Here is a 72089-nt window from a genome sequence, read left to right on the forward strand (position 1 = left end):
TTAGAAGAGGAATGTTGATGCATTTTCTATACATGTGAATATGGAATACTGAAATCTGTTGAAGTCATATTAAGAATGTGTAGGGGGAAGAAGGAGAACAATGGAGGGGATAAACCAAACCATGGTACAGTTTACATATACATGGGAATGTCACAATAAAAGCCCCACTATAATTATTACATACTAATAAAATGTTTTCAAAATAAATAAACATTATATTTTTAGTTTTAAAAGAACTATATTTAAACACTTACATGGTTATAATATAAAGTATTTACTCTGTCAGAGAACGTATTGCTTAAACCTAGATATAACACATGTTCTCTTAAAAAAGGAAAATAAAAGCAGCATACCTGAGATCCATCCTACTACAGAGAACTAAAATTCTGTAACTTGCTTATTCACTTTTATACAATGTACCTACTTTAATTTCTCTGTGACTTTATGCAAGTTTTGTCTTCACCTTCAGGGACAGAAATACACAGTGTATTGACACTAATTTTCTGACTTTTAGAAATACCTTTTATTTTTTTCTAATAAAATAGAGGGGAAATTTGTTGTGACTTTTAGGGAATATGGAAGGGAGGTCACAAAGGTCACAAAGGAAAGAACTCAGAAGTTAATTCTTTGAAACATTTAAGTAAAGATAATAAATATAAATAAATAATAACTACAGGCTCTTTAATAACAAGCAGCTATTCAAAATACATGATTAAAAGCTTCAAATTAGCTTTTTTCTACTTCATTTTAGAGAAGACTAGTATTTTAAAAGTGATTTCTACATTTATATCACTTAAATGCTTCATATAGTTAAACATAATAATAAAATAGAATTTGTTTCCTGTAATACTCAACTACACGGATTAGGTCTTTTTCAGCGATTAATGATGTCAACTCTCTTTAGTCTTGTGGGGGGACTATACTGCCCTTAAAACATAATCTAACAAGCTATATATAGTTGCCTATAATCTTAGTTACTGTGGGGGTGGAGATCCAGAGGATCACAGTTCGTGGTTTGAGGCCAGTTTGAGCAAAAAGTTCATGAGACTCCATCTCAATCAATAAAAGCTGGGTATTGTGACACACACCTCTAATACTACCTATACAGGAAATGTAAGTAACAGGATCATGGTCCAGGGAAGCCTCAGCATAAATGCAAGATCTTACTCAAAAAGATAACTAAAGCAAAAAGGGTTTGGGGTGGTGCTTAAGTGGTAGACTGACTAACTAGGAAGCATAGTTCAAACTCCAGTACCACCTAATAATAATAATCTAAACGTTATTTGCTTTTTAAAACTTATAAGAGATATGGTCTCTCTATGTAGCCCAGGCTGGCCTCAAACTCACAATCCTTTTTCCTCAGCCGCCGTAGTGCTGGGATTACAGGTGTGAACCATAATGCCTGGTAATATGTATATTTAATAACTCTAAAATTACAGGAACACTACTCAATTAACATATAGTTGTACAATTCTTAAAGATATCAGAGTCATAAAATTAGAAACAATTTTGCTACCACCAAATTGACTCATTTTCAACATTATTAACCCAAACACATCTAAAGTTCATAAGAGAGTATTTTATACTGCTAATTTTGTTGGAAGCAGATTTATGTTCAGTTACTGACAGCTATCAAAAGTATCTAATATATTTAAATATGAAGACTCAGGGCTGGGAGTATGGATAAAGTGGTAGAGTATCTGCCTAGCAAGTACCAGGTACTGAGTTCAAACCCCAGTACTGCAAAATAAATTGGTCAATCAATAAATCAATATGAAGACTCTGCTATTTGTATTAATCAGGTAATTTTCAACTACATATATTCATTTAGGGAGAAGAATAATTTTAGGAGACATATTTGGCTGCTGAAAATATACTAAGAGTTTCTTTTCTTTTAAGCCATTTAGCTCTTCTAAATCTCCTACTTGTCAAACATTTGCACATTTCTTCCATATGAAAAACAGCTCTTTGAATGAATGGGATAGCTCTACTTTAAAAATCATAAAACCTCATGAATATTAAATGTGTATTAAATTTCAACTATTTGCAAGAAACTATTGTTTTCAAGCATGAAAAGACATGTAAGGAATAAAATTATTTGGTCTTAAAGTTTATCAACTATTTGAAGAAATAAGACACAAATAAAAGGTAATAAAAATTTATGTGGCAACAAAAGTTTCTAAGAGATGCAATACTGATATATGATTGTGAATTCTGATGCCAAATTTCTAGATGGCATCTTGTCAGAGATTTTAAGGATCCTAATAAATATCAGGAAACATGTGGTATCTGAACATTAATATACCTATTCACCTACTTTGACCACTCTTTGAATAAGACTATTAGCATTAACTAAATCTTCATCATAATTGCACTACTATCTGTAAATTCCAGTATACTCTATTCTGGGTCAAAAACACAAAACACAAAACTATGTTGAGCTTGAGTTTATCTGGTCTCGTTGACTTTTACCAGTGTTCAAAGAATTGTGCTGAAGGTAAGTATGGCAAATAATAAAAGAAAAGAAAAAGAAAGTGACTACTAAGAAAGAAGAAAAACAGTAATGGAGAAATAATAATGGTTTAAACAAGAGAAAGAAAAAACAGACATAATATAATGGAGAATATGCTTGTCAAATACATGCCCATAATCTTTATTTCTTCTTACTCTCCAAAGTTGAACAATGGTTTATTAAAACCCTATTTCATTTCTTAATGAAATTGTTAAAAGGGATTTTCAGATCTTTTCTACTCTATTAACCTAAGTACATCTTAAATGGTAAGATATTTGAAGGATGAAATTTAAAATGAAAGTATGTAGGGACTTTAACAACCTAAATAACCCCTAATGTTTTCTATAATTTATAAATATATGTCTTGGTAAACTTTGTATCTTACCTCCCAGTTAATGAAACTTCAGTTAGATAAGACTTGAAATACTGGATAATTCCTTTATACAAAGAATTAAGTCTGAAACAAGGAGGAAATACAAGATTAATTTCAGTGAGGTCTGAATCATTGCCTAGTTCTGATTAAGCTTTAACTTAACCTGACATAGAATTGGGCCAAGTGAATTCAGGTATCATACAAACTGCCTGCTTGTTTTCAGGCAACAAAGGTACATGATCATTTATGAAATAAATTTTAAGCTTTTCTTGGCTAAATATTGAATTCAAGACATTTTTTGAGCAAACTGACATCTCAATGAACCCTTGTATGGAAAGTTGGGTAATTATTATTTGAATAATTTTCTGTCATCTAGGGCCAAGTATGCCCATGGGTTTTCTACTAGTTTTATTCCATAAATTCTCACTTTTTTCACTTTCTCCATACTCACTAGTCTTATTCTTGCTGCCCCTCATGGAGATAGCTAGTGACTATTGACAAACACTTCACCCTTATTATTTTATTTACTGGTAAAAGATAAAGACTTGAAATAAAACTGAAAACTTAATTTGCAAATATTTAGGAAGGACAAAAACATCGCTAGTATATTATTCTTTATAGTTTCTATTTCAGTATTTCTCATAAAAATAATATTCCTCATAAAATTACATAATCATATATTGAGAGACTATGCCACTAAACTTATTACAAATTAAAATTCGAATAATTTCATCATTGAATAGTCTGAGACATAAAAAGATCAGCGACCCTTAGTTGCCGAAGATCCTAGAACACATTCATATTTATTCTAACAATATATGGCAAGATTTTACATACTTTGATTTAATTGACTTTTATCTATTTTTTGTTTACAGTTTATTAAAAAGCCTACTCCTATCAAAACACTTGTGGCATTTGTTTTAACTGTTTTTCTTTGGCCTCTCTCTTGACATCGACTCTTTCTCAAACAATGGAGAACAGAAATTTCCAATTTCCAATTTTGCTATTATGCTTTCTTTGATGGGTGTTTTCTCTTTTTTTTTTTTGCTATATAGGCCATTATCTGTTCTGAGATTCTCTATTTGAAGCATTCCAACATTACATTATAATTTCATTTATTCCTCACAATAAAGTTATCAAATAAGTATTATCCTGCTTTTGCAAATTAGAAAATCAAAATCAAAATCAAAACAGGCTTAATAAATTGTCCAAGATGATTAGTTATTAAATATAGGTACCAGAAATTCAAAATTAGCTTTGAATAACACCAAATGTCTTGTTCTATCTCCAAAGGAAAATAGTTTAGAATTATTTCAAAATCTCTTTTCTGGATTCTAATTTTACCAATCTTAATAAGGGGGTTCAAAGGCTAAGGATGATATTGTTGCTTGTTCTTGCTGTGGTTGTGCCTAAAACAAAGAGTAGACTGAAAAATATTTCTGTTGCGATTATTGTTGTCTGTCTTGCTGGTTTAATATAAAGGCAGGGTTAGATAATTCTAAAGTGAGATTAAGTAGTTCTTAACTGGGGGAAATTTTATCCTCTGGAGGATATTTGGTAATGTCTGGAGACATATTCAATTGTCATAACTTGGAAGGAGTTGCTTACTGTTATGCATGGTGTAGAAGCCATGAATACTGCTAAATATCCTACACTGAAACAGGACTGCCCTCCTAAAACAAGGAATTATCCAGTCCAATCTGCCTATAGTACTATTTGAAACACCTTGATCTAGAGGTAAGATTTGTGAACCACACTACAGAAAAACAATATTCAAAAATCACAGAATATGTGTATTAAAACACAAAAGACTCAAAAATTTACAAAGCACTCTAGGCTCTGTTCTATCCAGTCATTAGATAAAGTAGTAAGAACTGTACAAATGATGCTAACATAATTTTGAATTGAGACTCCAGAATCAATATAGGATGAAGAATGGTAAGGTGGTAAGAAAGTAGTAACAAATAAAAGCAGTATCAGTAAGCAAATGTATAGGTTCAGTCACCAGTAAAGCAGGATACAGGAATACGAAATAGTAGTTGAAGAGAACTTTTGTTAAATTTTTACCTTGCCTTCACCTGCGCTTCTGGTAAAAGCCTCTTATTTTTGCTTTTTCTTCCCTTACAATTTTCTTCAAACTGTTTCTACATGGTAAAATAATAAAGATAAGGAAAAGATTTATGTAAGCATGAATTTCTCTGAGTACTTACACCTGCATTAAAGAATTTCTGAATCATATACTTCCAAACTAATTTGGAATCTTCTCAAAGTGGAAAGCACCTCTAATAACAGCAAGTGCTTTATTATTTTTCACCATACCATTCTTTAAAAATCACTCAACTGAGCTAATGATAAAATTTAACTTTTTTGATTATTCAAGTATTGAAAAAGGTATCTTTTTAAAATAATTTTATTCATTTATTCACATGTGCATACATTGTTTGGGCCATTTCTCCCTGCTGCCCCTGACCTCTCCCTCTCCTCCCCATCCCCCTTCGCTTCCAGGCAGATTCTGTTCTGCACTTTTCTCCAATTCTGTTGAAGAGAAGACATAAGCAATAATAAGAAAGACAAAGTGTTTTTGCTAGTTGAGGTAAGGATAGCTATACAGAGAGATTCCTAGCATTGCTACCATGCACAAGTGTGTTACAACCCAAGTTGATTCATCTCTACCTGACCTTTTCACTAGTTCCTGATCCCCTTTCCATATTGACCTCTGTTGCTTTAAGGTTTCTGTATTGGCTCCTCTGCAGTGTAGACATCAGATACTGAAAAAGGTCTCTTGACAAAGGGCAATTTTAGTCTTCAGTGCTTTGTTAAAACCAAAGATTTCTAGAAAAATTTACTTTCTGATAAGAATTTATTATAATCACCAAATATAATCATTTATTATTTAAATTAGAATGGAATCTTACCACTTTTAACAAGTGGTAAATATGTGAATATATTTCTCTTAACCATACAAAATTCTTTTTCTTTTTTTTCTATTCATTTGATCCTACATACAGGTTCTCATCTTGTCTCTTCATGTTCATTTCTCACTTTCTGATCATAAATTGAATAATTTTTCAGATCACATATGGTAACCACCCAAACCCATTCTTCTTGTTTTAAACAAGTATTACTCACCCAGTCTTCTATTTGCCTTAGTGAATAGTTTTGCCCCTCTGCAGCTCTAATTTCTTTCACCTGTCACCCAAACAGTACTTTGCTAATAACTCACAAATCAAATCTGAAATGACAGAAAAATGAAACCAAAAAGGTATTCTTTGCCTGCCTAGGAGGAAAAATATTTTCTAGTATGAAAAGGACAGACCCTCAAGTTATATTTCTCTAGAATTTCTCGGGAACTGAATCTTTTTTGTTGTTGTTGTTGTTGTTATTTTTGTTTTTTTCATATAGAAACTAGAAAGCAACAGCAAGCCAGCTGAAACAATTCCTCCTTTTACTCTTATACTAAATGGGCATGTACGATTTAGAAAGCACTCAACCAGGTGATCTTGCAATTCCTCCTTGCCAACCTGCTACACACTTTCAAAAGTATTGGATTAGAAACCAAGAATAATACCTGGGTTGAATACCCACTTCATTTGCTCAATACTTGCTTAGGCAAATCAAATCATCTTCTGAGCTTTGTTTGTTGTTGTATGATTGCTGTCACTGTATACTAACTGGTAGAAAGGTTGATAATACCTGCCCAGTTACCTCAGTAGACTAAGTACCAAATGAAAAATTTTAGAGATATATGGTCTACCAACATTGAACCAAGAGGATGAAAATAAACATATCAACTAAAATCAATGAGATTGAGGCAATAATAAAGTCTCCCAACAAAGAAAAGCCCAGACAGATTTACTGCTGAATTCTATGAGACCTTTAAAAGAACAGCAATTATTCTCAAATGATTCAACAAAATAGAAAGAGAAGCTATGCTACCAAACTCATTCTATGAAGCCAGTATTGCCTTGCTACCAAAACTAGATAAGGATCTAACAAAAAAGAGCACTGACCAATTTCATTGATGAATGTAAAAGTAAAACTTCTTAACAAAATGCTTGCAAGCTAAATACAACACACGTTAAAAAGATCATGCATCAGGATCAAGTTGGTTTCACTCCAGGGATACAAGGATGGTTCAACATAGAGAAATCAATAAGCATAGTACAGCACATAAATAGAATCAGGGACAAAAATCACAAGATCATATCAATAGACAGAGGTAAAGCCTTTGACAAAATCCAACATTCCTTCATGGTAAAAACCTTGAAGAAACTAGGAAGGAACAGAAGAAATATACCTCGACATAGTAAAGGCTATATAAGACAAAACTATAGTGAACATTGTTCCAAATGGGGAAAGAAATGAAAGCATTTCCACTAAAATAAGGAATGAGATAAGGGTTCACTCTCTTTCCTTTTATTTAACATAGTGTTCAAACTATTAGCCAGAGCAATAAAGAAAGAGAAAGAAAGAAAAGGGATACAAGCAGGAAATGAAGTCAAATTATCCCTATTTGCAGAAGATATGATCCTATACTTAAAAGACCCCACCAGAAAACTTTTAGAGCTTTCTTTTTTACTCAGCAAAGTAGTGGGGCACAAAGTCGGCATAAATAAAAATCAGGAACCTCTATGTATAGCTATCCTTACCTCAACTAGCAAAAACGCTTTGTCTCTCTTATTATTCTTTTTGTTTTCTCTCCAACAAAATTAGAGATAAGGGAAGAACAGATTCTGCCTGGAAGCAGGGGTGGGTAGGAGAGAGGGAGGGGGTGGGGGAGCAGGGGGGAGCAATGACCCAAACAATGCATGCACATGTGAATAAACGAATATAAATTTTAAAAAAGGAATTTTTCTATATACTGATAATCAACAGGCTGAGAGAGATATCAGGAAAACAATCCTATTCACAACAACCTAAATAAATCTAATGAAGAAAGTGAAAGAGGTCTACAATGAAAACTATAAAACACTGAGGAAATAAACTGAGGAAAACATTAGAAGATTGAAAGTCCTCCCATGTTCATGGATTAGCAGAATCAATATTGTGAAAATTGCTATACTACTGAAAGCAATCTATAGATTCAATGCAATCCTCATCAAGATCCCAAAGACATTCTTCACAGATAAAGAAGAAAAAGCCATGCAAAAGTTCATATGGAAGCACAAATGACCCCAAAAAGCTGAAGCAAACCTGGGCAAAAAAAAACCAAACCAAAAAAACAGTACTGGCATAGAAACAGTCACATAATATAGACCAGTGGAATAAAAGACCCAAAAATAAGCCCATGCAGCTGCAGCCATCTGATTATTGATAAAAATACCAAAAGCACACAGTGGAGAAAAGAAGACAGCCTCTTCAACAAATGGTGCAGGAAAGGTGTACATCCACATATTTGAGAGTTAAACTAGACCCCTCTCACCCTGTAAAAAAATCAACAAAAGTTAGGTGTAGGTGGCTTGCATCTATAATCCTAACTACTTGGGAGGCTGGAATTAAGAGGATAGCAGTATAGTCCAACCGGGCAAAATGTTTGAAAGACGCCAGCCTCAACAGAAAATGCTGGGTATGTTGGCATGTGCCTGTCATCCCAGCTACTGGAGGAAGCAAAAACAGGAGGACTGTGGTCCAGACTGGCCCAGACAAAAACAAAGACTCAATCTCAAAACTAACCAGAGCAAAAAGGGCTGGAGACATTGCTCTACGGGTAGAGTGCCTGCCTAGCAAGCATGTGGCCCTGAGTTCAAATCACAGTACCACCAAAATAATCAACCCAAAATGGATCAAAAACATTAAGGCAAGACCTGAAACTCAGTGACTAAAGGAAAAAACAGGAAAATCACTTCAAAATATAGCCACAGGCAACTATTTCCTGAGTAGGGCTCCAACAGTTTAGGAAATAAGAGCAAGAATTGACAAATGGGAATGCATCAAATTACAAATCATATGTGCATCAAAATAAAAAATATGAGAGTGATAAGACAGCCTAGACATTGGAAAAAATATCCAGAATCTATAAAGAGCTTAGAAAAATTAAACACCAAAAGAATAACCTAATTAATAATTGGCAAATGAATTTAAACGTTTTTCAAAAGTGTAAGTGGCCAATAAATACATGAAGAAATGTTGAACATCCTTAGCCATAAAGGAAATTAAAATGAAAAACAAGATCAAAGTACATTAAGCCAGGCATGGTGACTCATGCCTGCAATCCTAGCTACTTAGGAGACAGAGATCAGGAGGATCTTGGCTCAGACCCAGAAAATAGTTCTTGAGACCCTATCTTGAAAAAAATCTATGACAAAAAAAGGATGGTGGAGTGCCTGCAGGAGTGCCTGCTTAGCAAGCCTGAGGCCCTGAGTTCAAATCCCAGTGCCACCAAAAAAAAAAGATCAAAGTACATTATATGCGAGTGTAGAAATGTCTTAAGTCCATTTATTTCTACAATAAATTAATAAAAATATATAAATAATAAAAATATTTAAGTAAGTACTAAATGAAATGATGTATTTGAAGCATTTTGTAAACTGTTATGTTCTATCCAAATTAAGCTATTTCATGCAATAAATTATATATTATAAGGTTCTATATTATAATGTTCGTTTCCACTGTAGAAACAGAAGCCAAGTATAGATGACTCTTTGGTCACACTCCAAATTTACTTCATCAGAATTTATAAAAGTGAGGCTCATCCATCTTTATTGTTAAAGAGGATAGCAAAGCTCAAGAAATATTAACTCTATACCATTCTCATTTCTGGTGTACTCCTTTCTTTTCACTTCAATAGGAATTTAATTGTCTATCAAAGTATGATTATATTTTCTAATCATCTCAAAATCGTATGTTAAAGAATGCTATAAATTTGTTGACACAGTCAAAACAAATATTAAATATTAATTCATTTAGATTCTTAAATTGCAATTATTTTATAAATATTTTAACGAAAAAACAAATTTGTTCTTTGCAGCATGGTGGATTGCAGAACTAACCATGATTAATCATGAAAACAACTCAATTTGTTGGGAAATTATTATAATTTATCACATTAGTTTGTTAAGTTTAACATTCAAAGCTGCTGAATTAACTTAAGACACTGTACTCATTCTTTGTATCTCAATTATCCCAGTTAAAATTCACTGAATTTAAAATGCATCCTTCTAAGTATCAATAGGTGAAATTATCATATCCAGCTATGAACATGTGACTGATGCTGCTTTAGTTAAATCTTTATATTTCTAGTTTACTAGGTACCAAAAGAACCTATGGGTGACAGGAGAAAAATGAAGCTGCCTATTTAGGTCACACAGGGTAGGAGGTATTGCTAAATCTGACAGAAAGGAAGAAACAAAGCCAATATTCAAGATAACGCAAATAAAAAGAAATATGAATAAAAAGAATTATGAGTAAATACGATAAAGAAAGATAATTGTGCCTAAGGTAAAACAGGTTTGTTTTGTTTTGTTTTGGTGGTACTGGGGTTTGAATTTAGGGCTTCAAGCTTACAAAGAAGGCACTCTACAGCTTGAGCTACACTTCTAGTCCATTTTGCTCTGGTTATTTTGGAGGCAAGGGTTTCAAAGGGTATTTGCCTAGGCTGGACTTAAACCTTGATCCTTTTAAATCTCAATCTCCCAAGCAGCTAGAATTACAGGCACGAGTCACTGGCACCCTTTGACTTTTTAAAAGTTACCCTTCATCACGACTATGATAAAGTAAATAAACACAGATTCCATCCTAGTATGCTTAGGGAACCAAAACAAATTGTTGATCCTAAGTGTTTAATCAGAGTATGTGCTGAATGAATACTAATATATTCTTAGAATGTACATTAACCTAAATACAACCCAAATACCAATCATCAGAAAAACAGACAAATTAGGATATATTCATAGTGGACTACATTAAAGCAGTAAAAATAACCACAGCTATACACTATAATACAATTGAGGGACATTACGATGACTACAAAAAAGACACATAAGAAAAAAGGCAGTATGATTTCACTTACACAAAAATGTTCAAAAACACACCACCTTCTATAACATATTGTTTAGAAATGCAAATACTCTGGCAAAAGTACAAAGAAAAAGAGGGAGATTATATAGAAACTCAAAAAGGGCTGCCTTTGAAGAAGGAAGGAATGTGGTTAGAAAAGTGTACACAAGGAAATTTATAGAAAATGGTAAGGTTCTTTTTCTTAAATTGGGTGATAGGTCAAACATTTGTATTTTCTGTGTTGCTGTTGCTTTGTACACATATTTTACAAATTATTTCATAGGTATTAGATCTGTAATAAAACAACTAAAGTTATATAGCCTTTTCTTTCTATATTTTGTGTGTAATAAATTTTTATCATTTTAATAGATATAAATTTCTTGTTTCTAACAGCAGCAGTTATAATTGGATGTACATATACTTTAACTAGTTCCATTACTGTGCCTAAATTAAAAAATTTTTCTAAATCTAACTTTAGAGAATCAGTTATTAAAGAATAAATAGGAGGGCAAGTTTTGGAGTCACACTTCGTCTGGAACTGATAAAAATAAAAACTTACTATACTTCTAAATTTTAGTACAGGCTATGTAATTATTTTTTAAGTTAAGATGACATCAACAGCAAACACTATAAGTGAACAAATATCGTCATACCCTAACCTTACCAAAAAACTTGATCTTATCCTAATGATATGTCTCTATGAAGTTATGCAATTTTCAAAAAAAAATTTCGAAAAGGCTTTTTCTTATAGGTTACCTACATATAGCTCTAAGAATTTAACACCTCTCTCTCTGTCTCTCTCTCTCTATATATATATACATATATGTATATATAATAATTTGGAAATGCTTAATTTTAGTAGATTGTTTTATTCTGTGTGGATTTATTGAAAAACTTGTGTTAAAAATACGAAGTGCTTAGCAAAGATATTTAAAAATATTTTGACCTTTATATCCTAAAGTAAGTTATCCAACTGTGAGATACAATTATCATTTATGAAAACTGATGAAATAGTGCTAAAATCTGCTAAATTTTATGTTTCCATAAAATAAGTCTTGTATCTTAAATACAAAATGAGCTGAAAAACAAAATTTTTATAGTTTCATCTATGCAAGTGATTTCCAGATTGTACTTTGCCAAAACCTTGCATTCAAAAAGTTTTTTTTAAAGCAGTGCCTTAAGTGTATAATTAGGTAACAGTCTGAAGCCTATCACCAATTATCATTAACCCAAAATAATAAAACCATAGCTTTCAGAATGATTTTGGCTCCAAATGAAACAACCCCAAGGATAAAAGAAGCTCAGTCCATTATATACATATTTCCACATACTGAAATTTTAAAGATGAGGAAAAATTTAAAGGCAAACTTCTTAAATTCCTCAGTTAAGAGATTTATGTAAGTTTTTCAAAGTAATAACTTAGTTTTTCCTTCAGTTTTCTAGGAAAATTAATTTGAAAGGCGGTAACAATAACTCCAAAGACTTCCTTCTTTCCGTAAATCTGGAGATGGCGTCTAATAAATTGCCTGTGGAAAATTTAATAAGTCACAAATAAAACGCCAACTACTATGCAGTATTTCGATTAACGTCCCAACCCATTATAGAGATTTCCTAGTAACTTTTATGTGTTACATCATCTGTGGTAAAAAATAGAATACATCAGTAAGAATGAATACATATTTCGTAGCAATATTACCTTCCAAGGCCAGCCTCACATTTTTGTCTTCCCCAGCTACCTAAAACTGTAAGGATTGTGATCGTTTTTAAAATCTGAACTTCACAACACAAAATTGCCAACCACTCAAAACCCCTAAAACCTTATTATATACTTACAACTTAAAAAATAAAAAGTACTTTAAAAGCCCTATACCTTTTTCCTTCGTCCGTTAAGACTTAAGCTCTGAGAACAGAGGTGAGGGGCCAAGGACCATGTGAAATCTGAGGGAAGAGGCGGGGCGAAGTTTCTGAAGAGTTCGGAGAACGACAAAGGAAAGAACTGGAAGGTTGGCTGGGCAACGACGAGAACCGTTAGGCACCAGGTTAGCTTAAACTCACCTAAAGCACCTGAGTAGGAGGAGCGAAAACTCGAGCCCTCAATCCTCCACCGCCCCCAAGCGACTGGAACGCGTCCTAACTGTCGCGCCTTGCTGCAGCCATTTTGGCGTAGCCCCAGCCCCGCCCCTCAGGACTCACGCGGCTCCAGCAGGCGCGGGAGGAGAGCCCAGACAGGAAGTGGGATTGCAAACCTACCAGCTGCGCGGGCAGCTCAGGACTAGCACGGGATTCTGGGCGCGGTCTCAACCAACCAGTGCCTCTCCCCCAGGTGACACCTCCCCTCCAAATCGTGGGATTATGTGGAATGTGGAGAGTATCCTTTCCAGTCTGAAAAGGTGCTGCTCGGGCTGAGGGAGCGTGAGAAGGGCAGGGGCCAGGGCCGTAGGGGGCGACTGGTGGTGGTGACCTGTTTGGTTCCGTTTCAGAGTGAGGGCGCTGGCGCCAATTTGTAGGCTCCAGCCGCATTTATTTATTTATTTATTTTTTCTTCTGGCAGCGGTCGCCATCCTAGAATCGGGGAAAGTGCTTTGGGAAGGGTCAGGGGAGTTGCAGGACAGGTTTAAGATTATTGAGTGCGAACCCTCTTTTCATTGAGGACTTCTGTCACCTGTCTTTTCGGTAAATTTGCTCTCTTTGTTCGAAATTGATACAGAATGGTGCCAGAACCGAGGCAAGGCGGCAGGAGTTTGCGAAAGGTTTGGGGCGGAGGTGTAGGTTGTGAATGTACCATGATGGCAAATAGCTTTTGGCGATCTGCCCATCTTGTTTTTTTATGGATGGAGTTGACTGGTAATAATGTAAAGTGCTTACTACCGGCCCTCCAAACTAAGACGAGTAGTTACTGCTAGTTACAGTGCTTGTTGATTCAGTACACGAGGAAGCTCATGTAGTTATGAAAGCTGTAAAATTCACCAGTCGTACTCGTGTTCCCACTTAGATGAGGAGTCAAAAACCAAGCTGTGTGAAGCCCTGTACTGGACAAGGATGAAATGTTTGTCATTGTTTGTCACCACTGAAATGGCATCACATGAGCCCCATGTTGCTGTAATTCTTCCTTCCATGGGTTGGCATTAGAGAAAATAGAATAGCTTGGTATATTACTGAGTGAAGCTTAGCAAAATGATAAAATGTGTGTAATGGTGATTGTTTGGTAGCTCATGTTAGAGCTTTTTTGGATTCATTAGTTTATAAGCCTAAAATACGAAAGAAATTTTCTGAAAGGAATAAATTATATAAGTCATACTGAGAATATTGCTAACATTACATCTTGTATTGAACTGGACGAGATAAACCAATAATAAAATATGAACCCTTGAGGAAGTATAATGATAGGTCATTTCATGAACAGAGTAGCTGACTTTGAAAGGCCACCGTATCACTGCACTTTAAAGAATAGCAAAAGAAGTATACTATTAAAGGTAAAAACATTGGACTAAGATTCAGAAGAACAATTTTTAATCCCAGTTCCTCTTAGCAAGCCTGTCAGTTAGGGCAAGTCATATATCCTCTGTCACACAAAGTTAAAACACACAACTGTAAATCTTATAAAGCTGTTATGAAGATAAAATGAAATGAAAATACTTCCCAAATTGCAGTTTTTGACTGTTAATAGATGAGGAAATAGCTTACGAATTGCTATCTCTTTTCTCAGAATTTTGGAAGAATTTGAGATAACAACTCTTAAGAGTATTTTTGTTTCCTATCCTAATAATGCATGTGATTTTTGCTCTTCTTAAGTCTACCCTGTTTGATTTTAAATAACAAGATAACTGCTTATTAATTTTGTTTTCTTGAAAAGTATGCCTGACTATAGTTGTGTTTAATATAACAAAAATGAACCACCCTTCAGTTTATTACATGAAGTTAGGAGGTTTAATTTAATTCATACAATCTGCCTGTGATTACTTATCCTGGTTTATCTATGCAGAATCCCAATTCTTTCCTTAAAATATAGAAGAGGAAAATGACAGGGATTCAGACCTGTCTTTCATAAATAACCTGAATTAAAACTTGAGTAACACTTTTCACCTTTATAAATCACAAAAATTTCATTGTTGCAGTATATAAGAAGACTAAGTATAATATAATTCAAGTCACATGATAGTTTTGAATTTTGTCTTTGGATACTTAAACATGCTGAATTTGTCATTGTGTAAATCTCACTTTAAAGAACTAGACTGAGCAAAGTGAAATTTTCACATATGTGTTTTAAAAATATTTAGTACTGACATAAACAGGGTGTTTGGAGACATAAGGTTACATTAACTATAAGACTAAAGCAATCATAGAGAAGTAATTAAAGGATACTTCTTTGTTGTATGCTGCTGCTACTGCTGCTTTCTTTTTGCCTCCTCTCTGTTATTACCCCTCTTATGGCTAACTCATAATTTATTTTTAATTTATTTTTATTGTATTATTGTTGTACTGGGAGCACATTGTGACATTTATAGAAGTTCTTACAATATACCATGGTTGAATTCACCCCCTCCATCATTCTCCTTTATAACCATTCCTCCCCCATTCCTGGAATAGTTTGAACAGGTCTCATTTTTCAAATTTTTGTTGTCGAATTAGTTAAAGTGTAATTAATTTACAGGAAGCTTTCTCTCTTCCCTATCTTCTAACATGCCATCCTTCCCAAATTTAGGAATCTTCTCTCTCTTTTTTTTTTTGGTACAACTGTGGTTTGAACTCAGGGCTTCATGCTTACAAAGCAGGCACTCTACCACTTGAACCACACCTCCAGTCCATTTTGCTGTGGTTATTTTGGAGATGGGTGTCTTGTGGACTGTGTGCTTGGGCTAGCCTCCAACCTTGATCCTTTCAATCTGTCTTAGCCTCCTGAGTAGCTAGGAGTGTAGGCATGAGCCATCAGCATCGGGTTCAAACCTAGAAATCTAAGAATAGCATTTTCCATCAGTTTGCATTCTTTGTTCCTTTTCTCTTCTGTTTTTACCTTTCATTTTAGCCTCTCTACATTACTGTAATCATGTTTACTTATCCATCTCTTCCATTAGACTGTGAATTTCTGGAGATGGGGTCCTTTAATCTTCAAATCCTCATTTCCTTGTATAACATTGGGCCCATGGTGGGCACAAAAGACCTTCTGTTAATAGTTATTTAACAAAAAATGGACTGGAGGCATGGCTCAAGTCATAGAGCACTTACCTAGCAAGGGCAAGACTCTGAGTTCAAACCCCATTTTTCCAAAAAAAGTCATTAACATTTATTGAATTTTTTAGTTTATAGTGTGGGCTAAACAATGAACCAAAGTTAATGGGTACACAGAGGTTTATAAGTTCTATATCCACTCTTGAGCAGTTTTTGATCTAGTGGAGCCAGGACATGTGTAAGTGAGGGTAGATACTAATACCAGGTAGCACATACTAATGGAGATGAGTAATAAAGCAGTAATTTTTTGTGTTACGTCTGAACTTAATAAACTTCTTCAAATTATGTGCAAAAATGTGTATGTCATGTCCATTTTTCTGGGGAGACTATAGTTTTGGTTTTCTAGAGTTCTAACCTGAACATGGTTAAGGATCATCGAAGTAGGTAATAAGTAGTGTAGACATTCTGAGAGTAGAGAAAGAGATGTTCCAAACTGGTATCATCTCTTCTTCTCTAGTCACCCATACAGCTGAGACTGTGTTGTAAGCAAAGATAGCCAGCTACCTTTAAAATGTGTGTTAGCTATTATGAATCTTATGAATCACTTTAAATCCTAAAGCAAAACAAATTATATATTAATATTAGGGTTTGCTACTATTGACAAACATATTGTGATCTATTTTTATTAATATATTCATAAAGTTTCAAATTTACTTTTAGAATGTATTCCCGACAATAGTAATATTCCTGACAAGAGTCCTATAATTTATGGCTTGTTGAGTCACTAGAATGTTGTTTTTTACAAGAAGCATTAAAAATAAATGTAAAAATTATTTATGGTTCATCATTCAGCACCATTGGAAGGCCAGTTCTGACTAATTTCCTGTTAAAGTTAAAATGCAATGAGGGATTGAGCTGGATTTGAATTCTTCATTGTTCCTGTATCCAGCAATTATTCCTCAGTTATCCATCCCTACGCTTCAGTTTTCACATCAGTAAAATGATGGGGGGGTGAAAAATGATAAATGGTCTTTCAGGTTCCTTGCAATTCTAACTGTATCTAACTATCAGCTGTGATTCTCTGATCCCAAAGTCGACCTCACTGAGGCATAAAAGGTTTGATCTAGAAACTTTAAAAGGGGAAAATTGGACCCATAATGATGTTTATCAAATATATGAATAGTCTATGGTATTGATACCACTGCTGTATTCTAGGGCAGCTTTTATTGGAACATTTTTATCTTATTCATCTTTCTTTTTTCAATCTCCACTTCTGTACACGCAAAGGATTGCATAATTCTGCTGTTGTCTCTTGTAATGAAATAGTTTTGGCTCTACTTTATTTAGACAACTTACTATGAATTCATATAGTAAACTATCACAAATTTTCTTTAGGAAGCAAAGTGAATTCAGTTGTATCTTAAAACAAGGCTTCTTTCTAAAAATATAATTAATTCAAACCCTAATAACTCTTATTTACTTAAAATTTAAAATAATACTCTTAAGACAGTTTTTTCTTTAAACTTAAATGTAGATACAGTTTTTTAAACTTCATATATATATTTTAATAAAACATTTATCTTTTAGATACTTACAGAAAAAAATGTGAAGAGAATTTGCATATTAATCATTGAGTGATGGCTAGACAGCAGGATTTTCTGATGGATTGATAAATTTTCCTATGTCTCATATGCTTGAAGATGTATATTCTTAAATTATTGGAGCAGGACTAGCTATGCCTAAACTTTTTATCAGGGTTTTACATAACTTCTATGTCATTAGTTTTGGCAATTAACTGAGTTTTGTTAATACTTCCCAAGATTTATCAGGCTCTCTGGCACTTTACTATATATATATAAAAAGACACTTGGAAGCTATGTTAGAAGTACGTGAAATTTATAATTGTTAGATCATCTTGTGAATTTTTATCATTTTATTGTGACCCCTCTTTTTAAATGTTTCTAATATTGTATTTTTATTTAGTTTGTTTTGATTGGTACAAATAAAGCTATAGATAGTATTTATCTATTCTTTTGTCTTTTCTTTTGTATGTCTTTATATTTTAAAGTCTTGTTTAAAGCACATAGCTACAATTTGTTTCATTATTTTCTTTTTTGTTTTAATGAGACTTTTGTTACTAGTATATATTAATTGTACAGAGGCGTTTCATTGTGATATTTCCATACATTCATATAATGGACTTCAATCAAATTCACCTCTGCCCTTACTATTTCTTATCCCTCCTACCCACCCCCATTTTTTTCTAGTCTAAAAAGTGTTTCATTATTCTGTTTTCATATATGTGTATAAAATACTTCAATCATGTCCATACCCCATCACTCTCTCATTTCCTTCTCCCCCAAAAGTCCCCCTGTTACTTTCATGACATTTTTTGATTGAGATACCACATATGAGAGATAATGTGTGATATTTGTCTTTCTAATTCTGGTTTGTTTTGCTTAACATGATCACCAGTTCCATCCATTTTCCTGCAGATAGCATCACTAAATAATACTCCATTATATATACATGTACATGTATATATAATGTGTGTATATATATGTACGTATCCAAATTTTCTTTATCCATTTATCTGTCAATGGGCACCTAGGCTGATTCCATAGTTTGGCTATTGTGAATAGTACTGCAGTAAATATGGTTCTGCAAGTATTTCTGTAATATGCTGATTTACATTCCTTTGGATATATGCCCAGGAGTGTTGTAGCAGGAGTATATATAGTAGTTCTGGCTTGAATTTTTTAAGGAAGCTCTTTAGTGATTTCCACAGTGGCTACACTAATTTACATTCCCACCAACAGTGTATAAGGGTCTCTTTTTCTGCATATCCTTGCCAGTTTTTGTTGTTTTTTGCTTGCTTGATGATAGCCATTCTGACTGGGATTAGATAGAATGTGTGTTGTTTCGATTTGTATTTCCTCTTTTTCTTCTTTTATTAATTTTTTATTCTTTTGCTAGGGGTACATTGTGGCACTTACAAAAGTTCTTACAGTTGAATTCACCCCCTCCATCATTCTCCTTAACCCTCTCCTCCCCCCATTCCTGGAAAAGAAGTTTCAACAGATCTCATTTTCCATTTGCATACACAGTATTTGTATAAAGAATTTGCAGTATAGTCACCCTCTTTCACCCTTTTCCCACCTCCTCTCCCCTCCCACTGGTACCAATTCCCCCAGATAGCATTTCCTTTATGGCTAAGGATGTTGAACATTCATTTGTATATTTATTAGCCATTTGTACTTCTTTTAAAAACTGTTCAATACATTTTGCCCATTTATTGATTGTATTATTTATTCTTTTTTGTTTAATTTTGTATCTTTATTATATATTCTGGATATTAATCCTTTTTTCTGAAGAATAACTGGAAAAGATTTTATCCAGTTCTCTAGGGCTTTTTCTTATTCTGATCATTGTTTCCTTTGCTGTGCAAAAGCTTTTTACCTTGATCAAATCCCATTTTTCAATTCTCATTCTTATTTTCTGAGTAGTTGGAGTTCTGTACAGAAAATAGTTCCCTATGCCTTTATCGTCAGGTTTTTTTCCTGTACTACTTTCAAAGTTTCTGTTCTTCAATTAAAATCTTTGATCCATTTTAATTAGTTTTTGTATAGGGTGAGAGAGAGGGATCTAGTTTCAGTCCTCTACAGGTGTATATCCAGTTTTCTCAGCACCATTTGTTAATAAGGCTGTCTTTTCAATGAATGTTTTTGGCACTTTTGTCAAAAATCAAAGTAGTCTCTGATGATTTCCTGGACTTCCATGGTGTTTGTTGTTATCTCCCCTTTTGCATTCCTAATTCTACTAATTTGGGTTTTTTCTCTCCTCATTTTAGTCAGGTTTGCCAGGGGTCTATCGATCTTGTTTATTTTTTCAAAGAACCAACTTTTTGTTTCATTAATTCTTTGTATGGTTTTTTTGGTTTCTATTTTGTTGATTTCAGCTCTTATTTTTATTATTTCTCTCCTTCTATTTGTTTTGGGATTTGCTTGTTCTTGTTTTTCTAGGAGTTTGAGATGTATCATTAGGTCATTGATTTGGGATCTTTCAATCTTTTACTCCAGAGGCACCTGCACATCCATGTTTATTGCGGCACTATTCACAATAGCCAAGTTATGGAAACAGCCAAGATGCCCCAGCACAGACGAATGGATTAAGAAAATGTGGTATCTGTACACAATGGAATTCTATGCAGCCATGAAGAAGAACAAAATGTTATCATTCGCTGGTAAATGGATGGAACTGGAGAACATCATTCTGAGTGAGGTTAGCCTGGCCCAAAAGACCAAAAATCATATGTTCTCCCTCATATGTGGACATTAGATCAAGGGCAAACACAACAAGGGGATTGGACTATGAGCACATGATAAAAGCGAGAGCACACAAGGGAGGGGTGAGGATAGGTAAGACACCTAAAAAACTAGCTAGCATTTGTTGCCCTTAATGCAGAGAAACTAAAGCAGATACCTTAAAGCAACTGAGGCCAATAGGAAAAGGGGACCAGGAACTAGAGAAAAGGTTAGATCAAAAAGAATTAACCTAGAAGGTAACACCCATGCACAGGAAATCAATGAGAGTCAATGCCCTGTATAGCTATCCTTATCTCAACCAGCAAAACCCCTTGTTCCTTCCTATTATTGCTTATACTCTCTCTACAACAAAATTAGAGATAAGGGCAAAATAGTTTCTGCTGGGTATTGAGGGGGGGGAGCGGGAGGGGGTGGAGTGGGTGGTAAGGGAGGGGGTGGGGGCAGGGGGGAGAAATGAACCAAGCCTTGTATGCACATATGAATAATAAAAGAAAAATGAAAAAAAAAAAACCTAGACATCGATCTACCATTTGATCCAGTAATACCACTCTTGGGGATATACCAAAAAAAAAAAAAAAATCAAATGGCTGGCTGTAAATGTTTGGGCTTATTTCTGAGTCTTCTATTCTAGTCCATTGATCTATAGGTCTGGTTTGTTGCCAGTACCATGCTGTTTTGTTACTATGTCTCTGTAGTATAATTTGAAGTCAGATGTTGTGATACCTACCAAATTGCTCTTTTTGTTCAAGATTTGTTTTGGCTATTTGGGGTTTTTTGGGCTTTCAAATGAATTTTAGAATTAATTTTCCTATTTTTGTGGAAAAAATAACAGTGGAGTTTAAAATGGGGATTGTATTGAATTTGTAGGTTGCTTTTGGTAGTATAGCCATTTTTATAATATTAATTCTGCCATTCCATGAACATGGGAATTCTTTCCGTCTTCTAGTGTGTTCTTCCATTCCTTTCTTCAGTGGTTTTAGTTTTCTTTGTAGAGGTCTTTCACCTCCTTAGAATTAGGTTTATTCCTAGGTATTTAATTTTTTAGGTTATTGTGAATGGGATTGTTTTCCTCATTTCTTTTTCAGTCTGTTCAGTGTTGGTATTTAGAAAAGGTACTGATTTTTAGCTGCTAATTTTATATCCTGCTATTTTGCTGAAGATATTTATCAGATCTAAGAGTTGTTTTGTAGAATTTTTTGGGTATTTTAAGTATGGGATCATACCATCTATAAATAGGGTAATTTGACTTCTTCCTTTCCTATTTGAGTCACTTTTATTTTCTTCTCTTGCCTTATTGCTCTGCCTCAGAAGTCTACCACAATATTGAGTACGTGTAGATAGAGTGGACACCCTTGTCTTATTTCTGACTTTACCAGATGTGGTTTTAGCTTTTCCCCATTTAAGACAGTGTTAACTCTAGGTTTATCATAGATAGACTACTATATTGAGGTATGTCCCCTTCTATTCCTAGTTTCTTCAAGGCTTTTATCATAAAAGGATATTGAATTTTATCAAAGGCTTTTCTGCTTTTTTTGAGATAATCATGTCATTTTTATATTTTCTTACTCCATCTTGCATTTGGGGATGTGTCTATTTGTCTCTTGTTTCCTTTCTATGTGGCCTTTTTTTCTCTGTGATTGACTTCTCTTTTGCTCCTTTCTTTTGGATCTATATGTAATTCATACAAATTTTCCATTCACTGCTTTAGAAATTAGCATACTACTTCTTTAGTCCTACCTTTGACATTTTAACATGCATAGTTAAGTTTATGTCAAAATTAATGAGAAATGCTTTCGTTCCAAACAATATAAAGGTTTAAATATATATATATAAATATATATATAATTTCATTTTCCCCATTCTGTTGTAATGTTTTCATTGTCTGTGTATCATAGTCTCCTCTTTTATTTCTGAAATAGACATTATGAGGCTCCTGTATAGCCAGTATTTTTCTGGATATACCTATGTTTACCATTCTCTATGTTCACCAAGGCTTTCATTATGTCAGACCTAATTTTGGTTCTTGAGATTTCAGTATTCACAGATTCTGTATTTGCTAGTTTGCATGGATGGTAAAATTTGTAATCTGAAAATCAATATACATGGTGCTTTCATGTTTATTCTTTGACGTGCCCAGAGTAGTGAAAACTTTTACTCACCTGGCATGTACATTCCCACCTAAGGTCAGAAAAGGCAGTGAAAGCTCTGCCTGCTTATTTCAGCTCTTTTGCTATAAACAGGTGTCTTTTGTTGTCTAGTTAGTGCCATACTTTTGTATGTGTGTGCTTAAGATTTGTGATCTAACAATTTTAAATGATCCTCAACTACACTGATAAAGTGCTAATTAGTATTTCTAAGTACAAGAAGGCTGTGATATGCCTTATGGAAAAATCCATGTGTTAGATATGCTTCTTTGGGGGCATGGCATAGATTATACTGATGTTTGCTGTAAATTCAATGTTAATGAATTGACAGTATATATTAAATGTTATTAACAGAAACGTTATGTATTGATCAATTGATGCAAATGTAACCACAAGTTCATAGGAACCTGCTCCTATGTTCTCTCTAGAAGCAGTGCTTCAGTATTTGCTAATTTGGTGTTTCTGGCAACTTAATAGAATATCACTATTTTTAATAACATGTATTGATTGTGTATCCTTTGGAACTTCAGTATTTTGTTTGAAAATTCTGCTCAGCATAATTTTAGATCTTTAGTAAGTTATCTAATCTTCCACTGTGGTTTTTTTAAGAATTATTTTAGCCTTTGAAATTTGGCGGTTTACTATGATGTATCTAGATGTGGATTTATTTTTATTTGTACTCCCTGTGATTTTTGCTGCTTAAATCTGTTTTATTCCTCTCATTAATTATAGACGTCTCAAGTATTATCTCCTTGAGGGCAGTATTTCACAATTCTCTTCATTGTGTTTTTCTAGTATTCCAGATATTATTTTTATTTTGTTTCCTTTATCTGTTATTATTCTATTTTCTTTCTCTCATATTAACTTTATTTTTACTCTCATCTTAATTCAGCCCTGTATTGCAGTTTGTTAGTTTTCTTCTCAGATTTGTGTAATATTCTGTTTTAGCTATTCATCTAAATCTATGGGAATTCCAAAATTCCTGGCTTAGAAGATGTTTTTGGGACTGTATTAAATTGTTACAAGTTGGAGTTTCCCAGGTCATTCCAGTAATAGACATTTGAACTCCAAATCCATTTGAAGACATGGCTGTGGTTATAAATTCTCAAAAGAGCCTTTGCTCCACTCCCAGCTGCCAGCCAACGTTCATAAGACACTTAATCTTGTCATCTTCTCTTCCTTTGTCACCTGATGGGACACTTGTTTTCTGCCTACTCTGATACTAGTACTGTAGCCTTAAAGGGTTCTAGCTTTATTTAGAATGTTCTGTTCCAACACCCTACCATAGGGGGTTTCCTGGCTTCAGTATTTGATTACTACTAATAATTGCTCTTCCTCTATGGTTCTATCCCCTTGAATTTCCCTTGCATTTTTACACGCTAAGCTTTGCATTTAATATGACTTTTTGTTATAGTTTATCCAGTAGTTCAAGGTATATTTCTAAATCTTTAGGCTTTTATTTTTCAAAGAGACACCCCATCCTTTTAGAATGAAGGAGGAAAACCATTCTAGCATTAAATGGACTTTTGTAATAGATCTCCTATTACAAAATAGGCTCCTATTTTTGGCCAATATTTTTTACCATGAGCAGTCTTTACTATTAAATAAGAATTGGCTATAATAGATGTTCGTTAGTCAGTCCTCATCATTTACAGTTTACAGTAAATTTCATCTAAAACAATTGGCTTCATAGTTCAGCTTTTAATTACAATGACTTTTCTTATAAAGGCAATGATTCTGTTTGGGAGATGGTAATTGGAGTTTTAGACCCCAGAACCAAGCTCCCAGGATTCCACATGTCAACTCTGGCCACTTGCCCCTATATGCCAAATAAAGAGACATGGTGAAGGCCAGAGAAAGTAGGTTTATTATATGGCATAGGCATGTTGCAGAAAGAAGACGGCATTTTAGTTCATCATCAACCATCTTTAGTATAACAGACAGGAGCTATGGTTTTACATAGAAAAAGAACTGGATGGTGGGCAGCAGGAAAGAGGTATCATTATGAAACAGTATTGGTCACTAGTATGCTTCAGTGGATCATTATCCCTCTCCTTATTTCGGGAGCGATTTCTGAGAAGTTGTTATAGCTGTCATCACTGGTCAGGATAAATAAGTCATGTTGCCTAGTACGTGATATACCCTGTGGGTCTCTGGTGTTTCTTAGAGGTAGTTTTTCTCCCTTGTCATAAAAATGTCATTGATCAGTCCTGTCCTTTCTGGAACCTAAGGTGACTATAAAGTGAATAGCTTATAACAAAAACATACAAAATTATGGCTGGGATGCCAAGCTTTTCTCCTGCCTTCAGTTAATTTGTGCAGCCAGGTAAGGAGTCCATATTTTTCAGCAAAAGCAACTTTTAAGCACCGGTTACAAAATGATTTAAGAAATGAAAACAATAATTTATTTTTCATCTTAAACAATGATTATAATTTTCAGCAGAGTTTGATTTCCCCTCCTGTACCCTAGGTGACATTTGGAAGTATCTGAAGATGTTTTTGATTATTACAACTGGAAATGGGGGATGCTAGTGAAATCTAATGGATAAAGACAAGTAATGCTGCTGAATTTTCTAGAATTCACAGAAAGGTCCCCACAATAAAAAATTATCTGGCCCAAGCTATCAGTAGTACTAAAATTGAGAAACCAACAATTGCCCAGAAATTAATATATGTGCCTTTATTTTCTTAACAATTCTAGATATATCTCAAATTTATATCCTGAATTCTCCTCAGGATAGCAAATTCACTGCTCTCATCTATAAAGTTCTGCATTAGAATCATGAAGCCATTGAGAGATGAACAATATAATTTACCTTATGATTTAGCATTGTTAAATAAAACAAATCATTCGTTCCTGATTCCTTTTTATCTTAATAAGTATATACATATATATATATATATATGTATAAAATGAAACCAAAAGTCAGTCCTTTGAACTACATAATATCATCTTTCAAAAAATTGAACCCTCCATCTGGTCACTTATTACATAAAACAGTTTATTAAATAATTCATGTCTTTGTTATCAATGTGTATATACTTTATATTTATTTTTTGTGTCATGAAAATGAAGAATTCATGTTATTCATTGAAGTTTCATTAAATTTTTCTCTTTTTTAATAACTTTTCTATTTTTAATTAAAAATTTAATCTTAAAATAATTTTGTATTTGAAGAAATGTTGTAAAAGTAGTACAGATTTTATATGCCCTTTGTCAAGCTTTCCTTAATGATGTCTTATGTAGCCATAGTATAATTAATTAAAAAGGAAATTATTACCACTACAATATTATTCATCAGTATTTCCACTAATATACTTACTTTGTTCCAGGATCCAGTCCAATATTCCACATTTCATTTATTCACCCTGTCTATGTAGTCTTCTCCAACTTGTGACAATTACTCAGTCTTCCCTTGCTCTTCATGAATTTGACACCTTTGAACAGTACTCAAATATCTCTTAGTTCAGGACTGTCTGTTTTATATTGAACAAATTGAGGTTATGTTTTTTATCAACAATACCATAAAAATGATGTTGTATGTATCCTTCTCGGGTCTTCATTTCAGAAGGTAGATGATACTGAAAATGCCTTATACTGATGATGTTAACCTTGGTTAAAGTGGTAATTCTCAGGATTCTTCACTTTGTTATTTTTGCCTTTATAATTAATAGTGTATCTTAATTTGATTTCAAATGAAAACAAATGTAGAGCAGATACAAATTGTTCTGTTTCCTCAAAACATATTGTAATTAGTTGGTTTAAACTGCATAAACTTATCTGACAATTTTTATATTTTTAACATCATATTTGCAGGTAGTTATGTTGGGAAAAAGAGTTTTTGAATAGCCTTGACCTGTATTTTCAGAACACTTATTTAACGAAGTTTGCTGCAAAAGAACTTAATAAGAATGCCAAGAAATGTGATAAAGAAGAAACGACTGAAAAGGCCAACATTAAGAAGGTAGACACGTTTAATCTTTACTTTTTTTATTCATGAAATGAGTACAATTAATTATGAAGCATGGTGAACATGTGTTTTACATTGAAGAAAATGAATACTTGTAGCATTCTTAACAAACTACCCATTTAAATAATTATCCTAAATAGTTAATGATGGCTTTATCATTGAGTTTAATAGTTTGCTGCTATTTATATGTGCAAGAATGGTCCACAAAACAGAGTGTAAATGTTCTATGTTACCTACATCTAAGGACCATCTTTACTTTATAGTTAAGTACACTTTCTGAGAAGTATAAAGCCCTTATATAAAAGAGATACTTCCATTTTGAGCTGATTTTAATTTCTATGCTTTCTAAAGTTTTATATCTAAACATTGCACAGCATTAATGTTATTGTAGTTTGTATCTTTACTAGGAGTAATCATAGGACTCAGTAAGTAGTTGTATTCAGGGCTATATTTTATTACAGTAAAAGAGTACAATGCAAAATCAAAGGAAAAAAGCTACACTGGGCAAAGCCTGGGAAATTCAAGTTCAAGCTTCCAAGAGTCCTCTTCTAGTGGAGTCACATAGATGAGCTTAATTCCTCCAACTTATTATGACAGCACATGTGAAATTCTCTACCACAAAAGTTTCCCTGGACCCAGAGGTCTGGAGTTTTTATTGGTAATCATATTGGCACGTTTTATGTAGAATGTGCCAAAATTCCAGATCCTGGGAAGGAAATCAGTTATTTGACACAAACCACTACTGTACAAACAGTTTAGGCATAGGTGAACGACTCTTTTTTTTGTTGAAAATGATTTTTTGTTCGTAAATTTGTTATATTTTTTCCCTTTTTTTTGAATTGTGCTGTGTGGGGGTACATTGTGGCATTTACAAAAGTTCTTACAGTATATCAAATATATCCTACTTGAATTCACCCCCTCCATCATTCTCCTTTACCTCCCCTACCCCTATTCCTGGAATAGTTTGAACAGGTCTCATTTTGCCATTTACATGCATGTGTATTTGCACTATATTAACCCTCCTTCACCCTTTCCCCACATCTTCCCCCTCCCACTCTTAACAGTTCTTAGAAAATAAGGACATTGTCTTTTACAATCTTGGAGTAGGGGCTGTAAAATATAAAACCCAAAAAGGAAGATTGATGAATTCTTTATATGTAAATAAAATCCATCAAAATAGTCAAAAGGAAAAAATAACCTGGGTAAGAATATTTGTAGCAGTGTAACAGCTTATCTACTGTAATAAAGTGTACTTAAATAGATAAATAGATATGATTGATAGGAAAAATGTAAGAATTTATTATAAATCAGATGAAGCATATAAAGTTCACAGAAAGGTCTTTTATTATTTATTATTTATTTAGACAGGGTATTACTATGTACTCCCCTCTGGCCTCAAATCAGGATCCTCCTGCCTCAACTTCCCAAGTACTAGTATTGTAGACATGTGCCACCATGCCCAGCTCAGAAAGGGTCAGCCTCAATTTTTATAAGCATTACTTTTAAAATGTAAATTAAAGTAAGTTATTTACCTCTATCAGAGGTAAGCAAAAGTTCTCTCCTGGGGATAAAAGTAACTATACCCCCATTTTATATAGAAGGTCTCACCCTAGGAGAGGAGTAGAGGTTTCTGGGACAATTAACAAGGAGTGACAGAAGTGGAAATCTACCCAGGAGCAGGCTAGAGGCTGAGTGAAATAATGTTCTAGGGGCTGGCCTGACATGCCCCGAACAGTAACTTTCTTGGAAGACCTGGGTCTGGGAGAGAAAGGAATAGCTGAAATGCTGGCTCCCGTATTGATAAGGAGGTTGACCTTGTGCTTTTCAGTAGTAGGTATTGCCTAGGGCTTCTCTGCTTTTATGGTGATTACAGGATCCTGGATGGGAAGCCCAGGGACCCATCATTGAGTGGGAGGCCCTGGGAACCATGGGCAGTGTGCCTTTCATTGATTTTCCTGGCAAATGGGGCAGGGTCCCAGAGGTGGCATCCTTCTGGGGCACTCCTTCCTAAAATGGCCTGCCTGTCTACATTGAAATCATGTCCTCAGGTTTGGGCTCTGCCTCAAGGGAACTGCTGTGAGCACTGCGATCAGAGCCTCCTGCCATTTATCCTTTTCCTCCAGTCCTTATTTTCTTTTTCTAAGTCCCGGTTATAGTATATGGATATGGCAACATAGACTGTTTGGTCTAGATCTCTGTTCCCTTCAGTCACCAGTTTCTGAAGCTTTCTATGGATATCTGGGGCTGACTGTGTTAGAAATTTATCTTTTAGGACAATCTCCTCCTCCTGTGACTCCAGTACAATGTTGCTGTGCTTTTGTAAAGCATCCTTAAATCTGTAGGAAAGCTACTGGGGCTTTTAAGGGTCCTTGCTGTACAGCCGTAACTTGGGAGTAATTAAGGGGTTTTATCTTGCTCTACTTAGACCGTCAAGAATGCAGTGGATGAAGTGGTTATGGGTCCTTTTGTCCTTGTCACTTTTAGTGTCCCACTTAGGATCATATCTAATCACTGCCTGATCTCCTGTGGGAATTGGGAATAGGGATTCCCTCTTAGGTATCCAGTGTCTTTCTCTTTCTTCCCCCTCCCCCTCCTCCTCTTCTAAGGGCCCAGTCTGAGATAGGCCTGTAGGGCCACATTTATGTAAGTAATAATGGTTCCCAGCTGCAACTGCCTGATCCTAGTGCTTGCTTTTTCTCCAGGGAAGTGAGGGTCTGGGATAACAATAGCATTACATCCTTCTAGCTCAGTTTAAAGTTTTGTCTGACTTCTCTGAATGCCTGGATGTACTGATCTGGGTTTTCTGTGTAATTTTCTAAGTATTTTTTTAATTTCTTTAAGTTCACTTAATCTAAAAGGTATGTGAGCCCTAAACCCTCCAGGAATTAACTGGAGGGGGTAGAGTCCTGTGGGACAATGTCGGGGTGAGAGATAGGTGGGTAAGAGGGTAGAGGGGGAGCTGATGGAGCATCAACCAATCTTTTCAGGGTGGGATATATCCCTTGTGACTCCCCTGGAGATTTGATTTCTGTCATGGGGGAGGCCCCCCTTTGACATTGTTGGGGGCCCTTGGACATCAGATGGTTTTTTGGGTTGTGGTTCCTCAAGGGAGTTTGGGGACTTTTTGTAAAGGGTCACCATGGTCTGGGTATCTAGTCTGCATTTGCTCTGCCAGTTTGGGTGGTCTCTTAGGAAAAAGAAAAGTTGAATATATGGGACTTCAGTCCACTTTCCCTCCTTTTTTTACAGAACATATCTAATTAAAGAATGGTATTATAATTAATGCTCCCTCCTTCTGGCCATTTTTCCCCATCTCCCAGAGGATATTGTGGCCAGGCCTGGCTGCAGTAAAACTTGAGGTGCTTTCATTGAAGACTTTCTGAATCAAGGTGTTTCCAGTGTTACAGTAAACAGGCAAAGGGGGATCCTTCCAGGATCCTGGAAGCTTGATTCCCCATCTAACATGGGAAGCAAGGGAAAATTGATCATCTTAACAGAGGTTTTCTCCTTTTACCTAGGCATACCCAGGTGAGAAGATCCTCTGTGTGGGAGAGGGCATCCCTCTCTCCTATGCTCTCCAACCACTGCCACCTGTGGCTAAGGTCGTGGGGAAGACATTTAGGTACATCCGGCTGCAGCCACACTGCCAGAGTGACCCTGATCAATTTTTTGCCTGTTTGCCTTGCGACCCAGGTACCTGGTTCTCCTTACCCAGCTGAAGACTTGTAATTTAAAAACAACTCTATCAAAGTAACCAAGAGGGCTTGCATGTCCAGCGAGAGGACCCCTTTGGAGGTGTGGACAGGAACTCTTGATGAGGTAGACTTTTGTCCCCCTATATCCTGTGAGACATATATTTTCTGTGAAAAGAGGGAGCATCTGAATTCATTGTTTGTTTGTTTGTTTGTTGAGACCATTGAGGTTTCTGTCTCCTTAACTCTTCCCCCCCCACACAGACTACAGGAACCTGCTTAACCAGATCAACCAGATGCCTAACAAAAGCAGTTAAGCCCAAGTTAGAGAGTAGTACTTTCTGGTGTACTCAACTGAAATGGGGGCTGCAGAAGAGACATGGGAGCTCTTTAGGACATAGTCAAAGCATTCAGTTTTGAATGGGGGATGTAGTGATCTCTCCTAGACTCAGCTGAAGAAGGATGCCCACTGCTGTTTAGGACCAAGGCAGTACCCTCCAGTTTGGTGCAACCTGTACCCACCTCAGGTGAAGAAGTATCCTTCATAGGTCACCAGATATGATACACAGATGACACGCGGGAATTTTGGGGTGTTGAGGGTACTTGGGTCCACTCTGAGATTGAAAGCAGAGGCGGACTTGAGCAGCAGAGGTCAGAAAGATATTATTTGTAGAGAAGAGAAGAAAAAGGCTGCATGGGGGCATGCTGCGGTACCCGGAAACCGATGGTCCCGTGGGTCAGGTTGGAAATTGGGTTTTCATAGCCTTTTCTTCTTGCCTGAGGGTGGAGATGTCTCTCAGGTGCAAACAGAAGTTTCCTGGGAAGGAGAAGTGTCTCCTTGGCCAATTTTCACCTTTTGGGACCTCCTGCAGTCACCCTTCACTTAGGAGGTAGAGATCAGGAGGATTGCAGTTCGAAGCCATCCTGGGCAAATAAATATTTCTCAAGACCCTATCTCGAAAAACCCATCACAAAAATAGTGCTGGCAGAGTGGCTCAAGTGGTAAAAGTCCCTGCCTAGCAAGCTTGAGGCCCTGAGTTCAAACTCCAGAGGCCACTGGAGGAAAAATAAAGAATAATTTCTGGCCCTGAGTTAAAGCCCCAGTACCACAAAAAGAAAAATTGAGTCTTTTTACAGGAGCTCAGGAGACAGACGTGGATTGGAAATAAAAGATTTGGAAGTACCTACTGAGCGTTGTAACCATGACCATGGGTGGCAATGATCAGGGAGATTAAAGAGTAAGAACCATCCAAGGAGGTTGAAGAAATATACTTGGGAAGGGGAAGGAAGCTGGAGAAAGAACAAACAGCAAAGAAGACTAAGAGGACCGACCAGAGAAGTAGGAAAGAGGAAAACCAGTAGTGAAAGAAGTATATAAGATGTTCAAAGAAAGAATGATTGGCAGGGCAAGATATTCAAGTAATTAGAAGACTAAAAGCTATCTGTTGGTATGACCAGCAGAAAGAAAGTAATGACCTTATCAAGAGCAATTTCAGTGGAGTTCAGGGTAAAGTCCTAGTAATAGTAAGTTGAAAGTGAATGAGAGGAAAGAATACAAAGATAAACATACTTGTACCTTTTATTTCTTCCTCCTGCTCTAGGCTTATTTGTCTACCATTTTATCATCTCTACCTGGGTTTTTAACAGGCATCTCAAACCTAATAGCTTTGAAAACTAGAATGCTTGATTCCTGCTTCCCATGCACACTAAAATATTACTTACTTCTGCCTCTATATTTTCTTTTTTAGTAAATACAAAAACCCTACACCCATTTGTTTCAGCCAGAAGCCTGGAGTTATCATTATTTGCTCACATCTTATGCATAGCATGCCTACCTTTAATATGTATCCTGAACCTGACAAGTTCTCACTACTTCCACTGCTAATACCTAAGTCAAACCACATCATTTTTTTGCTTGCCCTACTGTAATAATGTCTCATCTGGTCTCTGTATGTCTGCCATTGTCATCTATAGCCAGTTCTTTCCTGAGTAGCCAGAGTGGTCATTTTAAACAATAGATTATACTCATGTCATTCTCTATATTAAAGCCCATCAATGGCTTCCCATCACACCTACCACAAAATCTAGAGTCCTTACTATAAGGTTCTATCTGTTCAGACCCTGCCTGTATCTCCAACCTCATCTCTTCATACTCTGACCCTGAATTCCTCTTACACACACTGGATTTTGTACGTTTCATAGAACAGATCTAGCTTAACCTCGTTTTAAAGACTTTGCATTAGCTATGTCCTCTGTCTGGACAAATTTTTCCCCCATATCTTTGGAGGGTTGGTTTCCTTTGGCCATTCAGATTTCAGGTTAAATGTCATTTCCTTCAAGTGACTGTTATGACTACCCAGCCTAAAGATATTCATCCACTTTAATATCCCCACTAGATTGTCCTATTTTATTTTCATTAAGGCATTACTACTGATAGTGTCTGCTTTGCTTATGTATTTGCTTGTTTTCTTCTACCAAGTTAGTACCTTGTCTTGTTTAGTATTCTGTCACTGGTAACTGATACATCATAGGGATTCAGTGTTAACAGATGAGTAGACAGATGAAGGAAGGACCTGCTTACTTTTGCTATTATTATGTTGTAAGCATTTGTCCCATGTCATTAGCTAGCTTCCCAAAACATTTTTATATTAATAAAGTACTATTCTATCATATGGATACATTATAATTTACTTAATCATTCCTCTATTATTGGTTATATAAGTAATAGCTAACTATTTTTGCTATTTTAAAAACCACTGTCATGGACATTCTTATATATGTCCTTTGGTGATCTCTGTGTCCTTAGGATGGATTCCTATAAGAAAAATGGATGGGTCAATGAATATGTTTTAGTGTTTGTTACATCTTGCCAAATTATCTAATTTAAAAGAGACTGAAGAGAATCAACATGACTTGATGATGAATTATTATTTCCTTAACCCATTTATTCTAACACTTGCTTAAGTGACAATTTCATTCTTTCTTCTCTATTTTTAAATTTCAAGATACTCTCTTTTTATTCTTGCATTTACCTGATCTTGCTTTCTATTTCATTGAGGAATCTTTGATTATTACACCTAAGTTCTTCTGCCTGTAAACTGTCCTTTACCTTCTTTTAGAGTAGATAAAGTGACTATGCTTCTAGCAAAAGCCATCTCTAACCCTTGGGTACTTGATCCTGTCCTTCTTACCAAATGTCATTGATATAGCAGTTCTCCCTTACATCACCAATTTTCCTTTGTGTAATGAATAAATCCTGTTTGCTCACAGGTATCCTTAAATTCTTCAAAGCTTTCTCTTGGCTCCATTTCTGCTGCTTGATACTCTGTTGTCTCCTTTTTTCATTTCTTGCAAAACCCCTTGAGAAAGTTAGTTATCTGTATTTATTTATACTTTCTAATTCCTTTTTTCTTGTTCTCTGTTGTGTTCAATCCATTTAAGCTTATATATCTACCTCCCTGGAAACCAAAACCTCTCTATTGCTTGATCCAATGGTCAGTTCTCAATCCTCATTTTACTAGATTCACTAATAGCATCTGTCACAGTTTGTTACTCCTTCTTCCTTCAAACACTTTCTTCTTTTAGCTTCCAGGACTACACCCACCAGTGCTCAGTCTTTAGCCCTGTTTTACTTTGTTGTTGTTAAATTTTCTACCTATATTAATTCGAGAAGTGAGTTCATCTAATCTTTTAGCTTTATATGCTATTTGCATGCTAATTAGTAACCAGTGTTACTCCAGCCTATTTTTCCCCTGAGATACAGACTCCTATATCCAGCTGATTATTGTTTCCATTTGGATGTCCAAGGAAAAAAAAATCAGAACTTCTTATGTCTCATCTTCCAATGCATTTTTCCTTATGTCTGTTAAAGGCATTTTTGTCACTCAGAAAAAAAAAACAGCCTTAGTATAGAGTCAGGTTTAACCCCTCCTTTGTTTCATACCCTATATCTGATCCTTCATCCAATCTTTAACAGACACTCAGAGTCTATTCACTTCTTATCATCCCAAATGCTCCTACCTGGATCTAAGCCATTTTTATCTTATTTCAATTATTGTAGTAAACTTCTAATTAGTCTTCTTCCTCCTGACCTTTGTTCCTTAAATGTAATCTTAACACAGAAAAAACATTTCTAAACTATTTTGTTTATAATTATGTCTTAGTCTCTCATCTCTAAGTAAAAGTCAGAGTCTTAAAATGGCCTAAAAGCCATGTATTACCTGTTACCTGATTTCATTTCCTATTCTTCCCCTCCCCATTTACTCTGCTTCAGATGCATTGGCCCGCCTGTTGTATAACTAAATGATTTGTTTACCCAGGGTCTTCTCACGGGCTGTTATTTAACAGCTTTCAGTGTATTTCCTTATGCCTTCTTCCTACACAGATGCATAGATGCAATGTATTCTAGTATTATTCACTCGCTATCATTCTCTTTTCCTCTCCCTCTTTCCCCTAGTCCTCTCAAGCATGGATATGTATGTATAAATCTAAATATATGCGTGTGTGTGTGTGTGTGTGTGTGTGTGTGTGTATGTATATTGTCTTTCTGAACCTGGCTTACTTTACTTAACATAATGATCTCCAGTTCCATCCATTTCCCTACGTATGGCATAATTTCATTCTTTATGGCTGAATAATATTCTTTTATATATTTTTATATATATTTCTTAATCTGTTCATCACTCGTAGGACATTTGAGCTATTTCCGTAGCTTGGCTTTTGTGAACAGTGCTGCAATAAACATGGACGTGGATGCTACTCTATTGAATGCTGACTTACATTCCTTCTGATACATGCTCAGGAATGGTATAGAAGGATCATACTGTAGTTCTATTTTTAGTTCAAACCTTCATATTGATTTTCAGAGTGGCTGGTCTAATTTACATTCCCAAGAACAGTGTATAGGGGCTCATTTCCACCCACATCCTCACCAGAATATTCAACCTCACTTTTAGTCAGAGAAATATAAAGAAATAACACTTTTTACCTGTTAGATTTTCATAGAATGTAATCATATACTATGTTGATGAAGTTTATGTGGGAAAAAAACAGAAACTCTATACTGCAGGATAAAAATCGCTACCAGTATCCAGGGGAGGAAAATTAGAATTGTATCTACTTCTGCATCCAGTAATTCTGCATCTAGGAATTTATCTTATGAAAATACTTGGAAGTATATAAAGTTGCATATACTAGTGTATTTATTAAATTTCTGTTTATATTATTGAGGAATTAGAAACAAATATCCATCCATCAGGAATCTTATCCTTTTTCTCAAAATTTAACCTCAAAAGTTTCTATACCACCTTTTCTATATTATTGTATTGGAGGACCTTCTGACCCATTTTTAAGTAATTTTTTTAAATAGAGTTATTTTTCTTTTAACTTTATCCCTAGCCTAGGCTAGTATATGAGGAAAAGCATGGATTTGTACTAGTTAAATCCTTTTCATATATATTTAGTAAATGCATAAAGAAAATGCTTATGTCTATGTAACATTGAGAATCATTTTATGTACTATCAGTAGTCTTTCTACTACACATGAAAACCCTGACTAATAGTGCATCCATATAATGCAGCTTAGAAATTATAATATGGTGTCTACAACCATACCACCCTGAATGGGCCAGATCTCATCTGATCTCAGAAACTAAACAGGCCTGGTTAGTACTTGGATGGGAGGAATGGTAATGTGGTTATATAGTTTGGACTTAAAAAGATAAAAAGATATTTCATTTTAATGTAGGAGAAATAGATTCAAAACCAGTATCTCTATGTATATTCTTTTGTAATAAATTTATTTTTATTGTAATAAATATGTTTACCAAAATACTATACATGAAAATATTAATAGTAGAAATGTCTCAGTGATATGATTATGGGCAATTTTTAACCTTTATGTTTCTTTATAATTTTTAAGTACTAATGAACATGCATTTTGTAACTATGAGATTAAAAATTTAAAGAGCTGTAAATTCAAATTTTTCTAATGGTTTAAGGCAGAATTATTTCCTAAGAACCTAGTTACAAAAGTTCTTGTAGATTATAGGTTAACTTGGAGTTGTTTTCTTTATAAAATGTGTACTTTTTTTGTCTTCAGTAATATTTTCTTTTGCTTTTTGTCTTCAATACTATTTGCTTTTATTCTGTTTAACACAGGCCATTCAGAAAGGCAGTACAGAAGTTGCAAGAATACATGCTGAAAATGCAATCCGTCAGAAAAACCAAGCAATCAATTTCTTGAGAATGAGTACTAAGATTGATGCTGTGGCAGCCAGAGTTCAAACAGCAGTAACAATGGGCAAGGTAAAGACTTAGTATCTTAAAGTATAGGAACACTTGATTTAAGTTTAATGAATGTAGTAAGAGTTGTCAGATAGAAATCCAGATCTATTGCAAGATGTGACAGGGTGCTGATAAAGGCCTTCATGACCAAGAGTAATGTAGTCAGAGTGCTTAGTGAGGAAAATGACTTTGGCAATTGATTTTTAAACTAAGGTGTAATTAGTTTTCTTCTAAAGAAGTAAAGTGTCAAAGAGATAAGGTAAACAATGCCTAAACCAGAATACAGAATCTGTTTTTACTGTTAAGGAAAAGATAGATAAGTTTTCTAAGTTGTTGTATAGATAATGCGTTTAAGAGATGACAAAACTGCTCACATTGCTTATAACATAAAATGCTAAATCTCTTTTATACTCTAATTAGGTAACAAAGTCCATGACAGATGTAGTTAAGTCTATGGATGCAACATTGAAGAGTTTGAACCTTCAAAAGGTATACAAAATAGTAATTATTTGTTGGTCAGATAACATCTTTTCAGTGTAAGTTTTTCTTATGGCCATTTCTTTTTACAGATTTCTGCCTTAATGGACAAATTTGAACAACAGTTTGAAACACTGGATGTTCAAACACAACAAATGGAAGATACAATGAGTAGTACTACAGCCCTAACAACACCACAAGTAAGAAACTCCCTGTAGAGCTATCTTACTTAAACAAAAATTTCTTTTTTTCAAAAATGGAGAACAGGAAAATAAAAGAGGTCCTGTCTGGGGGTTGGTACCAGTGGGAGGGGAGAGGATATAAGGAAAGGGTGTGGGAGGGTGAGTATAGTGGAAATAGTATATACTCCTGTATGAAAATGGAAAAATGAGACATGTTGAAACTATTCCAGGAATGGGGTGAAGAAGGATAAAAAAATACTTTCTCTACTTAGAATAATTACTTGAAATCAACTGGCTCCAAAATATAATGACTTTGTGAATGTAAACCATCATTTTTTTACTAAATAAACATAGTATACCTCACATTACATGTAGGAAGTTACTGTTTTACCCCCAGATTCTGGAGGTGGTGTGAGAGGACTATATTACCTAGCTTGGTTTGGAATTCTGGGAATTGTATTGGATTACATGTCTAGAGTATAGAGCCTGGGTTCCACCTGACTGCTATTGGGTTTTTCATTAAATGTGTTTTAATAGGTACATAAAAACTTTAAAATGTAAAGATTAATGAAGTAACATGATGTTTCAATGCATGTATTGTACAATGTTTAAATCATGTTAATCATATTTATTTCCTCATTTATCATTTACTTATAGTGAACACTTTCAAAATTCTTTTAGCTTTTTGAAATGTACAGAACATTATTATTATCTATAATCACTCTACTATACAATAGTACACTAGAACTTCTTGCCCTTATCTACCTTTGATTTAGTACTCATTGATTAATCTTTTCCTGACTTCTCCCCACCCTCCCTGGCCTCTGATATCCACCATTCCACTATCAACTTCTATGAGATCAACTTTTTTTACATTCCACATTTGAGTGAGATAATATAATACTTGGCTTTCTGTGCCTAGCTTATTTCAGTAACATAAAAATTTCCAGTTGTGCCTATATTGTCACAAGTGACATATTTCATTCTTTTTTATGTCTGAATAGTATTTCTCTATCTATTGATCAGTTGATCAACACCTAGTTGTTTTACTTCCTTGGCTATAGTGCTGCACAGATGTGAGTGCAGTTTCCTTGGCATACTAATTTCATTTACTTGGAATATATACCCCTTAGTGGGATTGCTGAATCATATGGTAGTTCTTTTTAAATGTTTTGAGAAGTCTCCATATTGTTTTCTATAATGGCTATACTAGTTTACATTCCCATCAGTAGTGTGCAAGGGTTCCCATTTCTCCATATCCTCACAAGCACGTGGAATCTTTAGTCTTTTTGACAATGGCTGTTCTTACTGAGATAAAGTGATACCAAATTGTGGTTTTGATTTGCATTTCCTTGATGATTTGTGATGTTGAACATCTTTCATGTATGTATTGGCCATTTACTTGTATATCCTCTTTTGATAATTAAATTTTTTTTTACTTTTGAGTTTTTGGAATTCCACACACATTCTGGATATCAACCTTATGTCAGACAAATTGCTGGCAAGTAATTTTCTCCAATTCTGTAGATTGTCTCTTCATTCACTCTTTTGATCGTTTTCTTTGCTGTGCAGAAGTTTTTTAAATTTGTGTAGTCCCATGTGTCCATTTTTGCTTTTCTGTCCTTTGGGGATCATTTACTAAACAAGAAAAAACCCAGACATTGCCTACACCAATATGCCAATGTCTTGAAGCATTTTCCCTATGTTTTTATCCAGTACTTATATAATGTGGGGTCTTTGATCCATTTTGAATTGATTTTCGTACAGGATGAAAGGTAAGGTTGAGATTTCAATCTTTTGTATGTGGATTTCCATCTTTCCTATAAACATTTATTAAGGAGGCTGTCATTTCTCCAATTAATGTTTTGGGTGTCTTGGTCAAGAATCAGTTGGGTATAGATGTGTGGAGCTTATTTCAAGGATAGCTATTGTATTCCATTGGTCTGCATGTCTTGTTCTTATGCCAGGAGCCTTGACTGTCTAGTATGTCTTTTTTTTCTGATGGAACTGGAGTTTGTTCTCAGGGCTTGGTGCTTGGAAAGCAAGCACTCTACTACTTGAGCCACACCTCCAGTCTATTTTGCTCTGGTAATTTTGAAGATGTGGTCTTACAAACTGTACACCTTGGCTGGCTTTGAACTGTGATCCTCCTGATCTCAGCCTCACAAGTAGCTAGGATTACAGGAGTGAGCACCACTACCCAGTTTCTAGTATGTCTTGCAATCAGATATTATGATGCCTCTAGCTTTGTTCTTTTTACTCAATACTTCTTTAACTTGGGTTCTTCTGTGCTTTCATATGAATTTGAGGATTGTTTTTCTAGTTTTGTGAAGAATGTCATCAGTATTTTAATGGGGATTGGCAAATGTCTTTTCCCCATCATTTCATATCTTTAACTATAAAATTAATTCATGCTCATTGTAACTAAACTTTATAGCGGTGTTAATTATTTTCTGCTTTTTTTCCCCTTCTGACCCCCTACTGGCACTAACTTTTTTCATTGATGCCTCCATAGCATGTGAAATGGTATCTGGCATAGAGTAAGTATTTGCTATTTGTTGACTACCATGAATAAACTTGAATATGTAAAAATGTACACAACCTATAACCTAGGACTTTCCACTTCCAAATTTATGCACCAAGAAGACCCTACATGTGAGTACAAAGATATACATACACATAAGAATGTTTATTGTACCTTGTCTGTATAGGAAGAAATTTGAAGTTTAAATGTCCAAAACTAGAACAGATGTTAAATTGAGTTTATTTCTATATTGCTATGCCCTACAGGAGTTAAACTGAATGAACTAGATCTCTAGATATCAATAAAATTAAATCTTACAGTATTAAAAATAGCAAGTTGTAGAATAATATAGTATAATGCCATTAAAATAAAATTTCAAAACACAAATAATGCTAAATTAAAAACAAGAAGAATGTTTTGATTAATCACATTCTATTTCCAGTGAACTCTTAAACATTAATAAATATCTCAATACGGAGGTAGGCACGGTGGTACATGTCTGTAATCTCAGTACTCTGGAGATGGAGAGCAGAGGATCTTGAGACCAAGGCCAGCTCTGCACTAGATATCATGTTCCAGGCTGGCCTGGGCTACATAATGATACCCTCTCTCAAAAACAAACAAAAATCTCAATGCAAACATCTCTTAGCATCCAGGTGTAACTGGTTTTAGGATCCTCTATGATGGACACCAAAACCTAAGGACCTCCAAGTACCTTATATAAAAGTGTACTGCTACTTACATTTAACATATGCACATCCTCCTGTGTAGTGATTTCTGAATTACTTATAATACCTAATAGAATGTAAATGCTATGTAAATAGTTATTGTACTGCATTGTTTAGGAAATAATGAAAAGGAAAACTGTAATACAGCACAGTTTGTTTTCTGAACGTTGTGATGTGTAGTTTGTTGAATCAATGTTGCAGAACTCATGGGGTATGGAGGACCAACTGTAGTTCTATTTTATTCATTAATAGATACTTTAAAAAGTCATCCATAATATATTTGCATCAACTGATGCAACAAAAGGAGAATTACAATTATTCTATTCTAAAATTTAAATCTTATTGAATGTTTTTGCTTAGATGAAGACTTTATACCTAAAAGATATAGAACATGATTGTAAAAGGGAGACTGTTTGCAAGGGGACCCAGTGGGAGGGGAGAGGGTCTTGGGAGATGGATATGATAGAAATACATTTTATATGTATGAAAATAGTATAATGAAACTCACTAAAAGCTGTTTCAAAAAAGAAAAGTGTGGAGATGAGGGAGGAGAGTTAACTAAGCGCAACAGAAGGGGTGAATTTGGTCAAAGTCCATTATATACATGTATGGAAATATCACAAAACTTCTGTGTACAATTAATTTACTTACACTAATAACTTTTTTGAAGTACATTGGATTATAATGGAACTTTTACAAATTGAGTCACTCCTTTACTCTAAGAGCGACATTCCTTAGATATACAAATTATCTGTTAATCTCACTGCTAGTATATTTCAAATAACTTCATTTTGTAAGTCTTTAGAATTTAACATTCTGCCTAGAAGCGAGGGGGAAGTGGGGGAGAGGGTAGGGACCGAGGGGGGGCCAAGGGGGAGAGGTCGCCCAAACAATGTATGCACATATGAACAAATGTAAAAACAATTAAAAAAAAAAGAATTTCATATTACTCAGAAAGTCATATTCTGAAATAATCCAGCGCCCTCTTGTGGTAATAAAAGTGTTTCTAATTTTGTAGGTAAGTTTCAACTTTTTAAAATGTATTTATTAACATAAAATTGCACAAGGTAAGGAGGTTTGATTATTACTTTTCTATATATGCATATAGTATAATTTGATTATATTAATCCCCTCTATTGCTTTTTCTTATCCCTCTTCTTCTCTCCCTCCTTTTCCTTTTCCTCTCACCTCCTAGTAGGACCCCTTTTATTATCAGTGACCTTAGTTGTTTTGTTTTATACTTTGTTTTGATTTTCCCTGACTTCCACAAATGAGAGAAAATATTAAATATTTTCCTTTGTGTGACTGGCTTGTTCCACTTAACATGATGATTTCTAATTCCCCTTTTAAAGCCAAAAACCACTCCAAAATCTCAAATGCTACTAAATATAAATTCTTGTTTTCTTGTTCTAGAGCCAAGTAGATATGCTACTTCAAGAAATGGCAGATGAAGCTGGGTAAGATATTATTCAGGTACCTTTGGATAATCTTCATTTACTGTCTAGAGGTACTAAAATTCTGTAGCATAAGGCTGGTCCTGTGGTTCAGTGGTATAGTGTTTACCTAGCATGTGTGAGGCCCTGAGTTCAGTATCTAGCACCACAAAAAAGAGTTCTGCAATGCAGATAAAAAATATTTGTCTTTATCACAATTGGTCAGAATTAGGTTTTTTGACTCTAGTCAAGGGCTTTTAAATGTTATCCAAATCCTTGCCATGTTCTTAACAATGACTGTATCCACACCGTACTAATATTTTCTTTAAAATTTCTGCAGATAGACTCATTTAGTGTATGCTAATAAGAAATAGGGGAAGATGATTAAGGTAGACAGGATTGTTCAAACATTGGCTCAATGCCCAGTATGCAGGGTATATATCAAATATGTGGGGTTTTTTTCAAAAAGGATCTTGCCAAAAAGGTTATTGAGTATAAGTCCAGTTTGAGTCATGCAAACCAAGCAATATGTACAAAATATCCAACGGACTCAAAAGACAGCAACGCTCCACACGTTAACTTACTTTTATAAAAATAATTGATACCCTTTATAGTACTGTTATTAGAAACATGATGCTTCAGATGGACTGTTTATTTCAAGTCCTTCATGTTTGGTGGGAATGATACAACCTTGATAGCTGTGCTACAGATATCACATTATATCCGTATTCCCTGGCATAATATTTAGGTCAAAATAATATAATAAAGAATAAAGCTATATTTCCTAAAATAAAGTTTAAAAGTGAGTCATGTTAATGTTTTAAACTTTATCTTCAAAAGTAGATTAACAGATTGAAATAAGATACTGTTTTTCCTTCTAGAAAGAGAAGATTGATTCAAGGACACCTAGGAAATAGAGTTGATGAATATTACTGGTGTCTAAGATAATCTGATTAGAATTAACAGTTACGTTTATCAACTCTTCAGATCACAAATGTATCATTAGCACATTGAAGTCCAGATAAATACATTTAAAATAAGTTTTGCAGTGTCTGAGAGAAAGGCTGGAAGTTAGGTTATACATTATTTTGCTTTCTTAGTACCCTGATGTAGCCCAGACTCCAATACAGGGAGGTAGTAAGAAAGGTGACTTTTGTTAAGTATTATAAAAGAAACCAACACAGTGTCAGAAGATTCCTTCTTAGTAATAAGAGACTAAGGACTTGTTTCTGTTTCTCCTAAAGACTAAATGAAACCCATTACTGTGTATGATTAATATGTCAATAGAAAAGACTAAATGAGATGAATGAGCTTGAAAATACAAGGATGTCTTCTAAAATAAATGTGACCATACTGCAGCCTTACCCCCTCAGTGATAAATCAATATTAATAGGCAGCTTTTTGATAATATTTCTCAACCACATCAGTGTTAACATGTTCAGCTGAATAATCTTGTCCTGTGTATTGTAGGATGTTTAGCAGCATCCAGGCCTCTACCCATTAAGCATCCTTTTCCTCAGTTGTAACAGCATGTCTCCAGATATTTCCTGTTGTTCCTTGTAAAGGTGAGGGGTCAAAATTGAGATACAAGTCAGGTGGTTCCTGGAGCAATGAAAATAGATAGACCCACTAATGTAGAAAACAAATAGACCCACTAATGCCCATCCTTAAGGATATTTAAGTATCCAATTGCTGTTTGCCTTTGTATTTCTTACACCAAAATTTTAGTATAGTATATCTTTATCTTTCCAACAAAAATCTGTCAACAGCATCTCATGATTGTTAAGATTATTATATTCCTTATAGTGTTTTCAAACTGGAGTGGCATATACTGGTTTTTAGACAGTGGAAATGATAGCTTATATCCTAGAGGAACAGTAAATGGAGACTGAAATCGTGGACCTGGGAAGCAAACTGACCTACATTCAAAATCATTCTTTTATCACTAGGGCAATCTTAGGCAACCATACCTAACTTTTTTGAACCTCAGTTATGTAGTTGGATTCAAGGATTAATTCCTACTAAGGACAGTCAGGAGCCTAACATTGATATTGAAATTAATTCAAAATATTAGGTATGGATCCTTAGGCTACATTTATTTAGCCTGCTTAATCTTTTTTACACCATATTAATTTTCCTTTGCTATGAATGAGACATAGTGATCTCAAGTAAATATAGTACATCAGATGATCATTATTTTGGTCTTTTGTTAAAAAAAATGGATAATTTCTCAGTCTTTTATTAGTTTTCCTCTATAAAATTACATCATCCACATGGATCACTGTTAGTACTCAACAACAATACTGTAAAATTAGTAGATTTATTTATCCTAAGGCTAATATTCAGAAGATGTTTAAGTTTTTACATATTTAAGAACCTGTTTTATTTTTATTTAAATAAAGGTAAAATATAGGATGCAGTATTCAAATTTGCAATACCTATAATATTGCTTATTAAAAATATTTATATTAACATTCATTTATGCTAACTTTTAAATATAATTTTTAGCCTTGATCTCAATATGGAACTACCACAAGGTCAGACAGGTTCTGTTGGCACAAGTGTTGCTTCTATGGAGCAGGTAAAGGTTGGATTTTGTTTTGATTGGTATCCACTTGATGTCTTTTTAAATAAATAATTTAGGAAATAGATATTTTATATAAACTAAGCACTTATATTTATATATAAGTAAATGTATATTTACATTTTTATTTTATAAAGAGTATTTTCTACTATAATATTACATCATTATAAATTAGCAAAATGTGATTAACCCTTAGCTCTGTAATCATGGGCATTTTCCATTTGCATGCACATTTCATGTACAGATTGATTTTGTTGCTCTTCATAGCTTCTGCTCTATTAAGTTCTGGTTCTTTTTAAAATGTTTTAATAATTAAACCCTTAATGGTTTAGATAAATTTTTGAACAGAATTTTAAATCTTATTCAAAATGTGGGGTATTTCTATTTCTATTTGTCACAACGTTGATGATTTATAAAATTTGCTTTCTCTAGGATGAACTATCACAGAGTCTTACTTGTCTTCGTGATCAAGTATAACATAAAGAACTGGTGCTTCTGTTTCCTTCACTTGCTTCTGAAACATTCTTTGTGTGTATATATATATAGGTAATTTTCACTCTAGTTACATTAAAAACACTGTATATGCCAGAATGCTTAAAATTATTTGCATCTGTTAATTTTATTTTTCCTTGCCATACTTTCCAATACAGTAAGAAATTCCAGGAGTTTCCACATTAGCAGATCTTATAGTTTGGTATATTATGTGTAAAAGTGTGCGGGACATATTTTTGTAGGTGTATTTGACAAAACTAGCATTAGTTTCATGTATATTAAACAACTTCCTCAAATGTTAGATTAAAAAATGCAGTGCTAAAGTACTACTGAGTAAAATACTTTTTACAGAATAAAGTTTTTTCTAATTTAAAGTAGTTTTCAATTTCTATCTGTGGTAACATGTGATTTATAAAAATAAAAACAGGGAAGCATGCTTAACATGTTTATATAGCTCAAACCATGTTGTTTAGTGTCATGCAATGGACAGTGCCATTTTATGTGTTTTAAGTTTGATTTTATTATCTAAGCAGAAATAAAATTAACCATTAATCTATGTTAATCAACTCTTAAATTTAAGTCATTAAGATTTTCACCCAGTGATTTATTGATTACTACCTGAATTTCTTAAATCTTAAAAATGTTTCCAATACAAGTAGAAAAATTCTGTAACATTAAATCAAAGAACTTAAGGTTTATGTTTCAAAATTTCCCTTTGCTAAATATCATTGTTAAAACTCTCAGAAAATCTATCTGTACATACTTTCAAAACACATTTTAATGATTCTATTTATATTCAATTCTTCTGCTGTACTTGTTAAGGATGTTGACTAGTGTGATATTAATATCATTTACATTTTTCCCTATCATTGTTGATTGCCTTCCCAGAATCTTGGCATGTGTTTTTAACCTTAAATCAATGAAATAAGAAAAAAGGAAAACAAAATTAACCAACTCAGTTTATAACTATTATAAGTCCTGGCTAAATGTGTTCATTCTTTTCTTTTAAAACAATAACTGTTTAATAGTTGGAACAAATGAAATGGAAATAAAGAAGTTAAAATGCTTTCCTCAGTCAGGCAAATGACTTCCAACTCAATGGAATTTGAGAGTACAACATGGAGGGTAGGCACCAAAGTCATAAGGTTGTAAAGAATAGACTCTGGTACACCAAGATCCTTGGGGAAAAGCATTTGATGATCAGCTGTACTACTTGCCACCAGGAATACCTGTATTTTACCCAACTAAAATGAACAAATTAGCTTGTGCCTACAAATTTCTGATATAGTAGTGTCAAATGTGAACAAGTGACCAAGTTACATTTTAGCAAATATACTACTAATGCAGGTTAGACAGGTTAGATGTTTTTCCTTATTTAACTGCAAAACTGATCCTTGAAAGAACTCCAGTATTTCATGAAGCTTTATTGGAATACAGATCTGTTTAGAAAATCACTCCATTTTAATTCATGAAAGTATTCAAAGTGCAATTACAAAGACACTTTTTGCCTAATTACAGTAGACCCTTGGTATCTGTGGGTATATGGTTCCAAGGAGACCACTATTTAGGAAAAACCTTGAATGCTCAGGATTCATAGAGTTCAGTACAGTACTGCAGATGCTTGATTCATTTTTCCATTAATAACACCCAATTTCCACTAAAGATATGTAAACTTCCATTAAATCTAAAATGTTCACATTATCACTTATATACATGCTGTTTTTGGATTGGGAGGATTACTATAACTTTTACCTTGCTTTTAGGTTACCATTTGTTTTTTGGAGGCATATTTCCAGAAAATTAAGTGCAGGGGAACTCAGCAGATAACACAACTATTTAGCCAAGAATGATGATAACGCAAGAGTGACTGAGAGTTGCTCCACATCAGCTGAACTGTGTATAATGCATGTAGAAATTTAAATTTTTTGTTTTTGAAATTTCTTTTGATTTGTCTTTATTTATTATTTTGTGTATATACTTGGTCAAAACTGCACATAATAAATTCACAAATAAGGCAGGCTTACTGTATTCATTCATCATATATGAAATTTCTCTACCATATATGAGAGTGTGGATGGATGAAGACCATATTTACTGTTAAGTGAAGAAATTACTCTTTTGCTAATTTTGGATTAGTCCTATTTAAATTTCTTTCTACTTGAGTATAAGATTAAGACCTTAATGTCAGATTTTTCCATTTTGTTTATAATTGATGTTTTGTGCTTTCTACTTAAAGGGTAAGTTTGTTTGGAACATCCTAGAGGTACTATAGAAGAGATCACTGGAGATAAAATTATCTATGAAATACAGACATTTATGTTTCCATTGGTGGAAATTATGTAGCATATGTTCTTCTAACTTGAATAAAAATTGATAAATTGTGAATACCACTTATTTAAATCTTGAAATGCACATGATTCTGGTCTGGAATCACAATAGTCATATTAGATTTGCCTTTCAAAAACATTGATAGACACAAAATGTTACTTTTTTGGTTCATCTATGAAATATAAAATTCCTTTCTTAGAATTTATTCTTAAACCAATAACCCCATAGCATCTGAACTCTTGCATATTTAATATACTTATATTTCTAATTTAATAATTGTTTCAACAATTGAAAAATAAAACATTCAAGACTATACTATCATGAAAAAAATAACACTTTCATGTTCTTTCCATTTTAGTTCCCTATAAATTTCATGTATGTTTTCCCTATTTTGACAGTTTAGTTGAACACATAAGCTCAAATGCTAAAAAACATTTTGCTGGACCTTCATTGGTTGGACAATGTGGTTGACAATAATTATCCCTCTGCTCATATGTCTGGATGCCTAAAAGCTTCTTGTGAATCACTTTAAGTAAACATGGGCTGGATTATTTTACATGGTTAATTTATTACTAATCATTGCTACAGAGAGGAAACAGGAATGTGAGACAGGACAGGTAAATTATGGTAAGCGATGAGTGTTTTATAGTTTATAAAGTTGTAAGGAAAGAGTATTCCAACTATCTGAAGAGAAGGTAAGGGGTAGTAACTTGCAATGGACAAAGTAAAGACAATGATTGATAGGCTGCCAATAGTAAACTCAACCCAGTTTTCTATGGATTCAGTGAGGCTACTTGATAACTTCAAGACAATGTCTAAAATGTCTCTTGTGTAGACTGTAGAGGAAAAAGCCCATATCAGATATACAGTGATTCATGTGTACTCTAGCCCTATGTATAATATTGATTTCTAATTTGGATAGTCTGCTCACCCTTTTCTCTACCTTATATTCCCTTTCTACATATCTTTTCCAGGTATTTTGGTTGCATAAATTGAAGTGAGGTGCTGTAATACAGTACATTCCTTCCATTCTTTTCTGGTTTCTACCTCCCCTTAAAGAATTCAAAGTGCAATATTATGTTTATCAGTCTTTGAATCTTTTTTCTCAGAAAACATAGAGAACATATAGTTTCACCCAATCTCACATCTTATAGAAGAGGAGACTGAACACCAGAGAGATTCAGATCCCTCACATTTGTTGAGTATCTATTGTGTGTTAGGAACTTTTCAGGGTACTTTGTGATATATTATGATTTATTTAATCCTCAAAAGAATCCTTAGCATATGGATTATTGTTATGAAAGGGAAACAGACTGATAATTTAAATAGACTGCCTAGATTCGTTTAACTACTAAAGAGCGACCTGGGATTTGATAACAGATTATGTCTCACCTCAAATCTAGTACTCACATCACTATGCTGTACCTGATTATTTTCCTCATCCATAATGCTAATCCAAGTACATCGTGTGCTGATTTTTATTGTTGAGACAGTGAAAACTAATAAAGTCTTGACAGAAAAGGTAGTTCATCCAACAAACAGATGTTTAGCAGAGTGTTTCTAGCCAAGGATTGTTCTTTTTTCCTCAGTTTGAGCTGTCAGAAAAACATGACCTCCTCCAACTTAGAAATCTCAGTTGTTTTCCAAAAATTAGCAAATGAATGAATTTGTTGCAAAATTTATTGTATTTATATTTAAGCTTCTCATTTTCCACACCAGAAAACACTCCAGAGCAAGAATATATATTGGTAAAATGATTCAGCTGAATTTGCAAAAATGAAATCTATCTCACCTATTGATACTGTTTTACATAAATGTATTGCTTCCTTACTGTAGTATCAGTTACAAAGTTCTCAAAAGTGTCTTGCTACAAATAAATGAGTAGTGTACCGATAGTATCTAATAAATAGTATATGTATTAACCAAAAACACACAGGTTATTTTATCTGCCAGACACTTCAAAACTTTCCAACCCCAGCAAGAAAAATCCAAATGGAATGTTAAAGGAAAATTTACCCCTGTGAAATAAGCCTTCCTAGAAGTGATCACCTTAGCATATGTCCAGGATGGGCACAAGTCTGCCTGCTTTGGTCCATTTGTCATAACTTCCCCAGCCACATTGGAAAACATCTTCATTCTCACAACTCTGGTGGGAAATAATCAGATCCCAACCATCTTAATGTGTGTTTGAATTTAACCCTTCGGTGAAGGTGCACCACTTCCTTGCTTTTTTTCCAAATTGGAGAAGAGTGTGAAGGAGGGAAAAGAGCAACTCTCATTAAATAGTGTTAGAAATAAAAACCTAAAACTGCCTGTACTCTGACTAAATCCCATTCAGAGCAGCCTCTTGGAAATACCCTAGAGACGCTGATGAGGACTCACTTTAAAATTAATAGGGCATTCAACTTCCTACAAGGATATTTCCTGCTTTAAAATATCTCCCCACTATTAACAGAAGAATCATAAACTCTAAAAGAATCATAAGCTCTACCATTGTAACATCATGGAAGGGGTATTAAAATATCAGTTCTCTTTTAGAGGGGAACCTGAAACTTAAAACTAATAACATGTTAACAATATTTCTTGCTTAAACCAGCAGCATCATTATCACCTAGGAACTTGTTACAAATGTACTTTATTGAGATTGGTCCAGTGGAGCACATTTGTTATCCCAGCACTTGGGAAGCTGAGGCAGGAGGTTCACAAATTTGAGATCAGTCTGGGCTACATAGCAAGAACTTGTCTCAGTATTGTTCCCACTAGAACCTAAAGTATGGGTGAAGAGAGACAATCTGTTAACAAGCCTACGAGTGATTCTGATGCTTACTAAAATTTGAGAAGTAGTGCTTTGGCAAGACTTAGTTTGATACTTTTTATCTAATAACTTCCTAAATCTCAGATTATCATTATACTTAGTACATGCCAGATGTTAACCCCTTACAAGGCTTATCTCATTTAATTTTCAGATAACACCACAATGTTGGGATTAGTATTTTCTCTATTTTTAAGATGAAGACACTGTCTCAAATGTTATTTACCCAATGTTACTTAGCTTGAGTAAGTGGTGAAGCCTATAGTAGATCTTAGGCCTTTTGACTAGATCCATTATTTTCTACAATGGATTAATTAACATCATTTGGGACCTTATAAAAATCCCAAAGTTGAGATATCACCCCAAATGAATTACATCAGAATTTTTGGAGTTTGCGCATTTTTTCAACAAATAGGTGAGAATGAGAATAACTTTTGTTCTGAACCCTGACTAAGCATTAAAATTGTCACATTTGAAAGCTTACAAAACTGAATTTCAGTTATACCAATTGAATCTAATTCTCTAAGGTGAAGCTGTTTAAAGATTCATATATAGCTAGTGAGGACTGTGAACCCTTGCCCTAGAAACTGCTTTGCTATCTTCTTGAGCTTTAGAGAGTAGAGCCTAAGGAATGAGTCTTGCTTGATTGGTACTGGGAACGTGGTAAAGATGGACATGTCCGAAGGCAAAAAAGATAAACTATATTCACAATGTTGCTAAGAGTCTGCCTGTCCAAAGCAGGTTTATGCTTTCCCTCATTTGGAGTGTTCTTCCATCCTTGCATCTTATTCCTGTAGGCAAGAGTTCATTTGTGTTCTTAAAAGAGAAACAGTATATGACGTATTTGTTAGGTGCAAATCTCTAAAACTTAGGCACTTGCTACTTAGATGACCATGGGTAAATCAGTGATTCTCTTTGTGTCTCAGTGTCTTCATCTGTAAAGTGTAAATAATTATATTACCTACCATGAAACTCCTCAAAGAGTCATTATGAGAACAAAGGAGATGATCCATGTTACATGCTTCATACATTGACAGAGTAAATGATCAGTAAGTATTAGTCTCTGAGCCTCAATTTCTTCATCTGTCAACGGAGAATAACATACTCAAGCCTATCGTAGAAGGCTACTGCTAGGATCAAAGCACATTGTATCAGTGGAGAGCATTTTGTAAACTAAACTAGATCATATGCCTAACAGCGATTATGTGTTTTTATTCTCCTGAAGAATTGGAGGCAACCTTAGAATCATGGAATCTTGAAACTAGAAAGGCCTTTAAAAATCAGTACAATACCTTCATTGTTTATAATGATACAAATGAAATTCAGAAGGAAAATAGATGTGCTCAAGGTCACCAGAAAATAGTGACAAAAGGCTTGAGAATAACTGATATTGGATCCTAGGCTTTTGCCATAATCTCACATTCTGTTATCTTTTACTGTCCCTGTTTTCCTTCCTCCCCCACTACTCCCAGTTCTTCATATCCTGAACTGCAAAATAAGGCTGAGCTGCCAAGCACCATTAAATAGCAGAATTGTTTCACTTTAGAGGCCAGAGAGTTAACTTGACCAGTAAAGATTGCCCCTTGCTGGCTGTGTTCAGTACAGATTGTCAGTTGGGAATTTAGGATTCTTTCTGAACTGAGAAGTGAGTGAGGTGGAATATTTCTAATAGTCTTTACTTTTGGCTCTCTCAGCTAGTACATACTGCTCTTGAATCCCTAACACACCGAATGGAAAACATGCATACTCTGAACAGGACTTACCCCCCACTCCCCGCCACCTGATTTATCTTCCAGAAAAACATGATAGCTTTTGTTTCTGATAATATTCGTTATAGTTTTAAAAATTCACTATTTGGAGGTTAGGAGTGGACTGAGAGAAGTATGGTGTATTCAGTCCCAAAGTTAAGGACAACCTCTTGCAAGTTAGGACAAATGAATTTTATACCCATAGTGTTATGTGCAGTCATTTAAATGTTCCGCTTTTGAGAAACAATTTCCTTGATTTTTAAGGTGTGGTGCCTGAAATCCCATCATTATCTTTTTATAGTCACTACCTCATTTTATACGTGACATTAATAATTTAAAAAGAACAAAACCCTCTTCACACCCTAGTACCCTCTCCATTTCCCTTCCTCTTCCTATTGATGCCCCCCCCCCACAACAATCAACCTTTTGCATTCAAGTCCCATTATTATTTTTATCATTTTAGACCTAGATTCCACATATAGAATACTTGGGGTTTTTAGGCTTGGCTTATTTCACTCAATGTGATGATGTCCAGTTCTATCCATTTTCCTCCATATGACATGATTTCATTCTTCTTTATGGCTAAGTAATACTCAATTGTGTGTGTGTGTGTGTATATATATATGGATATAGCATAAAGAAACCCACTAAATATAGTTTTTAAAAGAAAAAGAAGAGAGAGAGGGTTAAGGAAGTGTTTGCATATATGGAATTGTCACATGAAACCCCCTTGTGTTATTAATGAATCCTAAATAATAAAATCCAAATCCACCTACATCACCCCCTTTCCCTCCCTGCCCCACATACTACAATAGCATTAATAAATATGAGAACTCAGCAATCATCAAAATTTCCTTTAACATTCATCATGAGAAACCTTAGTTTGCCCTCCATCAGTATTACACATTAGTTCCAGTCTGTTAGAAAAGACTGAGACAAATGGATATGACTTGGAAGTTGATAAAATCCAGGACATTTAGACTAACTTCTTTCAAGACTTCAATAAGTGGAATCACTTTGAACACCTCCAAAGGCCTGTCCTCTCATCTGCATCATACATAGTTTCCATGATGAAATGTTAATGTCCACTCAGATTTTTATTGATTAGAGAAGCAAGTATTAGGATTTATTATATACTAAGGCCAAAAAAGGTAAATAATTTAATGAGGAAAAAGAGTATAGACTGCTGCTAAAACTCCTGTTTCAAAGTTAAAACACATCCCTTTACAGTCCCTGGATCCTTACTGCATCCTTTTAATTTTTCAGGATTTGAATTCTAAATGACTGGTCTAAACATGTTCGCTTCAGAAGAGCCACTTGGCAGGAATATGACGACTATATGCTCACATGAATTCAATGGTATGCTGAAACTGTCCATAACTGGTAATGAGGGCCTATTGTTTAAATTTTCATTAAATTTGTGGGCTGGTCAATTTAAACGTGCTTGAAATTGGTTGTGATAAGAGCACACACCACAACATATCAGGACTTAATTTGCTTTCAGAAACCAAATTGTTACAATTTTATTTACTTTGACTACTATATGGATCCAAAATGCCATTTGCTTATTGACATATATAAGGAAATACTGTGAAAAGAGCACTTTTTATGTTTGTCTTCCTAACATTGCTTACATGATATTGATCACTTGTTTTAATTTGATTATACTATTGTATGTCAATTTCCATCCCTTTATATTTTAACTTGTTTATATTTGCAGTGAACTTCTTTAGGTAACATGTATGTGGGTCTTGATTTTCTTTGTACACTCTGAGAATCTCTTGCCTTTAATTGGGGCATTTGGACTATTTCTATTTAATGTGATAAATGGTATTTTGGCTTAAATCTACACTCTTACATATTTTCATTAGTCTCATCCCTTAATTGTCCCCTTTTCATTTTTGTCTGCACTCAGTTAGATTTATTAAGCTTTTTTGTTTGTGTTTGTTTTTTTGTGGTAGTGGGGTTTGAACTCAGGGCCTCACCCTTGCTAGGCAGGTGCTCTACTACTTAAGCCACTCCACTAGCCCTGATTTGTGTTGGGTTTTTTCCAGGTAGGGTCTCAGGAACTATTTGCCTGGGCTAGCTTTGAACTACAATCCTCCTGATCTCTTCCTCCAAGTAGCTAGGACTACAGGCATGAGCCGTCAGCAGCCGGCTTATTGAGCATTTTTGTTGTGGCATCTTAACTGTTTTATTGGCTTATTAGCTATAATTTATCAAAGTTACCTTAAAATATATATCACCTCATACATAGTATAAGAACTTCCATTTCCTCCTTTCTCAGCCTTTATAATTTTGTCATACATTTTACATACATGTTCTGTGTAGCACATATTTTAATTATTTTTCTAAAGACACCATTACTTTTAAACAGATTTAAACAAAAAATAAATATGTACATACATACATCATTGCTATTTATTTCTTTGTACAGATCCATAATTCCATCTGGGTATTGTTTTCCTTCTGCCTGAAGTACTTTCTTTAACCTTTTTTGTAGCATAGGTCTGCTGGCAATGTAGTCTTCCATTTTTTTCTGTATCAAAAAAGTCATTATTACATCTTCATTTTTGAAAAATATTTTCACTTAGTATTATGGTATTATAGTTTGACAAGGCTTTTTTGTTTTTTACATTTTGTACTTTAAACATGCTGCTCCACTGTGTTCCTGCTTTTCACTATTCCTGAGAACAATGCTGCCATCTTTTTTGTTCTGTGGCTGATATTAAGATTTTCCGTTTATCACTTATTATTCTAGAAATTTGATTAAGATATGCTTCGGCATAATTTAGTTTTCTTCATGTTTCTTCTAATTGGTGTTCATTGAACATCTTGTACAAACCTATAAATTTATAGTTTACATTAAGGTGAGAAAATTTGGGGCCATTATGTCTTCAGATATTTTGTCTCCCATGTTTGGGTACTGTAACTACAAATATATCAGGTCCCTTAAAATTGTTCCAGAACTTACTGATGCTCTTTATACTCTTAATTTCTTCTGTGTTTCATTTTGAATAGCTTTTATTGCTGTGTCTTCAAGTTCACTAACTTTTTCTTCTAAGATATGTAATTTTATAAATTTTAATCCCAGCCAATGAATTTTAAATCTCAAGCATTTAGTTTTCATTTTTAAAAGTTTGACTTGGGTTCTATTTATATATTTTATGTCTCAGCTTTTTCAACATATGGAATACACTTATAATAACTGGTTTAGCATCCTTTGTCTGCTAATTCTAACATTTTGTCCATTCTGTATCACCTTTGATGGATTGATACTTCTTCCTATACCTTTGCTTGCTTCTTTTCATGACTGCTATTGTTGATAGATACCAAATATGAATTTTGCCTTTCTGGATGCTGCATACTTTTATATTCCTATGAATATTTTTGGCTATAGTTAAGTTTCTCAGAAAGAGTTTAATCATTGCAACTTTTCTTTGTAACATTTGTTCTAGAAGACCAGTGCAGCATTGTCTGGAGTCTAGACTCAAGGCTCATTATTCCTATCATTGAGGCAAACCTCTTCTAAGTACCTTGCTAAATGTTAATTATGAGGTATACTAATCTGAGAGTAACAGGCACTAATTCTAGGCCTATGATAACACTGTTCTGTGTAATACTATCTGATGTTTTTTTCTCCAGTAGTTATCTTTATATGCACTGATGAGTACTCTCTGTATACTCAAGGGGTATCTTCTGCAGTTCCCCAAGATTCTTGTTCTGCATCTCTCTTTCTTTGATATTTTGTTTTGTGACCTTTAGCCAATTTGATCTACTTGAACACTCAGCTACTTTTCTTTAAGACCTAGAGTTTATCATGTCTGAATTCACTCTTCTTATGTGGCCTAGAAACTCTCTTAAGACAGTAACCGGAGCAACTATAGGACTCACAGCATTTGTTTTCCGTTTCCCAGGAACTATTGTCATTTGTTTCCTGATAGCCAACATCTGAAAAACTGATATTTTTAAGCTGGGCACTAGTGGCTGTAATCCTAGCTATTTGGAAGGCTGACATTGGGAGGATCACAGTTCCAGACCAGCCTGGGCAAAAAGTTAGCAAGAACCCATCTCAACAGATAAAAAGCTGGATGTGGTGATGTGTGCCTATCATCCCAGATGATAGGAGTATAAAATAAGAAGAATGTGGTCCATACCAGCCTGGACAGAAAGCGAGATCCTATCTCCACAATAACCAGAGTGAAAAATTCGGGAGAAATGGTTCAAGCAGTGGAGCATCTACCTAGAAAACACACAGTCTTGAGTTCAAACCCTAGTACTACCAGAAAATGATATTTTATGTATTTTCCTGGTTTCCTTGGTCATTTTTCAGAAACAATAGTGAATCTGACCCGATACTTCATTTTGGCCAGAAATGGAAGTTGAGGAAGCCTAATATGAGATGATATTCAAAATAGATGTTTCCATTATTTCCCTTACTGGTCATTCAAGATGTTGTCTTCAGTGTATGTGTGGACTTGTAAGCTATTTAGGATTAGACTAATGCAAGAGACTAAGGATATTGACTATAATTTCTTCCATATTCATAAGGTAAGGCATGGATTAAAAAATGCCACAGTATTATTTTTCTTTCCTAACATCCCTTCTTTCTTTTTATACTAACCCCATATTAATTTCCCTCTGGGAGATACCCTTTTTCACTCTCAGTCTATGTGGTACCAGTAGGCTGACATCATTGGGTAACAAGTAGTATTGTCATATGACCTAGATCTAGCCAATCAAAATCACCACCACCTAAACCATAGATATATGACTAAGTTGGTTTAAGACTTAACTCTAGAATTATCGCTGGAACTTTTGGAAAGACAATTTTTTTCCAATGGACTTATTGCTATTGAAGTGTAGAAATAGAGCTACCAAAACCCCAATATACACACATAAGCATAGAAGACAAAAGAAACGAATTCTTTTTTGACATTTTTTTATTCAACTGCTAACACCAGTTTGAGTTGGGTTTCTACTAATTGCAAATAAAAAGTTCTGATTAAAATAAAAGTGATCATTGTTATCAGGGGTTCATTGTAAAGGAGATCAGTGATTTTACCAATAATTAAAATACAAATTATAAAATGTAGTACTAAGGGCATAAATAGATGATTTCAGAGAAGGGAGAAATTGTAATAAAATGTAGAACTGTATTAGTCAGTTTTGGATCACTGTGACAAAATTTCTGACAAAAACAACTTAAAGGAGGAAAGATTTATTTTGGCTCGTGGCTTCAGAGATTTCAGTCCATGGTATTCTGGCTCCATTGTATTGGACATGAGGTGAAGCAGAATGTCATAGTGATGGGAGCATGTGGCAGAGGAGGTTGCTCACATAATGGTGGCCAGGAAGTTGAAAGAGGCAAAAGATCAGATATAACCCCCAAGAACATGCCCCCAGTGACCTTCCTCTAACTAAGCCCCCTCCAAAATTTCCACCATGAAATTGTGAATTCATAGTGGATCTGTGTGCATTTACATACATGTATATACATATATATGTGTGTGTGTGTGTGTGTATATGTAATTTCACAATGATCTTATGAAACAAAAATATATTTCAATTTTGTACACAGGGAAATTGGAGCACATATGTATTTAGTAATTTGCTCAAAATTAAACAGCAAGTTCTAAGTTGTAAACTGAACTTGTACCCAGCCAATCTGAGCTTCACAGCCCACATACTTAACAACTACACAGCACAAGATACAGAAGCTGAGCATTTGCTAGTCATATGCACCTCTCTAATACGGACACTTTTTGCTACCAGAATATAGTTTCATTTCTCTTCTTTGGCTTACATTCATTCCTAAAGATAGCTCAGAAACTTTACCAATATGTCTAGGCCTTAAAGATCTATGACTATCTGACAGTCTCTGTTCTCCAAATTCCATCCATCCCAATCTTTAGGATAGGATCTAGGCAGTGTTAACCCTTGGATACTTTGGATATTTTAGGAAGCATAGTTAATGCCTAAGTATTCCTCTCACTCATTTTCTTTCTAGACAATTACATTTATAGAATTTCTGAAGCAGTGATAAACAGTCCTCTTTAGCACATCAGTGCAACATGCAAATACATTCAACATCTGCCAGCATTGTTTAGGTTCTTGCCCTACTTAATATCATGACTTAGACTGTCATCTAAAAGTTGGAAAAAATAAGAAATGATTGAAAAGGAATTCGTGTACGTTGGATTTGAAGTGTTCATTCTTTGTTGTTCATCAAAGAAGGAATCCACATTCTCTTGCTTTTTTTATTTGTTGTTAATGTGTTCTGTTCCAGTGCATTCTTGATACCATTCTGCTTAACTTTAAAATTAAGGTTTGATCAGTAACAGTTTAATCAGATACCTTTATTTTATCAGGAGTTGCTTCTTTCCTTGCTATAGATTCTCAGTCCAACTGCTTGAGAAAAGGAAGAAGAAAAGGGAAAGAATAGCTGTCCAGAACATAATACTTTGGGGATCATTTTAAATGAGGGTTAACTGAAACAAACTGAAGGCTTTGAAGTTCACACAATTCTTGCAATGATGTTACCTTCTCTTCTGGCCTAATCCTGTTCCTTCTTCACTCTGTTTGGGTCACCTTACATGTCATCCTTCCTGCAGTTTGCAACATTTGAAAATTTATTATTCTATTGTACAAGATAAAAGAATTGCATCAATGTTAAATGTCCTGACTTTGATAATTGTACTATTGTTTTATAAGATTTTGTGCTTGTTCTTTGGAAATACTGAATATTTAGGGATGAAGAGTCAAGATTTTTGCAGCTTACCCTCAAGTGGTTCAGTAAGTAAAAGAGAGGGAGGGAGAGACAGAGAGAGACACAGAGAGAAGTAATTAAATTTTTTTAAAAACTTTCTCTAAAAAGAAAAAAAAAGTGTCAGATTTTCATCTTCAACTTAAGTGTCAGGCTAGAGCAATAAGTCTCATTTCCATGGCCCAGGACCATACAGCTGGAAATTGACAGGACTGGAACAAAAGTCTGTGGTTCCTGCTTCTATTTCTACTGTTTAAAAGTGGGTATGATGGCTTAAGAAATTTTGATTGATTTGTGATCTATGGGATGAAATATCATTAGTACCTTTCTCTTTAACCACAAATTTTGCTAACAAAACTCAAAGGTTTTGCTGTCTCCAGTAAATGAAGCAAATGTAATTTCCTCCTTAAGTTCATTCACAATGCATCTTACTACTCTTGAGGGTATGTGAGATGCCTTATATTAGCAGACACAAACCGTCAAAACATGGTATGTCTGCTTTAGGGAACTCAGTGAGTCACAATTAGTTGTTTAATTTCACCATTTCTTTTAAGTATCGTTATTGTATTCACCCTTTCATGAAAAGCACAGACTTATTTGAATGTTGTACAATAAAGAAACATTAAGAATCTCAGGCATAGAGTATATAATTAATTTGGGAATTTTTTCCAAATACAATATTTTTTGAAAACCCAGTTGGACACCTTATAAATGATATCCCCTTAATGCTTTGTAGCAAACCTTGGAAATAAGGAAAAGCACAGATCTACGAAATGCTTTTGGCAGTAGCCAGAAACATGAAATAGGTTGATAAGTGTTATTAGCCCATAATTTGATAATAATGTAGCATTCATTAAATTGTTTTAAAGTTCTCTTTTGCTTTAAATAGGAAGGAACTCAGTATTTTCTCCCTTTGACTATACTTAATATAGTTATGAAATGCACAAACTGAATCATTTTCCATCAGGTTGGTAAAAAAAAGAAAATTGAGACAAAGGTAGAAGAACAAGAGTAACAACTTGGAAGAGTCTGCCCATTATTCCTGGGCATCCTGGGTAGCCAAGGACTGGATGGTCAAGAAATTTCAAGACAGCTGGTAACTATATTGAACGCTGGAGACTGTGTCACACTTGTTGTGTGTGGTATATATAGACAGTGGAGTTTTATTTAGCCATAAAGAAGAATGAAACTATGTTTTTTGCAGGAAAATTGATGGAACTGGAGAACATCATGCTAAGTAACGTAAGCAGGCTCAAGAATTCAAAGGTCACAAATTTTCCCTCATTTGTCAAAGCTAGACCTATAAGTTAAATAAATGTATAAATGCATATATGGTCATCTATATATACATATATATATACACACATATATATATATATATATACATATACACATATATACATATATATATATATACATATACACATATATACATATATATATATATATACATATATATATATATACACACACATACATATATAGTGAGAGAGAGAACAAAATTGTATAATTGTGTCTAAGGGGACTACAAGAGGTGGGAGAGGGAATGAAAGTCTTAGAGAATGAAAAATATTGAAACAACCCATGTATATATAAATATACTGTACTGTAAGCTATTGAATATTAGGGGAGCATGGTGATAGAAAAAGGTAAGTAAGGGAGGATTGAGTTGATTAAAACATGATATATATATATGCCTGAAGTATTAAGGCAAAACCCCCTTGGGCTATCAATATATACTTTAAAAAAATGAGGGAGAAGAGGGTAAAACAAATCTTTTCCTGGGATATCTACCAGTGGGAGAGGAGTGGGCATAGGAAAGGGTGAGTGATGGTAAATATTGTAAATGTATTTTGTATTCATGTATGAAATAGAGGATTGAAATTGTTCTAAGGGGTGGAGGGGATGAGGGAAGGCAATAGAGGGGGTAAATCTAACTAAGATATGTTATAAGCACATATGTAAATATCACAATGTAACCCCCTGTACAACTATTATATGCTAATGAAATCTTTAAGCTTTTTAAAATTTTAAAAAAGAACTTTAAGGCTGTACTTTAAATAATGAAAGTCAGGAATCTCAAAGTTTGGCATGACTGGTGTTTGGAGAGTAAAATGAACAAAGGAAAGAATATTTTAAAAAGGTAAAAGAGGAAAAAAAGCAGAAAAACTTCAAGTACATAATGGCAAACCTTTATTTCTTAGATTCTGCTACTCCATTTTATCTGCTGAACAATGGCCACTTTGTTCTTCAACAGCCCTTCTATTTCCACATTGCTGAAAGATGCCTTCTCTTTTACTAGTGTGTATCAACTGTACAAACTAATGGGATTTGTTGTGCCATTTTTCAACATGCCTATAGAAAATTTGATCATATTCATTCCCTATTGCCCTCTCTTCCTTCCTCCTCCTCCTCCTGTTCTTCCTGAGAGATACTTTTGTATGCATGTAGTGCCTGACATTTCTCAAGGTCTTGAAACTGATTAAGACATGAATATAAACATTATTGGCAAATTTGTTACATATTTTCTTATGGGAGCAAAAGTGAAGGCTGTTGGTAGAGGATGAAAAACTACCTTAGAGACAAAGATAGCAAGCAGAAGAATAAGACATCTATGATAATTCAAATCTCAATCCTTTAGAATTAATTTGGTTAAGGTAAGATAACATAAACAAAGAGTCTCTTTCTTGAAAGTGTAAAGTCATACATATGTTAGGGGTATGCTTATGATTATTGTTATTATTATTATTAGCACAGTGAAAAAGACCTCTGTATGGAGATAGGAGACTCCCTCCACTGCAGCCAACAGAAAGTGGAATAAAATAGCTAATAGTGTTTAAGTACTTGACATGTGTTAAGAACTGCACCAAGACTTTTTTTTGTGCTTGTGAACTAATTTAATCACTATAAATATTTTTTCATTCTTTGGCATATTTATTCTTTGATTGACATATTTGTAAGTCTTGGTATGATTTTTGATTCATATATACATTGGATAGTGATAATCTGAATGTAAAAGTATTTACTTTCTCCATTTCAAAGATAATGAAACAGACTCAGTGATTTGCCCAAGGTTTCATAGCTAGAAATTAGTAATGCTGGGATTTCAACCTAGGGCCTTTAACAGTTACTCCAATCTTGCTGCTTCCAAAATGAGATGGAGAACCCAAGTTAGAGCAGGTTCTCTGAATAGGGTGCATTATATCAGAGTTGGCCTAAGAAAAATAGTTTCCTCCCGGAAATTTCTCTTTCAAGAATTCCTGTTGGCATTAATGAATGGGGTAAACTTATTCATGTTGCAGTGTTATCCCTCCCAAGAGTCTGAAGAGCACAATACTCATAGAACAAAATAAGGGCATACTAACTTATAGCACTGAAGGAGGTAGAAACATTTTATGGCAGTGTCTCCTTTAAATCCTACCTCATGTACAACTTCCTCCATTGTCTGCATTTACAAATGTGCTTAGCTCTCCTTAACACTGACAGCAATGCCTTTCTAGATTTCTAGGGTGTAGCAAACACATTTGTATTTGAATTCTGCTCTGGCTGTCAGTAGCTTTGTGGCTTAATTTTCTTAGCTTTGGTCTCCCCATCTGCAAAACAGAAAAACTAATTATATCAGAGAATTGTTTTAGGATTAAATGAGAAAATGTATGTCAAACTACCTGTTTCGTGCTGTTGTTTTATAAATAACAATAGCTAACAATTTTGTAACATTTATTATGTTTCAAACATTGTCATAAGTCTTTACTTATGTTAACTTACATAATCACAAGGACTCTATAGATATTATCCCTACTTTGTACATGAAGAAACTGAAGCACAGAGGGATTGATGTAGCCAAAGTCATGTAGCTATAAAATGAGAAAACAGAATTCAACAAAAAGCAGAGTAACTCTGATTGTTGCCTGCCTCCAAGTATTTTCAAAAGAAGACAATTCCATTGAAAAAAGAAAAAAAATAAATGAGAGAACTACAGTTGCACTCTAGGATTTCAGAAGTTAAATATTTCTGAAAAAGCAGTGGATGCTTGTTATTTGTTTAACAATGAGCAACAACAACTAATATTAATGATAGGTAAAACTTATTCAAAAATTTCTACATACTAAATACTATATTAATTGCTTAGCAACCCTGATTTATTAGTATTCAGTAAGTATTAATAGTTGCTATGGTGATTATGAAACTCACCATATAGTAAGAAGGATAAAACATGTAACAAATAACTAGAATACAAAGCAAAAAACACAACACACAAGAAACATCAAGAGAGAGTGATTTGGGAGTTTAGAAGCAAGAGAGGGCACTTCAACCATGGGAATTTATATATTACTGATGATGGGAGCAGACTTTAAAAGGAAGGCATTTTATAAGAGAACTTGAAGAGGATAAACATTGCAAAATGTGAAACAAGTAGAGTTGTTGAATTCTGCACAGAAGGTACACAGTGAAATGAACAGAATGCTTTGAAAATGATGGATAATTTATTTTGGTTGTGAAGGGGAGCTGTAGGAGATGACAATAGCAAACTCAGATGAAGTCGGATTTAAGAGATGGGAGATGTGAAAGGGAATGATTTTGAGTCTCCTCCTGTGGGTAACAGGGAGTCAATGAAAACTTTCAAATGTTTTTGGTATCAACAAAGAACTCAAACCAAGAAAATTAATCTAGCAAACAAAGTAGGATGAGTTAGAGGGGGAGGCTATAAAGATAGGCAATCTAGTTGGGCAGTTGTTGCTATAGCCAGTTGACTTTGATGGAAGCAAAAAAGAGAACTTTTGTTTCTGTGTCAGGAAAGCAATTCAATAAATATTTGCTGAAAATGCACTCATTCAATTCTTCCTGTGAGCCAAACACTTGGTGAGTTGAGCTGAATCTCTCTCCTGGAGAGGCTTAGCAAATTTAAGTAATTCTAGTTTAAAAATCTCTTAGATGCACATCCTATGAAAAAAAATAGCCTGAAAAAAACCACCTTACTTTTTTCAGGAAACAATTTGAACTGTGCAGCCAAAGAGGGGTATAATCACCTCGTAGATACGGATAATGACCAAGCATGCAAATTTTCATACAGTCACATCATGTACTGAAATCTTATAACCAGTAGATGGCGATTATAAGCTTTTGTCTAGACATCAAACAGCTTTTTCCCTTAATCAAGAGAAAGGAGAAAGAGGAATAAGAAAGAAGAGGAAATAAGAGGAGATTGAGAAGGTGAGTGAAGGGAAGAAGAGTTGGCAGGGTGAGAATAGCTGGACTTGCAGTTCAGCAGACTTCCTGAAACATGCATAATTCAGAGCTTTCTAGCAGTTAAATTTGCAACTATCCTTGCTGATGGGGAAGAAATTTGTATTGTCATTCAAGAAAATAATGAAGAAAATATTTTTTCTGTTCCATAATCTAATAGAAAGATCCCATGTAGCAAGAAATGTGACTTGAAAAAAATCTCTTAATTATTCTGTTCCCTCTTTCTAGTTCCATTGAACATACTGTAAGAGTAAGCGCAAAACCAGAACAGAAAGTATTCAATAAATTACTAGAGGGATCTACCAAAGGCAGAACAAAAGAGAAATTCTAGTTAATCTGACCTTTTGAGATGCAGGTGGAGACTGGCTCCAAAGGGAGAATCAGGTTTGAAAAACCCCAATTTTCATGTTGAACCTCATACATTAATGAAGTGGAAATTATAGGATTAAAGATAAACAAGGGAAGATGAAGGTGGAAGACCATCCTGCATCTTTCTATGAGAATATAAATCCATTCTTCTCCCTTTTAGTGTAGACAAAATACACAAAATATCTTGAGGTAATTAATTAGATCTATACTCCTGATAAAAGTTTCAAAGTGGTTGTGGACAACTTGCTCACATACCTTAAGTCTTTTAAACTGCCAATTTCTGTAGGTCAGAAGTCTAGTATGGGTTTCATCAAGCTTAGATGATTATAGTAATCTATGTTATACATAAATCATGATTTTTCAACAAACTCCTTTTTAATTGGCATAGAGAATGTTTCCAGTTTTCCACTATTGCAAGCAACACTGAACATCCTTACATATGTTTCTTTGTGCACAGGTACAAAAATTTCTTTTCACAGTTACCACATCTTTGTATAGTTTCTTTGTCATAGTAAGCATGTGTTTTTGTATAGGCACATTTTAAATATTGATAGATGCTGTCAAATTGCATTCCCAATGATGGTAGTACCAACTGATACTCCCAGTGCTTAAAAGTGTTCAGTTCCCCAATCCTGTATTTTGAGCAACTTTCTTGGTAGAAAAAAAAGTTTTCATTTGCATTTTATTGATAATTAACAAGGTTTAACTTTATTTCATATGTGCATTCAGCTTATGCTTTTCCCTGTCTTTAAGCTGTTTAAACAATTTCCAATTCAAATATTTCTCTTTTTGTTATTGATTTCCTAGAATATTTTAAACATTCAAGATACTTATTCTTTTGCTGTTTTAAATACTTCAATATTTTTCTAATTCTATCATTTGTCTTATAATTTAAGAAAGCATATTTTGTCATACACAATGTTAAATAATGATGTAGTCAAATTTATTAATACCTTTCTTTTTGTTCATTTTAACCTTTTATTTTGAAACAATTATAGAATCATAGAAGGTTGTAAAATTAGTGCATGGAGTCCCTTGTACTCTTCACCAGTTTTCCATAATGATTACATTTTTAAGTACCTGTTGCTCAACATCAAACCCAAGTATTAATACTGCTGTGGCATTATTTAAAGGATTACAAATATTACCTAGTTTCTATCCATTTTACATTCTTATTTTTTATAATATTCATTTGTGTATGTGAGTGTAGTTCTATGTCATTTTATTCCTATGTGCACATTCCTACAACTACCACTTTAATTACCACGCACAGCTCTTCAATGACAACAAAGGTCTCTGTCATGCTATCCCTTTAGAGTTACATCTTTTCTTTCTTTACCAGACTTAAATCCAGACAACCAGTAATCTGTTTTCTATAATTTTATCATTTTGAAATTATTGTACAAAAGGAAACATGCTGCATGTAACCTTTTGAGAGTGTCTTTTTTTCACTAACCATCATATCCTTGAGATCTGTCTAGGTTGTTGCCTGTATCAAATGTTCATTCAACATTGCTCCTTCATATTCCATAGTATTTATTTAACCAATAATTTTATTTCACCATTTAGCCACATGAAGTGTATCCAGTTTAGGAATATTACAAATAAGGGTGTAATGAGTATTTTTGTGCAGGTTTTTTTTTTAAAAATAGACATAAGGTTGAATTCATCTGGGATAAATGACCAAAAGTGAAAATTGCTGGGTCATATGTGCTTAATTTTAAAAGGAACTGCTGTACTCTTTCCAGAGAGGCTATACCATTTTATGGTACCAATAACAATGTATGAATAATTTGGTTTCTATGACTTTTCAATTGCATTTTATATTGTCACTGTTTCCTATCTTAGCCATTCTAATGGGTATGTACTGATAGCCCACTGTGATTTTAATTTGCATGTCCCTAATGGCGAAGGATGTTGAACATCTCTTCATGTGCTTATATGACACATGTATATCCTCTTTGGTGAACTGCTTTTTAGTATTTTCTAGTGAAATAGTTAAATTTATTACTTTTTATTTTTTCTTCTGTTTCTTTTAAAAAGTAATACCTAACCCCCCGATCATATATTAGTGTTTTCAATTAATGTTTTTATAACCCTTACTTTTTTATTTCAGGGATTTTTATTCCAAAATAAATTTTTGTGAATTCTATGAGGTACGGCTTTAACTTTTTCCTAAATCAACAACCGTCTCAAAAACTAACACATTCAATCACCACAGTTTGAAATACTATTTTATCACATGATGATTTTGTATCCATATTATTTGTTAATATTTGTATCCACAGTATTTGTTAATTATATAATCATGCACTAATTTTATTCATTAATTACATCATATACTAATTATGTAATCTGTTAGCAAACTCTTTAGTACTGTTGAGCTATTTGTTTTAACTTTAACCAATACCATACTGCTTTGCTTTTCTAGTATATACCATAATGTCTAGTACAATAGTTTCTACTCATGTACCCTTTTTGCCCAAACATCAATTTGCCATTTTACATTTAATTTAGATACTCATTTAGTCTAAAATCTGAATTTAAGTTAATTCTATGAAAAAAATCTTATTTAGATTTTGGTTGACACAGCATTGAACTTATAGATTATTTTATTACATCTGTTGAGAATGAAGATGAAGTTAAAGTTTGAAGGACACATTCATGATTAGATTCCTACTATTTATCCCACTTCAGCATATGGTAGTGTAAGCTGGGCAGAAGGATACAAATGAGAGGAGATTTCATTAGAATGGATACAGAGAAAGATGTAATGTAGCTGTCTGGTATCAGAGCACCATTACAACCTTGGAGATTCTTAAAAACACATGGAGATACCCAGAGCCAAGCACAAGCTCTTATGCTAAAAGTGGGGCAAGACTAGGTTAGAAAATTGGCACCAACCTGAGGTGGGGAACAGGAAAAAAGGGGCAACTGAAATGACTAAGAACTAAGAGAAACTGGTTTAGTTCTCATTTTGAAAATATTGTTGACTTCTGTAAGTCATTGAAATATAGATAGGATTTACCCATATATCCTAGTGAGTTTACCCAATAATACTTTTCTGTACGTAATGCATTTGCTGAGTGCACATTGATTTCGCTAAGGAAAAAATGTGGTTCTGAAGCCTATTGGGGGAATACTTTAGGATTAAATACTTGCATTAAAGAATTGGCTTGGGAATTATATTGGGATGACATATTTACAGGGAGTAAGCCACAGCCAGAAGAGTAGTCTTAAAGCCTATGCCCAATTCCCTGACTCTACCAATTAACTGTATAACTTTGGGTAACTAATGCAACCTCTGAAATTTTCCTCTCTTTTATGTATGGAGTGGTGATGATACCTATACCACTGGACAACTTTTAACAATTAAATAAGATTGTATATGGAGGACATCCAGTTAAGAAGTAAGCACTCAGAAAAGGGTGATATTTTTCCCTTTCTCTCTTTCTCATCTGTAAAGTAAGACAAAATCATTTCTAAGCCCGATTTTCAGGGTGCTTGTGAGGACCCAACAAGATAATAGCTGAAACAGTATTTTACTGTGAATTACAAACAACCTAGATTATCACAGTCTATTACAGAGATAGGTCACTTAAAATAGAGTATATGTATCTAGGAATTTGTCCATTTCTTCTAGGATGCCCAACTTATTAGTATATATTTGTTCGAACAAGTCTTTTATGATCATTTGTATTTCTATGTTAGCAGTTGTAATGACTCTTCTTTCATTTCTTATTTTACTTATTTGAGTACTATACTTTGGATGTGATTTATTCGCCAAAGGTTCATGTGTTGGAAGGTTATTCCTCAGTGTGGAAACTTTAAAAGGTGGTGGAACTATGACACTTAGTGGAGGATTATTAATTCATTGGACAAAATGTTTTGGAAGATATTAATGTAGTGCTCATGGGACATTGATTAGTTTACCACGAGAGTGAGTTGTTATAAAATGAGTAAGCCTGGCTCCTTAATCTCTTGACTTACAATCTTGCTATGTCATCTCTCCTTCTTCCATGCATTCTGTCCTTGTTGCAATTAACCTGAAGTACCATACCACAACTGAGTCAATGATGTTACCTGATCTTGCACTTTCAGTTCCAAAATGGTGAGATAAATAAATCTCTTTTCACAGTAAAACCTGTTGAAATTGTTTTAAGAAGGGGAGAGATGAGAATGATGAAGGGGGTCAATCTAACTAAGATATATTGTAAGAGCATATGTAAATGTCACAATGTATACCACTTATAAAACTATTATATGCTAATAAAGTATTTTTAAAACTCTCTTTTCTTTATAAAGTATGCAGCCTCTGATATTTTGCTATAGAAACATAAAACATATTAAGACATTGAGTCTTCCCTCTCTTTTTTCCCTAGTCCAGGAGTTTGTTGATTTTGTTTAGCTTTTCTAAAGAACAACTCTTACGTTTGTTGATACTTTCCACTGTTTTTTCCAGTCCCTGTTTCACTTATTTCTGATCTAGTCTTTTCCTTTCTTCCACTAACTTTGGGCTTAGTTTATTCTTTTTCTAGTTGCTTGAGATGCAGTTATTTCTTTGAGATATTTTTCTTTTTTGTGCAAACATTTATTGCCATAACCCTTCCTTTTAGAACTCCTTTTGGGCTGAAGGCATGGCTCAAGCTGTAGAGCACCTGACTAGCAAGTATGAAGCTCTGAGTTCAAACCCTATTATCACCAAAAAACAAAAAGAATTATATATATTCTTTGAAGAGGATGGAAGTATGCTGCATATATATATGAACACAAGATAATGAAACTCATCAAACACTGTTTAAAATGTGTGGAAGAGGGAGAGGTAGAAATGGGAATATAATGGAGGGGATGAATTTGTTCAAGGTACACCATACACATATATGGAGTTATCAAAATGAAATCCCTCAGATTATTAATGTATGATATTTCAGAAATGAAATTTTAAAAAAATTAACACTTTCATACAAGAAATTTGCAGCAACCTAATTTTGATGAAGAATGTCTGTAATAAACCTACAACAACATAAAAAAAGAACTTCTTTTGGTGTATACTAGACATTTGGAGTTGTTTCCATTTTAATTTGTCCCAAACATTTTTAAGTTTCCACTTTAATTTCTTCTTTGACCCAATATTTGTTCAGGATAATGTTGCAAATAAATTGGAAATACAAACATAAAATAATGAGTAATTTAATTATTGACTGAATCAATAATTAACAATCTCTCCTTAAAGAAAAACCCAGAACCAGATACCTTCACAGAAGTCTACCATACCTTTAAAGAGAAACTAAAATCAGTTCTTTCCAAACTCTTCCAAAAACTTAAAAACAGAATATTTTCAAACTCATTTTACAAAGCTAACATTGCCCCGATACCCAAACCAAACAAAGACACTATTAGAAAAGTACAAATACTAGTGAGGAACATAGCTGTAAAAATCCTCAACTCGCAAATCATAGTCAACATGATCATAGTCAACAATGATCATGTGGGATTTATCCCTGGAATGCAAGGTTGATTCAACAGACAAAAATCAATATATGTTTTTTTTTACAAACAAATTCAGCACTTTATCTAAAAGGAATCTTAGTAAATAAATTATCATCAGCTCATTTCACTGTGCTTGGGATTGTACAGGGGATAGAGTCTGAATATATAGTATCAGGTAATGAACTCAACTATTAATATTCAGTTCCATGCAATCTCTTCTTAGTTCCATATACTTTCCCTTTCCAGGTATTAACATGAAAGACTGCAGAAAAAAGGGAGATGTTCCATGGGAAATTTGGTAATAGAATACTTTACAGAACATGCTTCTTTTAAACAAATACTCAATGTAGTTTTCAGTCCCCCTGAACATGGAGGGGGGAAACATCCTGCATTATTCATACAACCCTCTTACATGGAAGCCCTGACCATAGGTTATCCTAAAAAGTCACTAAAAAGAATTACAGGGAGGTAGAGGGGAGCATGATGACATTTGCAAAGGGCCCAAGGACTGGGACAGTACAGGTTAAAAATAAGAGGTTAGGTAGAATAAGAGGGAGCCCCACAAAAACAAAGAAATCAATATATGTGATTCAATATATTAACATAATGAAGGGCCATTTTGTAAAATAGTATGGAAATACTTCCAAAAGCTAAATTGATCCTACATTTCCATTGCTGTATATATAACCAGAAGAAGTGAAATCAATATGTTAACGAGATGCTGCATTTCCACCTTCATTGCAGCATTATTCGCAGTAGCCAAGATGGAGAAACAACCTTAGGGTCCATCAATACATGAATATATTTTTTAAATGTGGTATATGTACACAATCAAATGCTATCCAACTTCAAAACACTTGGAAATTAACCAGGGGGTGGGTCAAACCTATAATCCTAGCTCCTTGGAAGACAACAGAAATTGGGAGGATTGCAGTTGGATGCCAGTCCAGACAAAATGTTCAGGAGAGCCCCATCTCAATCAATGGTTGAGCACAGTGATGTGCATCTGTCATCCCAGCTACACAGGGAAACACTCATAGGAAGATCACAGTCCAGGTCGGCCTGGGCATAAAGTGAGACATTATCCCAAAAAATTTTTAAAAATGGACTGGTGGAGTGGCTCAAGTAGTAGAGAACCTGCCTGGCAACCCTAAGTTCAACCCCTCAGTACAACCAAGAAAAAAAACACTAGGAAATTCTGTCCTTTGTGACAACATGGATGAAACTAGAGGTTAAGTTAAATAAGCCAGGCATAGAAGTAAATACTGCATGTTCTCGCTTATTTGTGATATTTAAAACAATCAAACTCATAGACATATAGAATAGTACAGTGGTTACCAAAGTCTAGGGAGGATAGTCAATTGGTACAAATTATAGTTAGATAGGAGGAATAAGTTCTCATGTTCTATTGCATATCATGGTTCTTGTAATTAATAATAATATATTATGTACTTCATATTAACAAAGGGAAGAATTTAAGTGTTCTTATCACAAGGAAATTATAAATTTCTGAGATGATGGAATTAATGAGATGAGAAAGTATTGGGAATCTTCAAATAAATAACTGAGAAAGTCTTGATGGCCATGAGACATATATGTTTATATGATAAAGCAATACCTTAGCAGCTGTGGTTCCATCTGTGTTAGGTAACGGCAATTTGTACATGCTATGATCGTATACTGGTGGGAATGACCAGTGGGTCTGTTTCCTTTGGTATTTGATAAGGCCTCCTACAAAATGATAACTAACCTGAATTTTTTTTAAAAAGGAAAAATGTCTGAGAACTCATTTGGGAACTAGTTGCCAGCAAAAGTGAGAAATTTGGCTCTCATTTATGCAAATAATTGCTTCCAGATGAGTTATCTATTAAAAATAGTCAAAGAAAGAATCTAAAGAAAACTGCTTAGAAATAGTGCAGGCTGCTAGGCGTGGCCAATGTTGAAATTCTGAAAACAGGAGTGCAGGCCAGTGATTATTCTCTGCCTTAAGAATTTATATACAAAATAATTTATTTCTGAAATTTCTCAAACAACTGAAGGAGTTTGAAGTGTTTTTCAAATATTTTTGGTTAAATTAGGAAAGTTAATTTTGTTATTGTGTTGGGTAAGGGTATGTTGTAGCATTTACAAAGGTTCTTACAATATATCAAATATATCATACTTGAACTTACCCACTTCACTGTTCTCTTTTATCCCCCTCCCCTGATTCCTTATTTTTATCTTTTAGATTGCACTTACTCTCTTGAGTCTCATTAAAATTATAAATAATAATAATGTTAGTTTTTTATTATATAGGACAAAGTACTTATTTACTTATTTTAAGATAAATTTAAATACATATATTCATATGTGAAATATAGACCTAATACAAATACAAGCAATATTTTGAAAAAGGGGTAATGCTGAGGGTAGGTCACATACAAGAGAGAGAGGGTAAAAGAAGGAAGAA

The 72089-nt window shown here is 34.2% G+C and overlaps 1 protein-coding gene across 11 annotated transcripts; it reads left to right on the forward strand.

Annotated features, from left to right (window-relative positions):
* Positions 1–13072: 13072 nt before the first annotated feature.
* LOC109675416 (charged multivesicular body protein 1B2-like) lies at positions 13073–54058 on the forward strand. Of its 11 annotated transcripts, none has more exons than XM_074064398.1 (10): positions 13084–13203; positions 20126–20327; positions 26333–26480; positions 30005–30179; positions 36338–36484; positions 36884–36952; positions 37033–37140; positions 41788–41831; positions 44316–44388; positions 44824–47268. In XM_074064398.1, exons 3-10 carry the CDS (start codon positions 26428–26430, stop codon positions 44866–44868), a joined length of 714 nt encoding a protein of 237 aa, XP_073920499.1. In that variant the 5' UTR covers positions 13084–13203; positions 20126–20327; positions 26333–26427; the 3' UTR covers positions 44869–47268. The 11 variants fall into 11 exon arrangements, 9 of the variants coding, with proteins under 9 accessions (XP_073920504.1, XP_073920499.1, XP_073920500.1 ...); XM_074064399.1 differs by having other exon boundaries at positions 26385–26480; XR_012444655.1 differs by lacking the exon at positions 30005–30179 and adding an exon at positions 53038–54058 and having other exon boundaries at positions 13088–13270; positions 26385–26480; positions 44824–44937.
* Positions 54059–72089: the final 18031 nt, after the last annotated feature.

This window comes from Castor canadensis, chromosome X, assembly GCF_047511655.1.
Source record: "Castor canadensis chromosome X, mCasCan1.hap1v2, whole genome shotgun sequence".
Classification (NCBI taxonomy): Eukaryota; Metazoa; Chordata; class Mammalia; order Rodentia; family Castoridae; genus Castor; species Castor canadensis.

Excerpts from the sequence above, each read along its gene's own strand:
- LOC109675416 (XM_074064396.1), top strand. The coding sequence starts at position 13,233 with ATGTGGAATGTGGAGAGTATCCTTTCCAGTCTGAAAAG. Across the intron at positions 13,271-20,125 it reads ATCCTTTCCAGTCTGAAAAG|AGGCACCTGCACATCCATGT; the intron begins GTGCTGCTCGGG and ends CTTTTACTCCAG. Across the intron at positions 36,485-36,883 it reads CAGCAGTAACAATGGGCAAG|GTAACAAAGTCCATGACAGA; the intron begins GTAAAGACTTAG and ends TACTCTAATTAG.